The 72,089-nt window shown below is 38.2% G+C and overlaps 2 protein-coding genes and 2 long non-coding RNA genes across 5 annotated transcripts; 2 read left to right on the forward strand and 2 right to left on the reverse strand.

Annotated features, from left to right (window-relative positions):
• Positions 1-2,082: 2,082 nt before the first annotated feature.
• Positions 2,083-5,893, forward strand: hoxb2a (homeobox B2a). 2 transcript variants are annotated; one of them, XR_015764055.1, is made up of 3 exons: positions 2,083-2,915; positions 4,393-5,327; positions 5,642-5,893. XR_015764055.1 is itself a non-coding variant. In XM_015014202.2 (2 exons), the coding sequence occupies exons 1-2, from the start codon at positions 2,438-2,440 to the stop codon at positions 5,196-5,198; spliced, it is 1,284 nt and encodes a 427-aa protein (XP_014869688.1). In that variant the 5' UTR covers positions 2,083-2,437; the 3' UTR covers positions 5,199-5,893. The 2 variants fall into 2 exon arrangements, 1 of the variants encoding a protein (XP_014869688.1); XM_015014202.2 differs by having other exon boundaries at positions 4,393-5,893.
• A 16,608-nt stretch (positions 5,894-22,501) lies between these two features.
• LOC148157885 (uncharacterized) lies at positions 22,502-22,882 on the reverse strand. Its single transcript, XR_015764005.1, has 2 exons — positions 22,684-22,882; positions 22,502-22,562 (listed from the first exon to the last, which is right to left on the reverse strand). It is a non-coding gene; the product is annotated as an uncharacterized LOC148157885 (long non-coding RNA).
• A 6,092-nt stretch (positions 22,883-28,974) lies between these two features.
• LOC148157886 (uncharacterized) lies at positions 28,975-29,216 on the reverse strand. The gene is made up of 2 exons (XR_015764006.1): positions 29,157-29,216; positions 28,975-29,035 (listed from the first exon to the last, which is right to left on the reverse strand). It is a non-coding gene; the product is annotated as an uncharacterized LOC148157886 (long non-coding RNA).
• A 4,676-nt stretch (positions 29,217-33,892) lies between these two features.
• LOC106924120 (homeobox protein Hox-B1a-like) lies at positions 33,893-50,276 on the forward strand. Its single transcript, XM_014997662.2, is given in 5 exon segments — positions 33,893-34,029; positions 34,031-34,772; positions 35,624-35,977; positions 49,787-49,996; positions 50,155-50,276. Coding segments are annotated over 5 exon segments (1,527 nt in total). The 5' UTR covers positions 33,893-33,930.
• The last annotated feature ends 21,813 nt before the right edge of the window (positions 50,277-72,089 follow it).

Below are 72,089 nucleotides of genomic sequence, written 5' to 3' on the forward strand. Positions count from 1 at the left end.
GGAGCTGCAAGGCGCTTTAAGCGGCGAACAAGGAGTCCGGTCTACTACTCATACATTAAAAATGCAATTTTCTAAACTCAACTTCAGCATGCTGAACTGGGTAATTTGTCAAAACACTAAAGTGTGATCACCAGTTTGGTTTCATTATCGATTTAAAGGAGGAACAACCCAACAATAAAACCTGCTGTTAAGGCATGCAAGGTTTGTTTGAATGGTTATTCGAAAACAGCACTCCCACCTAATGCTTGTAGTTATTACATAAATAAATAAATAAATAAATAAATAAATAAATATTATTATTATTATTATTATTATTATTATTATTATTATTATTATTATTATTATTATTATCTGTTGTTCTAGGAGAATTAAAATCAAAATGTTTGTAATCATTCTGGAAAAAAAAATCTATCGACATAAATAAATAAATAAATAAATAAATAAATAAATAAATAAATAAATAAATAAATAAAAACTAAGTTTACAAATGCCTTTCCTCAGTAGTGTCATGCGCCCTTTCCATCTTTGTCAGTGGGGACAGAAATCCACTCTGCAGCTCCGCTAATAAGCTCCTGTGGCCTCCCAAATAAATTAACTTTAGACATTTTTATTTGTTGTTAAAAGACGAAGTGAAGTGCGCAGGAAGCGTTTAGCGGTGATGCTTCAGCTCAGCCAGAGCTCTAAATGAGTCAGCTTCTGCTCGGTATGTGTCCCTGCTGCCGTCTGTTCTGCCCACTCACTGCCTGTCCTTTCTGCTCCATTCAAAGCCCCTCACTCCCACATACATTGCTGCATCTTCGCTTTTTTGGGGGGGGGGGGAGAGGGGTGAGCAAAGAGACAAAAAGTATAGGGAAAGTTAACCGGCTGAATAGTGATTTGTCTGAACGGTCTCTGTGCCGTTTGTCCGGGCTGCTGATGAAGTAATATTAGTAACAATAAATACATGAAACCAGATCGCACTGTGGTCCTGAAGCGCAGAGGCAGAGACAGCGGGGCTGGAAGTTTTCTCCTCATTTAGGAGGAGAGAGACTGCTGTCAGCCTCTCTCAAGGAGAGAAAGATTGATCACCACTTTTTTCTCCACCCGGGGCTCTTCTGACCCTCCTCGAAATATCCTCTGCTCAGCTCTCCAGTTAATCTTTATAAATATCTACATGTACGTCCCGTCGAGTCCGAGGGCAACTCAGCGCGATCTCACTTACAGTTAGCATAATATTAATAGCTGAGGGTCTCTTATTATGTTTTATAAGAGGGAGGAACAGAGATCCCCTCTTTATTCTCTCGCTACTGGAGCGACCTCGCTCTGAACTCGCTCTCCGTGCGTGAACACCCCGAACATTTTGAACAGACACACACGAACACGGGGGAGAGAAAGGAACGAGGGTAAAGCGCAAGAGGGATTTTGGAGCCTGTGAAAAGATGCTATTTTAGTTTGAGACAATATTTAGATTGCATTTCAATTTTCCCACAATCTATCTTCATTGCGGCTACACACACACGCACACACTCTCCGTCTATTTATAATGGACACGCAGATATTTGTGTTAAATGGGACAAATCGGACACTTACACATGAACGTGTTCCTCAATCTGCATCTTTGCATCTTTTAAATCTAAAACTGTCTGCTCTGAAGCGTTAGCTAATCCAACATCATCTCTGTGAGCAGATCCTTCATGCCCTCTCCTCGTGAGCTGCTGCAGCATCTAAAACCCTGTCCAGATTTCTGCTGTCTAAACTGTCCATTTTCAGCCTTTGTCACACTTTCTAAGATTAATGAGCGCAATTGTTTTCTCTGTTTGTCTGTTTTTGCACTGAGAAATCATACTGTAAATGGTATCGACTACCTACGTTAACCTACTGTTAATTGCCATTACATCACCAAGGAGCTCGCATGTGCACAGTTCTATTGTTAGAAGGTTCCACCGGCCAAGATCCGCCGAGCTGCCGCCCACACAGCGCACATGGCAAGCGGCCTCTTTGCTTTTTTACCCCCGTTAGGACAGAACAATGGCAGATAGCCTCGCTTTGCTTCAGCGCTTCGTGAAAAATAATAATAATGCTTCACACAGACATCACAGCTGCCAGGCCCGAACCACCGATTGGCTGATTTGGGTCACATGACCAGGAATTGGCTGCAATTTCGTCCCATAGATGTTCAGTTTAGCCTACCCAGGTCCCCATACGCTACTATTATAACCAATATACACAATTATGACATAGCCACCGCATTTACGCTACTACGGTCAGAAGCCTATGGAGCTGCGTTTTTTTTTAAATCAAGTATTATTTATTTTCTTAATCAGCCATGTTTTGTGATGTGCATGTGTACGCGTGCGTATAGGCCTATGAGGGTTTTATTATTATTATTATTTTATTTCGGGAAAGGGATTATTCTGGGCTCTCGTCGTTTAGGGGGGGGCACTAGTCTGAGGAAGCTATGAATTTTGAATTTGAGAGGGAGATCGGGTTTATAAACAGCCAGCCATCCCTAGCAGAGTGCTTGACGTCCTTCCCCGCCGTCCTGGAGTCATTTCAAACTTCATCAATCAAGGAGTCGACAGTAATTCCGCCTCCCTTCGAACACACCATCCCCAGCTTTAGCCCTTGCACAGCCACCCAGCCGAAACCAGCTTCTGGGAGTCAGCAAAGCCGGAGAAGCTCTGCTACAAATGACCACCAGACCCATCACCGCGCCGTACAGCAGCCATGCCCACCTGGCCAGGCCCCTGCACCGGCTACCCCGGCTGGTCCGCTGGCTCACGAGTTTCCCTGGATGAAAGAGAAGAAGTCATCCAAGAAATGCCCCAAGCCTGGAATCAGCTCCAGCGGGGGTGGATCCATCATCTCACCGACATCATCCTACCCTTCACCAAACGCCTCTGGGTACGCTTCCGCGGGCACTGAGTCACCCACAGGTCGGTATGCTATGGCGCATGGACCCGTGGTGCAGAAATGTGGATCTTGAGATGAAATTTTATGTTTGCATGCGCTCACATTCATTTCCGAATATCACTGACCAGTTTTTACCCAGTGCATAGCTGCCATTGTCTCTTTTTTTGCGATCAGTGCATGTGCATGTTAGCGCGCGTGCGCGTTGCTCATTTCTATAAGGTGCATGAAAAGGGAAGCCATATCCAGACGACTGCATTATGCTGCAATGCTTTGCATATTAGAGCTTCATCCACATGATCTAAATACTTCTTGCTCAGTGTAGTACAATGTGCAAGGCAGCTGCATTGATTCCACTTTGTGCAGTGTGATATTCTGAAGACGAGAAAGAAATGTGTTTCCTTTACATGACACCGCAAATGAAAGCTGCTGAGTGCATTATTGTCTTTTATAAATACTGCCTTTCTGGTCAGTGTGGAGTGATAGTATTCAAGGCGGTATTAAAATGGGCGCCATATTGGATGGCGTTAGAAAAATAATAAGGCGGGGGAATGACAGAGTGTGGTGAGCGGGGGGTTGGGGAACACTTAATGCTGCGGCCACACTGGAACACCTCGACAATCATTCCTATTTCTGTCGATGACATTCATCATATTTCATGTCCTTATGTTTGTTTGTCTGTTTGTATCCCTAAATATGAAAAAAAAAAATAAACCAATTAATTTAAATATGAACTTCTCGTTTTCCCCTCTTCACTCCACTTCCAGCCTGACATTTTTCCTTATCTCACTAAAAAGCACTAGTTGTCTAGGCTTTGGAACAGTCGCACTCACTTCTAATCTACATCGCATCATTTCCATTCGTTCTTGTCTCCGAGTTGAAGTTCTCTCCTTATAACATTTATATGATGAAGAAATGAAAACACGTGCATGCTAGTGTTTCCTTCTTTCTTTCTTTTCTCTCATTCTTTTTTCTCGATCCTTTGTCATGTCACTGAAAACGTAACTACGTGTAAAAGCATTTTTGATTTCATATTTCATTCCAATCAATTTAGAATTTATTGCAATGAAATAATGTGCTGCTTCATGCTGTGCGAAAGAATATAGCAGGACTGCATTTTTAGTCAGTTACAAAACACAGGCACACACACACACACACACACACACACACACACACACACACACACACACACACACACACGCACACACACACACACGCACACACACACACACACACACACACACATATATATATATAGATATAGATATAGGTATATATATATATATATAGATATAGATGTATATATATCTATATATATATATATATATATATATATATATATATATATATATATATATATTTATATATATATATATATATATATTTATATATATATATATATATATATATATATATATATATATATATATATATATATATATATATATATATATATATATAAAATTTCATTTATAATTTTATTTTCTTTTTTGTTCCTAGCAGACTCCAGCCAGGTTGGCCTGGATGTCGGGGGAGCTGGGTCCCGTCGGCTGCGCACCGCCTACACCAACACGCAGCTTTTGGAGCTGGAAAAGGAATTTCACTTTAACAAGTACTTATGTCGGCCGAGGAGAGTGGAAATCGCCGCTCTTTTAGATCTTACAGAGCGACAGGTCAAAGTTTGGTTTCAAAATCGTAGGATGAAACACAAGCGACAAACCACGCACCATCGGGATGGAGGTGGAGGAAGTCCGTGTTCCAGCGGATATGAGCCGCTTGAAGGGGCCGATGCGTCGTCCCCGTACTCCAGTCAACCGCTGGAAGCGTCGGAGGAAAGCACAACAGAGAGCGAACAGGGGAGCGGTGCGCTTTTGACTGCTATTCCCGGCGCCTATGGCACCACTGACAACGGAAACAATACACAACCCACGCAGGAGGACACAAGCCGTGCGAGTCAGCAGCAGCCAGGGACATATGGTTCAACGGACTCTGCTGCGGCTCTGCGCTCCCCGACGAACTCAACTGACAGCACTGGTCTGAGGCCCCACAGCGGGGCTGGGACTGCAACGGGAGCCGAGCCGTCTTTTTTGGACCACCGGGATTCATCCATCGCTCCATCTGAATCTCACGCGCCCTCCTCCTCATCATCATCCACCGCGCTATCCGACCTGACTCTTTTCACCGAGGACGCCTGCTTGTCTCCCAGCTTGCAAAGCTCCCTGGATAGTCCGGTGGATTTTTCCGAAGAAGACTTCGACTTGTTCACAAGCACTCTGTGCACCATAGATTTACAACACCTCAACTTCTGAAGGTAGTAGCAACGGTTCAACAAGAGGAATATCATAAAGACATCAAACACACCATGGTAGAAGCGACCTTTGTGGATGAACAATCAGCAGAAAAACATCCAACAGGACTGTCGTCTCGGCAAAATTCCTGTAAGGTTTATGAATGAAAATGTTCTTTTCTCAGCTAAAATTCATTTACGCTATTATTTCAGTATGGCATTTGTGGTTTAAGAGTCATCAAATTTAATTTTCTATTTTTTTTTAATCTTTTTTTTTTCTTCTTTTTTGTAAATGCAAAGCTGCGCGTTGTTTTTTCGGCTAGATTTTTTCCCCTTAATAAGACGTGAAATATCAGGTGTTATTTAACTTTGGATTTTTAGGCTGTTTTTATTTTTTGTAAGTTGTAAGTTGGGCTTCTTCTAATCGATGAGATTTTTTTGTTTGTTTGTTTTCTTCTCTGCTAGGAGTTCAGCTTCGTGGATTAAAAAAAAACTCAGGAACTGGTCACAGAGACTTGATGCGGATGGCAGGACTGCTTTGGAGAAAATATCTCTAAATTGACAAGAGTTGTCACTCTGAGTGAGAAGCCCTGCTGTGGAGCCGACATGTAGACATTAGTTAATTTATTAAGATTCTTTAATAGTGAAAATCTAAATTATTTATTGTACAAATATTTTCATAGTGGGATAATAATAAAGAATAAATATAAACATTCACAGCGTGCTTCATGATTTTGTTCAGTATCCGGGGATTTGCTACGAGTGTTTGGGATCGACATTTAAATATATCTACATTTATATTAATTTCATTTATGTAGCAGCATTATTAATTTTATTTTATTCAGCATCCATCTTATGTGTTTTACATGTTATATATTTATTCTTTGAGTTCAAACAGCAAATAATTAAGGCATCAAAAACAAAATACGTGGAAAATTTAATACATCGCCATTCATGACTCTATTAAAGTACAGTTCCAGCTGATTTTTAAAAAATCATAATTAAAATAAATATTTTTATATTTTTATTTTAATAAATAATTTTAACCACACAGTTGTAATAGTAAATTTGCAAATAATTTAATCGATGCCTTCCTTTCACTAAAAATACTACATTTAGTCTTATGAAATTCTTGGCACTGTGTAATTTTACCGCAAAACATTTCTAGAAAATGAGATGTTTCGTTAGTTTTACCTTTCCATTTTTTTTAAATCAAATAATGGTCTGTCACGGTGAACCTCCGCCCACCACTACCACCAAAAAAAACAAACAACAAAAAAAAAAAACACAGCAGCTCTCTACCAGCAGAAACTATCACTGTGCAGATGGATTCCAACAAACAGCTGACAGACCCACAGAGATTAAACACAGCAAAGCTCCTCTGTTGCCTGTGTGTGGGCATAAAAGTTCATTTATTTTCATTTTAGGCTGCTGGCAAAAACTGCTGGGTTTTTGCTTTGCTGGGTGTCGTATTATGCTGGTGGTGAATAAGAAGCTAAACAAGGGTTAGCATGGCTATAGCTTTCTGCCATGTATGTGTGTGGAAATGATGTTAACTAGCTGCTGCTCCTACCACACAGCCAAAATGGCGCTGAAAACAAAGAAGACTGTGAACAATGAGCAGTGGCAGCCATTACAGGATAACTGGCCCCCACTGACAGGCACAGTGTGCTTGTGTTTTTGTCTCTAGGCCAAAATGCATGAATGCTGTTTCACGTGATAATAACTCTACTACTACTACTACTACATATAATAATAATAATAATAATAATAATAATAATAATAATAATAATAATAATAATAATAATAATAATAATAATAATAATACACTAAAGTCAGATAAGTAAATAAAATGCCATTATATTGCATAAGCACTGTAATGTAGAACAATGTAGAACAATTGTCTTTAAACATTGCATCTTCATTAACTTTAGAAAAAGCTTAGTAAATTAACTGCATTTCTCATAAATGCATCAAAGCTCTGAGTTAAGTTTAATGAATCACTATGAAATCAATAATGATCTCAATAAACTAATTCAATTCAATTAATTCTAATGTTTTCTGTAACAGCAAATTACAAGTGTTTCTTGGTTTTTGCAACTATGTTTCATGAAATAGTTCACATGTAGAGTGAGGAGTGAGCAGCTTCATGATGCTATGTCATCAAATAATCCAGAGCAAATTGTTTTTTATTGTATTTCTGACAAAATGCAGATCAGAATAGCATTAAAAAAAGTACTTTTTCTTTAATATTCTTTAATATTATCTAATAAAGATAATAAACATATTTGCCTTGAATTATGAATTTGGAAACTATAATGAAGATACAAAAAATTGGAAAGGATACAGCATTAAATTAGTGGTATGCATGCTATAAAGAGGAATATAAATAAAAATAATATTCTTATGAGTCTCTCAAGCTGTAAGAATGGAGCCTGACAGCATGACAAGCCATTCTGGAGTTCTAGCCTTTTGGATAACATAGCTCTGTAAAATATTGTCTCATCACAAACTATAACATTACTTGGCCGAAGATGTTGGATCTATACTGATGCAGAGTGTAATATGCTGCTGGTGTGTGAAGAAGAGAGATCTATGATGCTTTTGATCTTACTGCTCAATACTTTTTGTATTTTGATGACTGATGACTGTTTGAACACGGTTAAGCATATAAGATATGAAATGCCTGTTCTAACAAAATTCACAAGGATTTCAAGTGATTTTTTTTAAAGTCCCAGTCAAAAATTGTTTTGTTTGTTTTTGTACCTAATCAGGAACTTAGGGCTGAAAACAGGTGGGCAGTTTAGTGAGAGAGAGAAAATACTGGATTCAGAAAGAGAACAAACATTGACTCTCCTGTTTGACAGTCTATTAAAAATCATCCCTTTATTTAGTTGATGAAAATCCAAAACTCTCAGAAGATTTATTTTTAGATGCAGGTAATTTTAAAGTCGAAAATAGGAAAACAATGTGTGACATGTTCAGCAGGTTATTTCATTTTTACTTTTGAAAAATTTTAAATAATATGTCATAATACCAACAAAAGCCTAATCGATTACAAGCTTTTGATGTCATTTTTAAAAAGTAACATAGCCGTTTTAAGAAAAAAACTGTTTGTTGCTAACCAGGTTAATGAGAAGCTCTGTTTTAATTCTTATCATAATTGGAATTTTAATATGGTATCTGTAAATTTCATATCTAGTTGTAGTTGTTCATATTTGAGCAACTACAACTTATACTACTACTGAACATATGCAAAATATTGTTTGGTGTGCATATGTGTTATTTGGGTCAGAGAATCCAATGGAGTCATTTTCACATTTGCTGGACTGGACTGGGCTGGGGCAGTGATGAGATCTTGCAATCAAGTGATGTCAGCACAAAACCAGGGAACACCGAGTACCTTTCCAGCCTTTCAGAGTTTGACGCTAGAGGAGTTCTGGATCTCGTCAAAGTTAAAGCCTGCTCTGGATCAGTGTGCATGGTCTGTATCATTATATGGGGCAGGAGAAGGCTAGAGGACTGTTATTCTTTCATGTCTTTACATGCTTTAGCACTGTTTCAACCTTACACAACAACAGAAAGAAAGCTGCCTGGCAGACATGGGATGTTTGCCCAGAGGCCTCCCTTGTCTTCTCCAAGCTGAGCCAGCACATTCTTATACTGGAAGATGGTGAACTGGGGATACTGGAGAGATTTGTCATGCTACTTCACTGCTACCAATGTGGATGAAGCCAGGGGTTTACATCCACATTGGACACTACAGCCTCAGGTCTGCTCCAGGACGCCTTCCAGTCAACCCAGAGCCTGACAGGGCTGCAGAGAGTTCTGTTGACTGGTGATGACATAAGGTTGGTGAGGATTGGCATATCTTCTGAAAAGCCAACTTTCCCATAGCCAAGAGCTGCAAACAGCTGACCAAATGTGGCTGTAAATCAGACTGTCAAGGTCTTTGATTCTCGGAGGATTTTACCAATGATACCATGGACATAAATTGTAAGAATTAGGCAATTTCCTATAATATGTTCTTCCTTAACTTTGTCCAGTCACATTTGGTACTGATGGGTTAATGTGACAAGCCTATCTAATTCTCTGTTTGATTAGATTAAAAAGTCATTTGTCTAGCTCTATTAATATCTGAGAAAACACAACATTTGTTTTCAAATTGATCTTGGATGCCATGTCAGTTTAAGTATAACATGCAACTGGTATGGACAAAATTACCTTCAGTTATGATGTTAGTGCAAAAATAAATAAATAAGTAAAAACTGAACAGTACAATATTTATGTATTTTTCTTCCACTTATTTGACAGTAGTGCTTAGTCATATGAAAGCCACTGAAAAAAAAAGATTGTCTTACTGAATTCTGGTGTGGCTAGTGGTGTGCTTTAACATATGATCTGTGTAGAATACATGTACCAAATTTCATGCTTGCATCATGATTTGAGTGACTGTTTCACTCACCTGCTATGTCACTATGAGGAAAGGATCAAATCACTGCAGTAAAGTTTAATGTGATCAGCTCAACAAAAGCAGGAGAAACATTTGAGAACAAACAACAGTAAACCTTTCTTTCACTCTTGTAAGCAGTCATCCTGGTGCACCTTGTAGACAAAAAGATTACAGTGAAGAAGATCTCTGTGCCAGAAGACATATCTCACCTTCTGAGTGTGTCTGTGTTTTGATATTGTGTGTGTGTGTGTGTGTGTGTGTGTGTGCGTGTCTAGGTGTGTGTGTGCATTATCCAATAATCTCTCTCTCCTCGCTGTCACCACCTGTCGGCTTGCTGCCATGCCATAATATGTGGATTGTTTCTTTATCTTTTGCATCACTATCATTGTTTTGATTTCTACCAGTGTATGTGTGTTGTATCCATGTGTGTGTGTGCATGTGTGTGTGAGATTGCATACAGTAACTCAGGCATGATAGATCACCCACTTAGTAGCAGTGGTGAAATACGTGAGCAGTGGATTTTATCTTCCTGAGTGTCAAGAGGAAACTCTATCCTTAGACACAAACTGGTGTGCTTCACTGATGCTATGCCCTCTGACTTCTGACACACATTTCAGGCTGCAAGTCAAAGTGATGCACTTTAATTACTAATAAGGAAGTGTGCCCAAATTGCTGTGAAAGAAAAGCTATGGCACTGTTTCTGAACAATGTGCCTTTAAAAAAAATTCATATACTATTCTTTGAGTTAAAGACATTGTTAATCTTCGGCCAAAAATATTAATTTATTTATGTATCTGAATTTTGTTCAACTGTCAGTTACTACCCTTCCATTCTCATTTCTTGTCATTTTAAATGTAAATAATACAAACATCCATCACTTATTTATATTAATCATATTATATTTTATGGAATATGTCACAATGTAATTTGTGCTGTGTGGATCAGTACAAATTGAGATCAATTTGAAGGTACTGGTGGAGGTTAGTGAGGACCAGATCATTTATACATGAAAACTACATTCTCCATGTAAGAAGCTACTACTAAGTGTACTTCTTTTTTAATATGACTTTTTAAACGCAGACTCAACCGAGAAATTTAACTTAAACAGTGAACCAATAGCCAACTACAAATTATATTTTTGAGTTCTTGCATCTAAAATGTTGCTGGATCAATCAATGGGAAGAGACTGAACAACATTCAAATTTATGCTTTTACAGTAATTTGCTGAGAAAAGACATTACTGAAAATATGAGACCATCTCCTTAAGGAAATTGGTACATTGAAGAGTTGTAGGATTTACCACACAGTCTTTCTATACTTTCCATCTCCATGCTGAAAAATCTTTCAGTGGCTCATTTTGGTCTCAGGGCTGTAAGTTGAGGGAGTCAACATGAACCTCCTTTAGCTCCACCAAAGGACCAATCTAACAGGCATCCAGGGGCCACTTGTTCTCTCCTGTGAGAGAGAAGAAAGCCCATCAACATGTCCTAAATTAGAAAATGAACAGTTTGAACTTATTTTAAAAAATTTAAATGTACATTTTTTTTACAGTGGTTGCATTTTTTTCCCCACACTGTTTCACTGTTGGCATATATGTATTATTTGATAACCGTAATTCATATCCAATGCAGTGTTGAAGATTCAGACATATAGTCAAAAAGCATTCATTGCCCAGCATAGTACCAGAAAACCATCATGATTTTCACTAAATTATTTTTGCCATTTCACATTACATAAGAAACCCCAGCTACTGAGGTTACACATTCCTACTGCATTTTTAATATTTAGTCACGGTAATTAATCTGCAACCAAATATATTCTGTAGAAAATGTAGCACACATTTTTCGGTGCTGAAGTGTTATAAAATAGGAACAATATTACAAAATCAATAGGGTATCATCAAACAATGTTTAATATCACTGTTTTGAAACACAAAACTTTCTGATACCCACGATTACAAACAGCTAATTTAAGTGCATATGTAAACATTTTCGTAATATTTTGGGTAACACTTTATTTGAAAGGGTGTGAATAAGACTGTCACGACACTGTCATAAACATGACATAACACCTGTCATGACCATTAATAAGTCTTCATGAATTTATGGCTGTTGTCATAAAGTGTCGTTCTGTAAATCATGACACCTTTAATACAAAGTTGACATTATTCAAAATGTCTTCATTATGACAACTTGACATTAATTTGGACAAAATTGTCTTCGTTATGACAACTTGTCATTAAACAAGAAATCATGATCTGACATAAATTTGTTATAAAATTATTACCGATTAAACTTTAAAAACAGGCGTGCAGTTTGTTGGTGAAGAAGAATATATCTGATGCCAGCTAATGACTAAACTGCGTCCACTTGAGTGTAATTTAATCTCAGTACAAATCCAGCTGCACTGTATATTTCTTGTCTGGTGCCCAGATTTTTAGTAATAAAAGATCAAATTTAACACTGAATTTTCACTGTCAGACACATATTCATACATTATTAATATTGTCATAGTCCTAATCCAACGTGTACTTACTCAAAATACATTATAAACAGCACACATTAACTCTGGGGATTCACCTGATATGTTTTTACTGTATCTAATTTGTAAGCAGCTAACTCACTGGCTATCAGTTGTTTCAATATTAACAGGATTTTTTTTCACCCTGAAGAACTATCAGAGGAACTATCCTTTATATACTGCCCACCTGTTTTTCTAATCTGCTGCAGACTCCTAGTGTATGAGAGGGATCAGGTTTATATAGAGCAGTGGTTCTTAACCTTTTTTGAGGTACCAAACCCACCACTTTCATATGAACATTCACTGAACCCTTCTATAGTGATAAATAAAATATGATTTTTTTCCCCCCAAATTCAAAACATAGGGGTGACCCATCTAGAGTCTAGTTGGGTCACCCCAAGATCACTAAGTCTTCTTAAAAGGTAGAGTCTCTGAGAACAGTTTTTCAAAATATAGTCAGTGTTTTCAGCAAAGTTGAGCTGAATGTCCAGGAACGACCCAAGGTATTTAAAATTTGCCACAGTTTCAACAGGTTGGCCATCGAGAGAAACTGGAACCACTTTAAGGTCTTGTTTAGATCATGTAATTATCTCTACATTCTTAAGATAATGAAAAATTTATAACAAATAATAAAGACTTTGCAGTATTCTGATTTAGTAATGTAATTATATTAGTTGTGTTACCATCCCCACAACACTAGAGACAGTAGCAACCCCGAAAAATGCGACTAAGGAGCAGATTTAGAAGTACACCGAAAGCTACATAATTTGGTAAAAACGGTGAGTTTTGCTGAAGTAATTAAAGACACAAGTTCAAATCCATGCTTAGAGTGGAACTCCTTCAATCAGTGCTCCTCCGCAGCACTGATTGGCCAAGCAATGTAACGTGATCCTCTGCAACAAGTGATGGCAAAGTGGAGCGCGTCATCACGACATTACACAAGTGTGTCTTTACCTTCGCAGCAGAGGCTCCACCGAACCCCTGAGACCGACTCATCGAACCCCTTAAGAACCACTGATATAGAGGATGCTGAGGATCAGACAGGGGTCATTGTTCAAACAGCAGTCAACCAGGGGTCAAACATGCATATGCCATGTGTTTGACAGGAACAGCTCAAAAAGAGGGAAGCATTTCCAATGTACCATGTATGTTTTAGAAAAACACAAATATAAGCTGTGACTGAATTCAGGGTCTGCATCCTTCGAAGGACGGATTTGTAGGCAGATTACGTCAAGGCCTGTCCGAATTCATAGACTCCTTCAAATGCATCCTTCAAATGCGTCCTTCTTTTCCCCAGATTTGAAGGATGGGTCCGGTGTATCCTTCACGGCCCACGATATCCCATAATTCATAGCGGGTTAGCTATATAACACTTCAAATGACACAATGTGATTTGGTACAACGTTTTTAGGCGAGAATGTAAGTGTGTAAATCTCAAACATCTGCTCGGTTCATCAATACATCACCTAATTACAATATTGCTCTGACATTTTCGGACCTGTCTGCTACCGCTGCGTTAACAGCCAGCTCCCCGCCAGCTGTCAGCTGGCCGGGCGCTCCAGGTTCGGTATACCGAGAGAAAACGCCTAATTCCTGGCACATTGTTATAAAAACTCCCGCTAGCTTTCCCCAATGAGTGGGAGTTAAACACCGATATTATTCAGACAGGTCTGGTTGAAAAATGTTTGGTTTATAAAGTATTTTCAAAGCAGAGTTTGATTCATTAATTAAAGTTAAACCTTCAAACATAATAGGTTTATTTAACTGTAATGTCCTATCTGCGATGTGGAGAGTATTGTATTTGTAAATGAATAATTTGTATTCCTTGTAGAAAAGTGCAGTACACATTTGAACATTTTAGAATCAAACTAAGAGATTTCCTTTTTACTATGGAACATCCTTTACTATAAAAGTTGAAGAAAAATATAGAAATCAGTAATACATGACTGAAAAACAGGGCTGTGCAGAGACCACTAAAGGGGCAGGTGCTCAAAAAAAAAAAGGGGGCACATCTTACAGCATTCTAGGACAGAATATTAAAGCCACACAGCTTTCAGAGTTTAATAAACAATGATAATTTACAAAATTGTGAAATATACAATCAAAGCTAAGGTAAATCTCTATACAGAGCATACAACTATGCATATGTAAGATATTTTATTAGTAATTTCTTTCTGCAGGTCTATTTTGTAAAGTATTGCAATATTCAAACCCGCAATTTAGCAAGATATGTAAATCAGAGCTGGAGGTTTAGCTCTGATTTACATATTTTGTCTTTACAGAATTACATTATTAAAAATATAAACAAGGGCACAATGCAACCTTTTAGTGTACTGTAATCTATAAAAAAGAGCTGCCTGTTTGCTGCAGTGGAGATGAAGATGGTCCATTCAGGAAAGCAGAGCTGCATCAAACTTTAAGGTGGAACTGCAGAAAAAAAGAAAAAAACAAAAGCAAAAATTTAATTGTTAATGCATGTCACTATGGGAAAAGCCTATTGAGTTTTGCTTACAACTTTTTTAAACATTTAAATCACACATTTGTCTCATGAAGTGAATTTTTTTTGCAAAACAAACTTATTTGTGCATGTCAGAAATCTTTTCTTGATATTCTAAGTTTTTGTTTGACTCAAAGTTTTAGTTGTGATTCTCATATGACGTCATGGGCAGGACCCAAAATCGCAACAAAAGATTTCTGATGTGTGCAAATAAAAGTTTATGTTTGGCAAATAACTTTTTAAGTTCACAAGACAAAAATTTGTTATTTAATTAAAAAAGTTTTTTAAACAAAATAATTTGTTTTTAAAAAAGAAATCATTACAATTCCAAAAGTTTTGATTACAATTTTATTTTACTTAACTTAGGTTAGTTTATTTTTTCCCATTGAATAATTGGGGAAAAAAATTAACTACATACTCTGCGAACCAGACCCTAAACTTAAAGTCTGGGTTGAGTTTTTTCCCCTTCATTAATGACATACATTATATCTTACGGAGCCCCCCAGGGGACATGGGGAATTTTTTTTCTTTTGCGTTCCCTCGCAAAACTTTTGCGTTCCCTCGCAATACTTTTGCGTTCCCTCGCAAAAGGTTTTGCGTTCCCTCGCAATACTTTTGCGTTCCCTCGCAAAACTTTTGCGTTCCCTCGCAAAAGGTTTTGCGTTCCCTCGCAATACTTTTGCGTTCCCTCGCAAAACTTTTGCGTTCCCTCGCAAAAGGTTTTGCGTTCCCTCGCAAAACTTTTGCGTTCCCTCGCAATAATCTACTGATCAGTTCATGCGGCATAATTGATACTATAAGCCTTTTTTACGGTGGAAGCCGTACTTTCTGCTTTAATACAAGCTTATAAGGTTTTTCCATGGACTATTGAGTTATTATCGCGGGGTAATAAGTCATCTGATTGCGTCTCTATTGTGTTCGTGTCTGAATGGTTTAAAGGGCTGCTTTCTGTTCCATCTGAGCTTTAACAGACATAAACATGCAGTAAATAAATCGATTTTCAATCAGTTTTTTGCACCAAAGCGTTAATAATAATAAACACGTTTTCACTGAGGCTCTATAAGAGCAATATGAATGAAATAAGTAATTATTGATATGACAGGAGCAGCGGCTTTGACACCTGGTGGTGGGCGTGTCATGTGGGAGTGACTGTCATGAAGTATGAATGGGAAGGTGACGCTGCTGGCTCGGTGTGTGAGGCAGCGGGTGAGCTGGGGGGGTCAGTCCTCGCAAAGTTTGGAGCATGATAAAAATTTAGAAAATCGATAATTGTGACAGAACAAAGAAGAGGTTAGGAGTTGATTGATACACGGACAGATGGGATTCCCCGAGTTAATCCAGTGCGGCCGTCTACCACCATTAGTTTGCTGTGTTTTATAATAATAAAACGTGTTTATTATTATTAACGCTTTGGTGCAAAAAACTGATTGAAAATCGATTTATTTACTGCATGTTTATGTCTGTTAAGGCTCAGATGGAACGGCACAGAAAGCTGCACTTTAAACCATTCAGACACGAACACAACAGAGACACAATCAGATGACTTATTACCCCGCGATAATAACTCAATAGTCCATGGAAAACCCTTATAAGCTTGTATTAAAGCAGAAAGTACGGCTTCCACCGTAAAAAAGGCTTATAATATCAATTATGCCGCATGAACTGATCAGTAGATTATTGCGAGGGAACGCAAAAGTTTTGCGAGGGAACGCAAAACCTTTTGCGAGGGAACGCAAAAGTTTTGCGAGGGAACGCAAAAGTATTGCGAGGGAACGCAAAACCTTTTGCGAGGGAACGCAAAAGTTTTGCGAGGGAACGCAAAAGTATTGCGAGGGAACGCAAAAGTTTTGCGAGGGAACGCAAAAGAAAAAAAATTCCCCATGTCCCCTGGGGGGCTCCGTAATATCTATCAGGGTAATTCAGGGTGAGTTATTTTTAATTCTAAATGAATATCCTTGTTGGACTATTATTTAAGTGCTATTCTCTTTCAAGACACATTTACCTAACGCCAGAATAAATGCAATGTACATTATGCAGCAAAGGAAATTAGAAGATCGGACATATATCCATTATGGAGATGATAAGTTTTGGACGGGCGATGTGCCTCGTACACAGGGAAGAAGCTTTTTAGTTATCTAGCTTTGCTAGCAAAGTCGTTAGCTAGCAGCTAGCTAATAGCACAACAACAACAGCCTAATGTCTGTATGATAAAAATACTGAATCGATAGATAAGAACAGTTTTTCCTCACCTGGCTGTCTCCTCCCGCTAAGTAGTTCTTTAGAGTAAGCCAGACGCAGAGGCCTGTCAGTGTCTGTTGTATTTCATTACCTCTCTGCTTAAACCGCTACTCCGAGCTGAAGCAGAAACGATACTTCAACGTTTTCCGTCATATCTGACAAGTAGCAAGTCTACTCCACTTTATTCACCAAAAACGTTTATATATATATATATATATATATATATATATATATATATATATATATATATATATATATATATATATATATATATATATATACAACGTTCGTTATATATAGCGAACGTTCCAGATTACAGAACATATATATATATATAGATATATATATATCTATATATAGATATATATATATGTTCTGTAATCTGGAACGTTCGCTATGCTGAGCTCCAGTTAGCCGCCTTATCTCACTGCGCGAGAGGCAACTGCGTCATGCGTCACGGGCAAAAGGTCAAAGGTAACAAGGTGACCGGAAGGCTTATTATTTTGTACAAAAAAAATAAATAAATAAAATAATTTTAGTACATGTCATTATGTGTCAGAAGAGGGCTTTGAAAATAATAATAAAAAAAAAAAAAAAAAAAATGACCAAAAGGGCACTTTGGGGCAAGGAGCAAAAAGGGCAGGTGCTCAAGCACCCCCAGACTTCCCCCCCCCCTCTCTCTTGCACTTGCCTGCTGAAAAACAAACTTCGGCTCCGTTGTTTTTTTTTTCTTCTCCGCTCTCTGCTTTACGCTGTCACGGTTGCTTGGCAACATGAGTTACGCTGAGGTGGGGGCGGGGACAGTTGGTGAAGGCTAGACCTGTCCGAATGCGCAGATATTTTTCTTCCGGTCTTAGTTTATTCCCGGCCTGCGAAGGACCCGTCCTACGTAGACCAGTCCTTCGAAGGATGCAGACCCTGAATTCGGGCACAGCTATAGGATCAATGCTGGTACCTAATTATTTATTAATGATTTTTTTAGTTCCTAAAATTTTGTATTTAACAATGATGTTATTTGTTTGTGAAAATGTCTCCCCACATCTTAAAAAAGTTGCTAATCTGCACTAATCTGAGTTTGCTCCATTCTCTAACTGTGCCACACAACATTATTCAGAGGGCCACAAGCAGCAGTACTTTGGATACCCCTGCTTTGAAGGATCTGCAATACTAACACAAGAGGCTGATTTTACATGAATAAATGCGGATGACATGCAATAAAATTATACTACAGCTCACCAGTTGGTATTTTGAGCAGACAAACCCTCTCCTACATTTGAAAAGTATGCGACCTCTACTGGTTGGAACAGAAACCACATTTCAAAAGTAAATTAAGTTAGACATTAATGCATGTTACTATTGTGGTTAAAACAGGGATTTTATGTATGCATGTATGGACATGCAACAATTTTATAACCATAAATCAGTTGTTTGATTTATCAGGCTTATTAAGTAATTTTAAAGTAAATCAGAACCAGGAAGGTACTAGTTTATTCCAGTGATGTGTTGCCACCATTCAGAAGATAGAATACATTCACTGTGTTAGACTATCAGTCAAACACTGCAAGCAGAGGGCAGCTTACAATGATTTTTAAGGATTTTTGCTGATAATCTTTTATAAACCAAATGAGAATGAAAGGTAAAAACAACTTCAAATGTGTTTGACTAAATTGAAACTGGACCTTTGAACCTTTTCCTGACTATGATTTTGCATTTTTCTTCTGATGGCCTGACATCAGCCTTTGACTGAAATTGGCAGCATCCAGGGCTCAGGTTACATGAAGTAAGTCATGTTTTATTGGACTGCAAGCCATACATTTATTATCAATACTGAAACATTCCACTTGGACTGCATGTTTAACCTAGTCAGATAATGCCAAGGGTTTGGCAAATTACCTGCAATAAAGAATACAAATGCAAACCATCTAACAAAATCACGTTAGAGAAGAGAGGCTTTTTTTTTTGCTTGTGTTTCTTTATCTTTTTATCATTGTTAAAGGAAAAGAAAAAGAACTATAGTTACATGTTCTCTTAGCTTTTTTGTCTCAAATACGTTTTGGCCTTTTTTAAAATTAATTTGTTCAGAGTGAACACATTTATATGAATTCTCAGCCTTTTACCATCAACTTTCATAAATTCTAATACATATGTATGTAACCAGGTCATCTAAGACAATCTTACAAAAACATTTGAAGTGTGTGTCATCTTTAAGACACACCTTGGATTGGCCCCATGGAAAACCTCTATCTTCATTATTTACAGAGGTGACTGAAGCATGAAGCACACGGCATGAACTGTGTTGCAATACTATGAATCTGAGTTGGGTAAGAACTTTGCTGCAGCATCTGGCATCACATGGAAGTTTTCCAGAGAAGTTTTGAAAAAAAAAAAAGAAAAAGAATCCCACCAGCTCAACTTGGAAGTAACAAAAGGCTATACTTTCTTTTGAAAGATTTTGATATTCATATTTTGACAATACAAGATGAAAGACAGTTTCTTTACAATGCCTTACAAATGTATTCTTAAAACTTAATTATTTCATATTTTGTTAAGGTCGTAAAGAAGTTTAAGACAAAGATATATTAGAAAACAACAACCCAGACTGTGCACATCCTACACAGCTATGTTCAATCTCAATGGAGACAGCATGACACAGCCATTTACTGCCAACAAGTGGATGTCAAGCAAAACTGACAGATCAGGCAAGGAGAATGTCAATCAGTAAACCCACCAAGAGGTCCATGGTAACTGGGTGAGCTTCGGAGATCCATATAATTAGTCAGAACAGACAACTTTTAGCAAAATTAAACTTTTTGTCCAGAATCCAAAACATTAAGTGTTTATCACTCTGAACACACCATCCCCACTGTTAAATATGGAGGTGGCAGCATCATGCTCTGGGGTGCTTCTCATCAACGGGGTCAGGGAAGTCTGAAAAAGACTGGAGAGCGGGGCAGAGCTTCAGCTTCAGGATAAACACGCTAAACCAGGCTACAATAGAATGGTTAAAACAAACCACATTAATGTTTTAGAATGGCCCAGTCAAAGTCCAAACCTAAACCCAATCCAGAATCTGTGGCAAATTCTGAAAACTGCTGTTCACAAACTCTCCATCTAATCTGACTGAGTTTGAGCTGCTTTACACAGTCTGGGTTGTTTAAGAAGAATGGAAACAAATATTCAGTCACTAGATGCACAAAGCTGGTAGAGGCGAACCCTAAAGACTAGCAGCTGTTAAAGCAGTAAAAGGTGGTTCCACAATGTGTAAACTCAGGGGGGGCTGAATACTCTGTACTTTTAAGTGCTTAATTTGTAAAACAATAGTAATAATTTTATATTACCATTTTCTTATTGTTTTTCTTTGTACTTAACAATTGTATGACATGTTGTGTTGGTCTTTCACATTAAATCAAATGAAATATATTGATGTTTGTGATTGTAATGTGATGAAATATGGAAAATTCTCAGGATATGAATACTTTTACAAGCCACTGTAAATGGATATTCCTAAAAGCAACTTCAGTCAGACAGAATGAGATGTGAAAACTAAAGCTCTTCATGTAGTTCAATTCAATATCACCAAATTAATGACAACATAAAATCTTCACTTAGCACAATACAAGCCAAGCTGAGTATGGAGAAGAAGCAAACTTTGGAGTAAATTATGAAGAGAAAGGACACTGCTTAATCAAGAAGGATTTTAGATGTTGACTGAGCAACATGACTGTTTTTGTTACTGTTAGCTCTTTTCCTTTCTTCTTCAGTTCAGTATAATCTCCAAGTTTGGTTACCTGATATGATGACTGTTGCTTTTGCAGATGTTAGTAAGTTAGACTGTTGTTGCTGCTTAGTGTTGTACACTGATAGATTCCTCACGGATAAAACGTAGACTGTGCTGCATACACAATAAGTCCTGGGATTTTATACTGTAGAGCTTTTAAAGCAAGTAATTAAAGCAATGCTACACAGAAGGGAAATCAACAAATGCATACATTATGAAAAGCAGTGAATAATACACACACTCCAAACATGGGTTGCTTTAATTGTTTGTGTACAAAGGACCTCTCACAGCATAGAATATTAGACAGCCAGAGAACTTTGCTGCCATGACAACTAATAAAGGAGATCATCCTTGACTAATATCAACCAGTGATGATGAGTGATAGAGAATGGATTCTTTGTGGAATCGATTATAAAGTGTACAGCCTTCTACAACTCTACTATCGGTAAGCATTTACCACTTTTGGGGGCGCCCTCCAAAAGTGGTAAAACATTTATAATAATTATACATACTTATACATCTCCATTTAGAAATATAGCTTCAAACTAGCTTCATAGCTAGTTTAACAAAACCGTTTTTTCCCTTTTTGACAAGTTTCATTATTATCTGCATTGTCTTTCTCTTCAGCTCAAATGCGTGTAAATGTTCTGAGTAATAGTCAATAAATGCTGCTAAGCATCCTAATCAAAGGATTGGGTTTCAGAGTTAATGCAGCTATGTCATCATTCTCTCTCTCTCTCTCTCTCTCTCTCTCTCTCTCTCTCTCTCTTTCTCTTTTGGTAGCTGTTTCACTCATGTATTATATTTCAGAATTTTCAGTAAGCCCCCTACACCTACCACACACACATACAGATCTTCTGTCCTTTCCAGGAAAAATTGAGTAATAGTTGACGTTATTTGACCTACCAGCCATATTGTTTAATGTGACAGAAACTTATCAGTTTCCTGAATTTCTGCAGCAGGTATAAGAGACTTAGTCAATGTTTAGATTGCTAGCTGTTTCTTTTGGTCATATGTTTATATTGGCCCTTGTTCAACACAGGATTTCACAAATATGCATACCCAGCAAACACAAAGTGTAACTTATAGCATGAGGTGTTGGAGGCCCAGCAGATAGTTGGATTCCACTCATGACTTGACATAAGGCAGAACCTTGTGAAGTCTGGCCCTTCTCATAGGGCTCTTATGAAATTACAGTAAGTTTCCAGAATATGGATTAAGGGTAAATTATTTTTCATTTGGATTTCAAGAAAACATCTAAAACATGGGATTTTATTTGCCTCGTGGAGTTTCAATATAAATTTTTTATAACTTAAACTTTTAATCATTTTCCACTAATGAGCAGTTTCAAAACACAAACTTAAACATTAACCTATCTAGTTGGTACAGAGTGATTTACATAAATTTCAGTATATTGCACATATTGCTAATAATATGGCACTGGTATACACTCTTAAAAGTGTATTTGGGCTGCAGTTCATCTTATGGACTAATTTACATTAATTTTACTTAATTATTTTGCTTTTGCTATGACAACTTACTTTTTGTGTTCATTTAACTCAAAACTTACAAATCTTTAACCTAAAGGAACTTTTTACTTTGACTTTACTTAAAACAATTGAGTTCAATGCCAGTTTCGTATCTTATGTCTGACCAACTCAATTTATTATGATCATCCAACTCAATTCATTAAGTACTTCCATCTCAATTTGCCAATTTGCTAAGTTTTTATAACTTAATTCATAAGGGGGTTTAATATGACAAATTTAAGTCATTATTCTGCTCTCCGTGTGTGTTTACAACGCAGTTCAGCAGTAAGCTTAACTCCACTGGAATGGATACAGGTTCTTTACTTCTGCTTTATTCCGGTGACCCAAGCACTCGTACAACATGGAGTAAACTGTAACATAAATAAAACAGCTGCATTTACTATGAGTACAAAAGAGTTCAAACGAAAAACACATTCTTAATAAATAAGACACTAAATAAAATCTACTCTTAAATATTAAATGAAAACTTACAGACGGTGATGTCGATGGCATAAACAAAAGGCTGATTGTAACCGATTCACCTCCTCACGTGTGACAGTAAAAAACAAAACGAAACTTAACGACTTCCTGTCCTAGACCTAGCTTGACCTTCAAAATAAAAGCCTTATTACTCTTAACATAAAATTAAAGGGCATAACACTCCCCGCCTGGTATCTGTCAAGATGCCACATATCAGTACTTAAAACACAAACTTATAAACTTGCTAGTCCTAATTCTTTAAAAGCATAACAACTTCTGTAATAGGTCTGAGAAACTTTTTAGCGGTTCCATCCTTGATGACCTTGACCTCAATCCTGCGGACCTTGCCATCGTTGCCTGGGAAAGTGTCGGTCACGAGAGCCATGGGCCAATCATTGCGACATATACAATCATCCTTCAGCAAAACAACGTCATCCTTTTTAACGTTGGGACTTGACTCTTGCCATTTGTGGCGAAGTTGTAGGGTGTGAAGGTATTCGTGTATCCAACGATACCAGAATTTGTCAGCCAATCTTTGAACTTGACGCCACTGTTGCTTATACAGATCCTTTTCAGTGAATACTCCTGGAGGAGGTAAAACACTCTGCTTCTGAGTGAGAAGCATTGTTGGGGTAAGTATCTGTGGAACATCTGGATCTGAGGAGACAGAAACTAGAGGTCTTGAGTTGATGATGGCTGTCACCTCTGCCATCAGGGTGCACAGGACTTCATGAGATAAGCTGGAGGAGGGAGTACGCATCAACATCGAGTCTAAGATTCTTCTTGCGATTCCAATCATGCGTTCCCACACACCCCCCATGTGAGAAGAGTGAGGTGGATTGAAACACCACGTACATCCCTGATTGTTTGTGTACCTTTGGACTTCTGAGTCTGTTACCACTTTGTGGAACTCCAGCTCTCTGCAGGCACCAACGAAATTGGTCCCACAGTCTGAGTGTAGCTGCTTGGAAGGACCATGGATTGAAAAGAATCTTCTTAAAGCGTTGATGAATGAAGAAGTGTTTAAGGAGTCGATGACTTCGATGTGGACTGCACGTGTGCTCATGCAGGTGAACAATACAGCCCAGCGCTTGCTCTGAGCCATGCCTCCTCTTGTGCGCCTAGCTGTCACACTCCAAGGACCGAAAACATCCAGACCGGTGTAGGTGAAAGGCGGTGAACTGCTCAGTCGTTCTTGCGGGAGATCTGACATCTTCTGCTTCTCTCTGTTTCTACGAAGTTTTCGGCAGATGACACATGCATGAAGAACAGCACTTATACAACGCTTGCCACCTACTAACCATATGCCAGCAGCTCGAATGGCACCTTCAGTGAATGTCCGACCTTGATGCTCAACCTGCTCATGATAGTGTCTGATGAGCAACATGGACACATGGCGTTTTCCTAAAAGAATGACTGGGTGCTTTTCTCTGTCACTTAAATCAGAAAGTTGAAGCCTTCCTCCAATCCTTAGCAAGCCTTCGGAATCAACAATCGGACTTAGTTTAGTCAGTGGGCTTCCTTTGGGAATATCATCTCCCTTTGAGAGAATGTCTAGCTCTTTAGAGAAGGAGGCTCGCTGCACAGCAAAAACAATCGCTGTTGTGGCCTTCGACAACTCATCAGTGGTGAAAGGTTTTGGACACCAATGCCAACCACTACATTCTGTGGTCCTTCTTTCCTTCTTGAAGGAATCCTTAACATGAATGAGTGTTGTAACTGCTCTTTGTAAAGACTTCCAAGAAGAGAACTTTGTAAACCTTTGAGGATCCAGTTGGTTGACCGTTTGACTTGTAACACAGCTTGTCACTTGTGGTCGGATTTCTACATCAGAATCTGGATTGATGAGCTCAAAGGTCTCTTGCTGTTCAATGGTTGTCTGTGGTTTGCGTAAGAACACTGGGCCTGTGAGCCAGCTGATCTTGGTGAGCTTTGAGGCTTGAACTGACCTAGAAGCATGGTCAGCTGGATTATGCTCTGTAGGCACATACTTCCATTGGTTTGGTTCTGTAGACTGACGGATTCTCTGTACCCTGTTGTGGACGTACACATAAAAGCGTTTTGACTCATTATGAATGTAACCCAGCACCACTTTGCTGTCGCAGTAGAAAGTAACTGCATCAACTTCAATGTCGATTTCTTGAATGATGAGTTCGGCCATTTCTACGGCTAGCACTGCCGCACAGAGTTCTAATCTGGGTATGGTTGGTTCAGTTGGAGGTGCAAGTTTAGCTTTTCCAAAGACAAAACCCACGTCTATCTGGCCGTTTTCGTCTGTAGTCTTCAGGTATACTACGGCACTGATTACTTTGGACGAAGCGTCTGAAAACACACATAGCTCTTTCCGACTGGCATTGGAACAAGTAGTAGTATAAGCTCGAGGAATGTTAAGATATTGTAGTTCCTGTAGCGAATCTCTCCATGTCTCCCAAACCTCAGCTTTGTCTCGTGAAAGTGGGCTGTTCCATTCCGTTCCATCCATGGTGAGCTCCCTCAGCAACGACTTCCCTTGAATGCTTACAGGAGCAACAAAACCGAGAGGATCAAAGAGACTGTTTATGGTGGAAAGGACACCGCGTCTGGTAAATGGTTTGTCACTGATGGATACTTGGAAGGTGAATACATCGCTTTTGACATCCCAACTCAATCCAAGGCTTCGCTGTGTGGGTACTACATCTTTATCCAAGCAGAGGTCTTTAATACCCTTAGCATGATCTTCAGCTGGAAAGGCTCCTAAGACTTTGATGCTGTTGGATGTGATCTTGTGAAGTCTTAGGTTTGACTCTGAAAGAGATGCTTGTGTTTTCTGTAACAGAGAAATTGCCTCTTCTTCTGTTGGTGTGGAAACAAGACCATCGTCGACGTAGAACTCTCGCTCTACAAAGCGTTTGGTGTCTGGCCCATACTGTTGCTCTCCCTTCATTGCAGCTCTCCTGAGACAATACGTTGCCACAGCTGGAGAAGAGCTGTTTCCAAATACATGAACCCTCATCCTGTATTCAATGATGTCCTTACTGGGGTCATTATCTCGGTACCAAAGGAAACGCAAGTAGTCTCTGTGATCTACTTTTACAACAAAACAATGAAACATCTGTTCGATGTCGGCCATGACTGCTATTCGTTCTCTTCTGAAACGGATGAGGACTCCCAATAGACTGTTATTCAAGTCTGGTCCGCTGAGCAGCACGTTGTTTAGGGAGATGCCATTGTATTGAGCACTTGAGTCAAACACAACCCTGATTTGGTCAGGCTTCCTTGGATGGTAGACTCCAAACATCGGCAAGTACCAGCACTCTTTTCCTTTTGATAGTGGGGATGCTGCCTCTGCATGGTTGTTGTCAAATATCTTTTGCATAAAGGCAAAAAACTGGTCTTTCATTTTTGGCTTACGCTCCAATGTGCGCTGAAGTGAAGTAAGGCGGTTCATTGCTTGTTCACGATTATTAGGCAAAGGCGGCCTAGGGGACTTGAATGGAAGTGGAGCCACCCAACTATTGGAGTCGTCCTGAAAAACCTCATTGTCCATTATTTGCAGAAACTGTTTGTCTTCTATGGAGAAAGCCCGCTTATTATCATCTGCTGTTCTCTTAAAGACTGTGAGGCCGAGTGAGTCGTGATCCACCACAGCAGTGTGGTAACTGTGAGATAGTCCATTAACTGGGCTGAAGTTGGCCGTTTGCTTGAGATGGATGTGTTTCTCACAGGGTCTGAACAGTGAGGGTCTTCCATCTTCTAGAATGTTTGTCTTACAGTTATGGACAATTGGCTTATGGACCTTTCCCAAACACACATCACCCATTAACACCCATCCGAGATCAAGCTTTTGTGCAAAAGGAGCATTGCCTGGACTATTGATCTGCTGTCTCACCTTGTGAACCCGGAGAACGTCCCTACCAAGCAGGAGAAGAATCTTTGCGTCATTGTCCAATGGCGGAATTTCACTGACCAGGCTCTTTAGATGCGGATGATGAAAAGCAGCCTCTGGGGTTGGTATTTCATCACGATTGTCCGGTAAATCATCACACTCGATCAGTGTTGGGAGTGGAAAACGAGTTCCATCATTCACTGCCTCAATTTGGTAGCCATTTGCTCTCCTGCCAGAGGTTGACACTAAGCCAGCACAAGTCTTCAGGGTGTAGGGATATGAGTCTGCTTTGATTTTAAATAAGTTGAAAAACTCTGACCTGGCCAGAGATTTGTTGCTCTGGTCATCGATCATAGCATACATTTTGATAGCTTGTTGTGGTTGCCCTAGTGGGTAGACCTTGACTAGACAGATCTTTGAACACGATTTTGAAGTGAAACGGTCGCGACAAACTTCAGTGCACAGAGGACTTGCGACTGGTCCTGGCATAGTGTCCTCCTTTTCAGGCTCCCCGCCGTCATCCATCACAGGACTTGCAGGTTTGATGGACCAGTGGGGTGGACCAGGGTGAAGAGCCGCGATGTGCTTGTCACTGTCGCATTCATCACACTTCAGTGTGACTTTGCAGTCACGAGCGAGATGAGTAGTGGACGAGCAACATTTAAAACAGATTCCTTGATCCTTCATATAAGTCTTGCGTTCTTCTATGGTTTTTAGCCTGAAGCCACGACACTTCTTTAACGGGTGAGGTTTGTTATGGATGGGGCAATGTTTGGCCACATCACCTTTAAGTGGTACTTCTTTTTGTATCACTCCAGAGAAGACATTGGTCTTGTGCACTAAGACTGGGGTTCTGAAATTACTGTGACGTGAGATTGGATTTTCCGTCACAGAACTGCTTCCAGAAAGGGCGAAGCTGGGATCGTTTCTTGTTTTGGATGAAGGAGGTGAAAAAGGAGAAGGGTGGGTAACCAACCTTGTAGTCCTCTTTATACTTTGACCCCTGAGTGATCCATTTTTCTTGCAGGTTGTATGGCAACTTTTCCAGAATGGGTTTGATCCCATGAGCTGTGTCCAAGTAAGCCAAGCCGGGCAAGTAGCCATCCTCTTTTGCTGAGAGTAACTCCATCAGCAGATCCCCGAGCTCTCTTAACTTGCGATTATCTTTGTTTGTGATTTTAGGAAAGTTGTCCAACTTTTTGAAAAGAGCACTTTCTATGACTTCTGGAGCACCATAATATTCATCAAGCCTTTCCCAGGTCATTTTTAGTGCAATATTTGGGTTGTCAATATGAACAGCTCTTAAGCGTCTGACATATGCAGAAGACTCCTTACCAAGCCATTTTGAGATTAAATCCAACTCTTCACTGGCAGTGAGATCCAAATCTTTGATGGTGTTTGAAAAAGCAGATTTCCATGCTCTATAGGACTCTGGACGATCGTCAAAGTGTGTTAAGCCAGTGCTCACAAGCTCTTTGCGTGCCAAGTATTTTGCCACGTTCATCATTACTGAAGACTCTGGCGGGTTTGTGTGAGAAGTGTCAGAGTACTGTGGAAAAGCTAACTTGGTATTTGGCCGAAGTATATTGGACTTTGGTTCTCGAAACTGTTCCTCACTTTGAACTGGGAAGTCATCTTCCCAGTTCAAAGGAGTTTGGAACTCCTTTGAGTTCCAAACTCCACCGGCTCACCTTGCTAGGTGAGCCGGTGTAGTCCAGATGTGAGCACTCCGAAATGGGTTAAAAGCTTCTGAACTTCGTTGTGGCTGAAACGGTGGAGGCCAGCATTCTTTCACAATATACTCCTCTTTATTGATGTCCTTGGTTGGTGGTTGAGGGTTATTTTCAATGGGATACTCTGATATCAATGACATATTGACAGATTCACTGTGTTGGTTAAGCTGCATAGATTGATCTTTGATGTAGTCACTTACACGTTCATGTGTCTGGACCACGTTGGGAAGGCTTTTCCAACTACGGTGTTCTTCGTTCTCTAAATCTGCTGCCGCTTCCAAAACTTCGGCTTGACCAATAGCAGCTGCAGCTTCTTTTTCAAGATCGAGAGCTTCAAGACTAGCTTCTAGTCTAGCTTTGTCAACTTTAATGCTGATCTCTCTCTGGACGAATGAAAAACGTGCACGAGCTGCTTCGGCTTTGGCCCTAGCGCGTGCTGCTGCAGCACCAACTGATGACGTACTTGAGCGTTTTGAACTGGAACCAGCACTTTTACTGCTTTTAACTGACGCTCCATCTTGAAAAGACTTCATGTCTTTTGGTCTTGCTCCTTCAAGGTGTGCTTCCTCCATATTTGTTAATGTAGCTGCTTTAATGCTGTTCAGCCAACTGCGCACCGTCTTTTACTATTCTGCTCTCCTTGTGTGTTTACAACGCAATTCAGCAGTAAGCTTAACTCCACTGGAATGAACACTTGAATCAGGATACAGGTTCTTTACTTCTGCTTTATTCCGGTGACCCAAGCACTCGTACAACATGGAGTAAACTGTAACATAAATAAAACAGCTGCATTTACTATGAGTACAAAAGAGTTCAAACGAAAAACACATTCTTAACAAATAAGACACTAAATAAAATCTACTCTTAAATATTAAATGAAAACTTACAGACGGTGATGTCGATGGCATAAACAAAAGGCTGATTGTAACCGATTCACCTCCTCACGTGACAGTAAAAAACAAAACGAAACTTAACGACTTCCTGTCCTAGACCTAGCTTGACCTTCAAAATAAAAGCCTTATTACTCTTAACATAAAATTAAAGGGCATAACAGTCACTCTTACTCAAATAATTTATTTTCTTCTAATAAACATTTAAAATATCTTTGACGTAATTCTACAGAACTACTACTTAAAAGTCAACTCAAACTTTTAAGTAGTTCCAAACTAAATATTTTGGGCTGAAAACTTCTTAGTTTGCAGTCCAAAAAATTTTTACAAATCTTTTCCTTAAAGGACCTTTTTACTTTGACTTTACTTGAAAGAATTAAGTTCAATACCATATTTGTATCCCACGTCTGACACCATGACTCAAGCTTACCAGGGACAGATTCTGTACCAACCAGGGTGCTGTGGTGGTGCAGCGGTAGAGCACAATCCACATAAGGAGGACTTAGTCCTTGACACAGCCTTTGCAGGTTTGATGCCCAACCTGATGACCTTAGCTGCAGGTCTTACTTTCTGTTATTAACCCCTTTCCTGAATAACTACGCTCCAATAAAGGCTGCCTCAGCCAAAAACCCTATGAAAAAAGAGATCCTTTATTAATTTACTTCTTTATTTAAAGTAAACTAAATTATTTGAGTAAGACTGACTTAAATCTGTCATCTTAAACATACTTAATAAATTTGTTTAAAAAAATTAACAAATTGAGTTGGATGATTATAATATATTGAATTGGTTAAACTTAATAAATTAAGTTGGATAAACTTAATTGGATTGCTTGTTACCAATTGAAGCAATTCAATTAAGTTGGTTCAATTAATTTATTTTTAGAGTGCACAAGTTAGGTGCAGAGTATAGTCTACACTCATTGAGACATGTTAGTCCAGACCATGTGTCATGTTTCATGGGGTTTCTTCTCCTGTCCTCTTTGCTCTTTGTCCTCCAGTCTATGCAGCATGGATTTGTAAGTTGAAATCTCCACCATGGCAACTGTTCATTCTTTCATCTTGTGGTCTGGGGTTGATTTCCAATGTTTCAAAATTATCCTGGAGGTTGTAATAAGTCTGACCATATTTAGGCACATTTGTCAAGTAAACATGTTTCTTGATCAAATGTTAATACACTAATGATTTAGACCCTTACTGCAGAGGGGCATAACTTTTGGAGACATCAAATCTTCCCAACCACCAAAATCCAAACTTACATAAATGGAATTCCCAAATAAATCTGATAAGTTTGACCCCTTGACCTCCATGCCCTGTTGTACTTTCACCACTCAGATAGGAAGATGTGTGTCATTTACTCTTCTTATTCAAGTCTGTTCCTGCAGCCCTCCTGCCCACTCAGCCTGCCTCTCTCCTTTCAGACTACACTGATGATTAACTGCTCTTCTTGTCACTCGCCCACTAGCTTGTCCTAATTTTGTCCAGGCGGCAGGACTGCAGCGTGTTTGCTGTCATGCCCTCCATGGGGACCTTTGAAGAGAGAAATTGATGAAGGCTTCATTAGAGGTACTCACACAAATAGTAATAACAAATTTCCTTTTAGAAGGTAAATGACCATCTGCAAAAAAAAATTGTTTGCAAATTTCTCCTTTTCACTTTCAAACGGGTCCAAAACAAATAACTTAGGGAAGATTTTAGTTTGAAATAGTTTAATATAAAACAGTTTTAAACACACACACACACACACATGTTTGTATTGCTATCTTTGTGGGGACTTTCCATTGACTTCCATTCATTTCTACAGCCTAAACCTTACCTTTACCCTTTTCCTAACCCTAACCATCACATACCTAACCCTAACCATCACATACCTAACCCTACCCATCACATACCTAGCCCTAACCATCACATACCTAACCCTACCCATCACATACCTAGCCCTAACCCTAACCAAAACTCAATTCATACCTTAGCTCTAACTCTGACCCCTGACCCAAAAACTGGGTTTCCCTTTGTGGGGACCAGGCTCCGGTCCCCACAAGGAGCAATTGGTCCCCACAACGTAGTATATGTCAAGAAAATCGTCCCCACAAGGTATTACAAACAAACGCACACACACACACACGCACACACACACCCACACACACACACACACACACACACTAAACTCTGGCAGGGGTTCCAGGCCTCAGGATCACAGTACATTGTGTTGTTGCCTTAGATTCCTTTCATGCTGCACTGGCAGGCTTTGACTTACCAGAAGGCATCTTGTCTAACTTAACTTCATTGCTGTAATAGATCAGCTCACTCATTCAATTAGCATACACTCTCACACTGGTGGATCTCTACTGTCACCCATCAGAAATCTATGGCTGCTCAAACCAATTGCTGAAAAGTAAGCTCACTCACTAAGCGTCCCTGTGATGGGGTTGTCAGATCAATATGGACCTCTGGGTCTGCAGAACCATTTGCTCCATCTTGCAGAGAAAACGTGCAGAAATAAGATAAAGCCAGATCGATAATTCTTCACGGCAATGAATGTTGATAAGAACTAAAGGTAAAGTGCAACAAACTTGACAAGAGCTAAATGAAAATGAACATTGAACATTCATGCATAAATCTGGCTGGTGAGTTAATGTTGTCTTGGTGTTATCAATCCATTGTACCAAAATTCTCAGTTCAAAATATAACATGATGCACTTAGTAAAGGCATAAATTATTCCTACAATAGTTTATGCAATCTGACCCATCTGAAAACACCTCAGTGTCTGTTTTACTGCTGTTGTTTCACACGTTGCTCTGATACAACTGAACGGTCACACCAGACTGGGAGAGTTCTATATCTAAGATCAGAAATACTTTCCTCTCAAGAGGAGAGTGTAACATAAAACACTGAATGTCCTAATTACCACATAAACTATAACTATTCAAATGTATCAGCTGTGAGCAGGCTTATATGACATACAGTGAGGGAACACTGGCCTGCATGTAATAAAAAGCGATTAGTTTAAACTACTAAAATAGTTCATTCACATGAGTAAAAGTGATGAATTAGATTTTTTGCCAAGCAAATTCATTTTCCAAATTCCTTCTCTATATTTTAAAGCATGCATTACACTGTTGATAATGCTGGAGGTGTTGTGGACAACATGAAAAGTAACTAATGGAGTGTTTACATGAATGCTGGTTCTTCAAAAGTGGCAAATAAATAGAGGGTATGAAATGTGAAAATAGCCTTTCATATTTTGACTTCCAAGGACAAATCTTGGTCGCTTTACTGCTGTTATTCACACATACTAAGATAAAAAAGAACATCAATTTTTTTTTATAGAAATTATGCTAATTCTTTATCTGAGTCTGAGCTGTTCATGGTCCAGACTTGACAGCAGATTTAACTTACCCCAAAATATGGATCTTCTGCATATATCTTATAAGCATAAAACACGAACATCTTCATAATAATTCCCTCCATTCACTTTTCAATGATTAGCCGTTTTTTCCACTAACTTTTTCTCAAGCCAAAACCGTATTTTGAGTTCAGTGATCCCATCCCTCAGTAAGGTTTGACATGAAGACTGTAAGTGCTGTTGCCTGTGAGTCTGAACCATCACGTAAAAATAACATTGATATGTTTTCAGAAACAAATTAAGTGGAATGTTGTTACGTTGATCAAACTGAAAGTTCAGATAAATCAAAATGATACCCAATCATTACACATTGTAACTGTAAAAGACACATCAGAGCAAATGGAAACTGGGAAGAATCCCTCAGGCTGTCTCTGCATGGTGGAATCCTGTACCTTTGTATCTTTTGCTTTTTCAGATGTGTTCTGTTCTGTTCTGTTCTGGGAGCATTTTGCTGGGAGGAGGTCTGCAAACCAGCTCACAGCTCCTCTTTTATTCTGCGGCCCTCTCTTTGCTCTGACAGATCCGCGCTGATATCAGATTGATGGGCCGGTTTGATTGAAGCCTCTTTGTCGTGCTAATGCCACGCAGAGTGATGGATGAGGCGTGTGCGCCAGAACCAATGCGCGCGCACATAAACTCCACTTCTTCTGAGAATCCCGACCTTCTGTACTTCCCCCGCCACGCACAGACCAGCACACTCACACCACACACACACACACACACACACACACACACACACACACACACACACACGCCAACGAACACATACACTACACTGTTTCTCTCGCTCCTGTGGCCAGCTGACAACTTCTGCATTGGTCACCATAGGCAATATGTCACGTGACCCGTGACAGAGGTAGAAGAGGAGAAAAGAAGTGGAAAACATGTTACACAAAGGAGAGAAAGACAGAGAATAGAAGAAGAGGAAAAGTAGAGCAGCTGAAGGAAAAATATAGAATGGAGCAGAATTGAGGGAAAGCGAGTAAAGAGGCGTCTCAAGTCTTGCGTGTCTTCTCGCGTTGTTCTGTGCTGGCACCGACGAGTTTCTGGAAACTGCAGGTTGAGTGACAGCAGGGCCCTCCGTTCACGTATCAACGGCCTGAACCGCAGCACACCAGAGGACATGATTCATGTGTAACTCGGTTGTTTGTAATGTGATGGTTTTACTTTTCCAGCTGGTTTCAGCTAATTTATTTCCCCAACAGTTCAGTATATCTCTTTTTATCATGATGTTGTTTACATTTGAAAACATTTTCAATATCTGATTTGTTTTTTTCTCCCGTTTTTTTAGATATAGTTTTTCTTTCCGCCTTTCATTGGCTTGTTGTTCTTGCTTAAGGAGAACTTTCAGCTTTACGGGTCTTCATGGACAACATGAACTCCTTTGTGGAATACTCTATTTGTAACCGACCAGGCAGCGGATCTTATCCTGCCCCTAAACCTGGATATCATCATCATCATCATCATCATCATGCATCACCACCACCTTCCCCTGGATCAGCACCATGGCCTCTCAGTTACCCCCGGGTCTCTCCACACGGGCCTCAGCGGCTCCTCTGTCCCGGTGAACGGGACCGGCGGTGGCAGCGCGTACAGCGCAGACGGAGGGGTGTACGGAAACACCGCAGCGGGCATCGGAGGGGCGCACGAGACCGGAGGAGTGAGCCAGCATCAGCAGCACCATCCAATAAATCATCTGGAGCATCAACAACAACAGCACACACACAACGGCTTCCAACATCACCAGAACCAAAGCTCTCAGAGTGGATTATTGACTCAGTATACAAACGGCAGTGGATGCACATCCGGGGCCTACGCAGGTCAGGCGTGCGTTACAAACTCCGAGTATGTAGCCATCACGGGTCCTCCCAGCTCCGTCCAGCCTCAGTATTTTATGGAGGAGTCGGTGGCCTCAACTTACTACCATCAATCACCCTTTCCTACCTCCGCCCCAGTTGTCGGCCCCAGCTACAGCGCTCTTTCCGGGTCGTACTGCGGGCAGCAGGGGCCTCTTGCCAGCTCTCAGTACCCGCAGCAGATTGGCGGGGGTCTGGAAACAGTGGCTTACCTGGGGTTCCCGCAAGCAGGAGGGTATGAAGAGCTGGCAGTATCCCAGGACCGAGGGAGGGAAGATGAGGACAGTCATCAGTCGGGACAGGGGCAAACCTTTGACTGGATGAAGGTGAAGAGGAATCCCCCCAAAACAGGCGGTGAGTTATTTATTTATTTATTTATTTATTTATTTAATTAATTAATTTATTTAATTTATTTATTTATTTAATTTATTTATTTATGAAGGGATGTTTAGTTTGCGGGTAAAACAATGTAGAACAATTGTGTAGATAGATAGATAGATAGATAGATAGATAGATAGATAGACAGACAGACAGACAGACAGACAGACAGATTTAAGTTTCTACTTGAGTACCTGCAAAAGTACTTAAACGAAAACTCCACTTTGAAGCAACTTGATATTTTAAATATACAAAACTCGCTTTACAGTTTTCTAAATGCGTCGTTTTTGTTTTATTGTCAATTTTAAAAGTTAGGAGAGTTCGCATATGAATTGAGAGGGATTATTCACCGGAAGAAAAAACACAGGTCTGGTGGCCCGACATCTAATCACTCTTCTGCTCTCTCTCTCTTTCAAATTGATCTTCCAGACGGGTTATTTCTCAACGGGAAGTCCTGCTGTTATCTGTTTAAAAAAAAGTACTCTGCCTCAGCGGCTCAGCCCCCCATGTCTGGCTGTTCTGGCTTTTTAACTACATGCATATACTTTTTATACAACTTGGAATTAGGATAAAAACACCCGAACACTTTAATGAAAATTCCATCCAGATTAATTCAGGCAAATGTTGGACGTCCAACCAAATATTTATTAAATATTGACTCATTTTAATAAAATTATGAAATGACTCAAATCAGATGCGAGAGATCGAGTGTTTATGCAAATTGATAATTTATTACATTTTTTTATACATGCTATTTAAATTAATATTCATTAAATAAAAATAAGTCAATTAAAAAATGTGACATATTTCTCCGTTGTTCTCAGTCAAAGTGTCGGACTTTGGTCTCTCTGGAGTTCACAACAACGCCATGCGAACCAACTTCAGCACGCGGCAGCTGACGGAGCTGGAGAAGGAGTTCCACTTCAGCAAGTACCTGACGCGGGCGCGGCGCGTGGAGATAGCAGCAACACTGGAACTGAACGAGACCCAGGTGAAGATCTGGTTCCAGAACAGACGAATGAAGCAGAAGAAACGCGAACGGGAAGGAGCGGGCACTGCTGCGCTGTCCTACTCATCTGAAACTCGCGGAGGGTTTGTCAAGGACCTGGAGGACACGGACCACTCTTCTCTGTCCACCTCCCCGGGAGCGTCGCCGAGCTCCGAGACGTAGTCTGAGCGTCACTGGAAACCAACATTTTTTATTACTGTGATCCAGAAATGCATTTCCGTTCAACAGTCTTGTACATCCGAGGGCATTACCGAACAACCTGTTTTTTTTTGTGCTCATTTCCTCTATCTGTTGTTTTTGCACATTTCTGCGCATCTTATATTATTACATTTTTGCCAAGCAGCTTTACATTAATCAATACATTTGTGTCGTGAAAGCTGCTTTTATGAAATTTTCTTCACTTGATCTTTATTTATAGAAAACAACAACAAAAGAGATCTTTGTAACATCCAATAAATGGATGAGACTCACCCCCAGGCATCCAAAAGGTCACAATAGTTACAAAAAGGTGAGATGTCCTTAAGTATCTGCAAATATGAACAGTATATTTTCATTCTTAGCTTTCCATAATTTTCCAAGACAAACCCTATGATCTCCGTTAGGCAAAAACAAAAAATGTATTTCGGGATACTGCAACACTCGAACTGGATCAAATAGGACCCGAACTGAACAGCCTGTTGTTCAACAGACCCTGCTGCATGTCAAAAGGTACGGACTGTGTTATTTCCCCGTCAGTTTCATTTGTTTCAAAATACACAGTTTGCAAATGCTTGAAAACCTTTGAATGTTGTTTCATGTAAGAACTTAAATTAAAACATAACTATGTCCTCTTTCAGTAAATAAGCATAACTGTGATGAAGGTTTTATGTTCTGCCAAATATCTAAAAAAGTTGAAATTATTGAGGTTCACAGGGATTGGGGCTGTTTAAGTAGATATAATCTATTTTATAAAGTATTTTTTCAAAGATGCATTTGTGGTCTGTCTTTAATAGTTTTACTTTCCATTAGCCAGAAGATTCAGGGACCTAACGTGGGTCACCATGTTATGTTGCTAAAACTTACTTAGTTGTCAAAACAGATAGTTTGATCTCACTCTCCATACAAGCTATGATTCAACATCAGTCAAGGCATTGCTATTACTTTGGTATAAAAATTTATGCTGTAAAATTCTAGAAGTTTTTATGACAAAGTCATGCCTGTATTTTCATTGTTGAAATGAGAGCTCTTGCAGTACAATAGGATTATTCCAAATCAAGTTTTTCAGTTGCTGTTCTAAGAGTTTTAGACTGTTCATGCAGGTGTGGCCTGTGCACTCAAACAATGAGTTTCCAGATAAACTCACTGCAGAAAGTTTCAGTTTTCATAACACCAGACTGTCACTTCTTTTCAACCCTGTCAGAATGTCAAAGTCTTGGATATTCTAATTGTAAACAGGTTCATTTTTGGTGATTGTGGTTATGTTTATAAGAGTGAGCAGTGCGAAGAAAATCCGTAGTATCATAAAATGTAATACTTTTCATTTCAACTTTTCCAAAATGTTCAGGATGTTATTCCTTTCCAACTATAGGATGTGCAAAGATGTGTTCTCAATTTAGCAAAATGATTTGATCTGATGAAAATCCTTCACAACCTGAGAATACTAAAAATGAACACTTTAATTGTATAATTCACATCTGTGAGCAGCTTTGTCCATGCGGAATATTGTTGACCTTAGAAAGCAAAAATATCTAATGTAAACATAATATTTTAATGTACTGATTTATTATTCTTTTTTTTAGGTGAGAGCAGTTTTATTAGTATTATTGCCTTAAACAGACTTCCAATCATGTCCTGTTTTCTATGTAAAGCTACCTCAAATAAATCTTCTGTCAATCCCTTGCGGGTGGATTCTTTCTTTTGCTTTTAAAAGCAATTAGAAGTGATAATGTGTAGAATTGCAATGTTTTCTTCTGGAACAGTGGGTTGATTAGCTAACCCAGAATTTGAGTGCAACTTAACCCCAAGTTGAATTCCTATTGTTCTACACTAAAATGAAATAAGGTTACTCAAAGAATTTCTGCAAACAGCTCAAATAAATAAAGTTTTCAAAACAAAAAATGTTAGTGTGTGAAAGCTGTAGACTATTAAAACTAAATATTGTGACACATAAAGAGGCTTATTTAGTTTCTGCTGGTGATGGCACAATGTGTGTGGGATATGATGTAATACCCATCACATTTAGAACCAGCCCAAGTCATAAATGAACTAAGAAGCTGCTTAAGGCCCGCCAGGCCTTCAGGGGTCCCATAAATGCAGACCACAGATATAGAAATGTAATATTTGTTTATACAGAATGTCAATACTATTAAATTTGATTTAATGGTTTCATCATCGACGAATTAAAATATTTGAAATTGTTTTTACATTTGAATTTAAAAGTTTCAGGAGCTGCCAAGTTTACTTTTCAAAAGGGCAAATAATAATCTTCATAGTTATGTTGTATTGTTACCGTAGCTACAATCTGATGCTGTGAGTTTAATATTTGTACTTGAGCTCTGTTAAATACTTCTCAGTAAATTACAATTATCATTAATTGCTTTTATGGTTGGCCAATTAAGCTATGATTGCCCCTCTCCCAGAATTAACTAAATCTATGGTGAAATGCTGTTAGTGATGCTGATGTTCTTAGCAGCAAGAGGGGCTCCAAATTCTGCTCAAGGCCTCATTCAACATTAGACCAGCCCTGCATGATGAGTTAAATCCCCTGCACTGCACATCTCTCTGTTGGATACAGACGGACAAAAGGGCTTTAGTATCTATTGGATTTTTAATAAGAGACTGGTTTGGTTGCTTGAGCTACTTAGGCAACTTTGACATGGCGCAGTTTGATGCATTGTGTCACAGCAAAAACTGAACTTATCCCAGATCTGTCTCTACACAATATTTCTCTCTCTCTCTGTTTGAATCCATCCATTCAGTAACTGTCCACAGAGCTGGAAACCGATAGTCTCTTGTTAAAGTTAATTTTTAATGTCAGTTTCACAGTCTTTTGCAGATAATGCAGTAGCATAGCTTGACAACTGTCTAACAGATACTTTCATTGCCACAAAGTGCGTCCATCTTTGTTTACAAACTCTGAATGGGTCTACCTAAGCACTACAACCCCTGAAGCAGAGCTTAGTCATTTTTTTTTTACAAAATAATGTGCAGTATGTAACTATTTATACTCCAACAACTTAGGGTTACCTATTGGTGTTTTTTCTGCTTGTTTATTGAACATCAATTCATTTTCTGTAGATCATAAAAAAATATTTGGATGAATTTTTAATTTTACTTGTTCAGCACATTCTGATTGATAAACCAAAAGGAAAGACAATCATGTGTAAACAATGATAGGCAGAAATGATCCATAAATAATCCAGGCTGGGTTTTCGTTTTAGACTTAAAGTCAACTTAACCAAAAATGAGTCAATGTAACAAAGTTGAAGTATTAATCACGTCTTGCAGTTTGTGCTGCACTTAAAACAACTGAGTTATTACTTCAAAAATTCATTTCTCAGTTTAATTAATTGTTAGACATGTTACCTCAACTGTTTCTAAAAATAAGTTATTTCAACTTACTTCAACTTACTTAAGATTGGATTTCACAGTGTATGTTGGCTAATTGTCCTTATTAAATTGTCCTTAAAATGGAGTTTGTGGGAGTATGATTAAATATCTCTGTGCTGCCCTGTGCCATGTGGGAAAAAGCAGGTATAAACAACAGATAGAATGGTGTACATAAAAGGATAAGTTGTTATCAAATACTGTAGCCTTGCAGCAGAAAGGACTTGGTTTGAATCCCAGCCGGTGTTTTCTGGATGGAATCTGCATCTGGTGACCTTCAGAGACCCTCTAGGATATCTAAACATGTAAACAGACTCTACCACCTGATCCTCTTCATCCCCTGCATACTCATGGTCTAAGGATGCCTGTCCTGAAGCCTGGGTGGCGAGCTCAATCATCACCTTATCTCCCTCTCTCTCCAAAATACACACAGTACACAAACACTAGCATTTAAGTCTTTCAAAATTACTTTAAGATTAAAACATTTCAGATTCAAGTAAAATTATACTTTCTACACTGTAAATGCAAAATTGTATTTAAATGGAAATAGTAAACTGACTTAAATCAATTTTGATGAAATTGCTATCAACATTCACTTTGAGGAAGTTACTTGGAATATGTAGTTGAAAAGTCTCTCCAACTTACTATTAGAGTTATTTGAGTTGTATTAATTTAGAAAAGGTAAGTTTTTGATTATGAGTTTTTTCCAAGTACTTTACCTCAGTACTGCATCCATCCAAGTACAAATGCTTTACTTGAAGGTCTTTTTTAATTTTCTAAAGCCAATATTTTATCTCTTCTGACTCATGATAAAGAGATAATCCTGGCGTTTCCATGAATAAGAGCGCATTTACATAACAGAACATCAGAAGTCTCCATGTAACATTTATCTTAAGCGACTAAACTAAATTTCTTTGTTTTTTTGGGTTAGCTGGGGGATGCATTAATGCAATTAATATTTTTTTTCTACATACAAAAGTCCACAGCCAGAACCTTTATATTGTGTTCCTGGTATTCCTGAAAAACTGATGCACAAGAGACACCTGCAAATGACAGTGATGGCTGAACATGAGACTGAATTAATCTTCATTGTATATTTTATCAGACTGAAAATTTTTAGAATACTTTACATCAAATATTTAAAATACATAATTAGAAATTCTGTGACGTGGGAAAGAGGTCTGCTATGGTGGTGTAGGGATAAAGCACAACTCGTGTGGAGGCCTCAGTCCTTGATCTAGCCGACACAGGTTCGAGGTTCAGCCTGATGACCTTTCCCACATGGTTTCCTCCTCTCTCGTTACCCACTTTCCTGTCTGATTACTCTTACATAAAGACCAATAGAGCCAATAAAACCTTAATGAAAATTGGAAGTGGGAGAGAAAGAACGGACGACTCAATCAAGAAAATTGGTTTGTTTAATTTAAGTTACATGAAGTTCATTTTTTTTGTTGGTTGTACTAGTTCATTTAGTACTGCTTACTTAAAATAAATTATGTTTACTTACTCATTAATCTTAAGTGAGTGCATATATCAAACATGACTCAAAGGAAATTTGACTTTGCAATTTAATGCCTTGAAATTGGGCCTCTGACTCTTTAAGAAACTCCTGCTCTTTCCGACACACCGCTTATAGCACATCATTACAACAACATTCCTCTGCAAAGCATTTGCAAACATTCACCAGGCACTGGACTGAGAAATATATAATAATAATAATATAATGAGCTTTGCATATGCACAGTTCCACCAGGTGTTTGATAATTGTTGCTGCTGCTAGTTTGAAGGAGCCTAGTGGGGGAATCGCAGTGGTGGGGGTGCTCTCCCATGGAAACATTTTCTTGGCTTGGAAACTGCAACTCCAAGGAGAAGCTAGATGTGGAAGGTGGTACTTGGCCTCCCTATTGTAAATCTGAATGGTATGTTGTTGATGATATAGAACTCAGAAAAGTCACTGCTTCTCTCACCATATCTTTAGTATTGGAGAGCAGACTTCATGTCTGATTACTCCCAGATGGTCAGAGCTTTACATGCTTGGGTGTTTATTAATTTCCCCTTTCCTTTCTTCAAATGCTTAGTTTTTCAAAAGCAAACGTGATAATTTTCTGCAGTCAGGTTGCAGGTGTTTGCTTAGCAAAAAGCTAGACAGTGAATACATAGAAGTGGTCTCTTAAATCAAAGGTCCAAACACCATCTGGTATCACATGCAACATGATTTCATCATTAGCGGAACTGTAGTACTTCTGCGGGTGAAGACAAAAAGGCAGTTAAGTTTCTTAATCTTGACAAAAACTACTCATGTCAAACCTGTCTTGACTCAGTTTGTTGAATGAGACCAAGACAGAGATAAAACAATTCAAGATCGACCTCAAGACTGAGAAAAAAAGATAAAAAGAATAAGACCGAGTCCAATCTTGAGCCTTCCATTCCTGCTTTACATACAGTACCTTTCAACAGGTGGCTGCTGCAAATAATACACAAATACAATTTAAAGTTTAAAGTACTAAAAGAGAGATATGCCAGTTACCAATCATTTTACAAAACTACCTGTTAGCTTAAAAAAATCTGACCATTTTACAGCATTGCCAAAAATAAGTAATGAGAAACAAAGGCTAAAACCTAAAACCAGGTTAGACATTCCAGGTCATCTTGTGCTTGAAGTAAAGAACTGCAACATGTTTTAAAACCCATGAAGTAAAAAACGTACAAAAATAAAGTACAAAAAAAGCTACATAATGCTTGTAAATGGCTTTATCTGAACATACACCACTAGCACTTAAAAGTCTTAATAAAGTTTTTTAACCTGATGTAATTTTTTTTATTTCCTGTCAAGTAATCTAACAGTTACACATTCTTTTATAAACTCTTTTCTTAAAAGGAGATGGCTCCTCTAGAGCATGTGTAGCTTATTTCATAAAATCACTTGATTTGTACTTAAAAACAGATTGTGGAGGGTAAAAACCTTGTTTCCTGTTACGGCTGGAAGACAGACTATGTCTGTCTTCCGGACTGGGACAACCATGCAATACCCCAGAATTAGCGTTAGTGTGTTGCTGAGGAGTGTCAGTCGTAGAACTGTTACCCAATAACCTAATCTTGGATTAGCAGAAGAAAATTAACGGGTATATGGATTTCAGAACTGATCCAACATAAAATATGCTTGTGGGTTCTTGTGGAGGGCAAAGTTTTGTTTGAATTCACACACACACACACACACACACACAGAGAGAGAGAGAAGGTGCTGAAAGAATAGAGCACAATAGTTTGTTTATCTCAGACCAACAGAGCAAGAAAACCCCTAAGTGTGTGTGGGGAAGGCACAGAGGACATGAGGTCAGAGGATACATCACACCAGCAGAGACAAACAGTCATAAATGTTCGGGCTTGTCTGCCATATTAACATACATCCTTACCATCTGAATGAAGTTGGCCCCCACACTTTCTACAAATCTTACAAAATTGATGTCAAATGTCATTGTAAAGATATTTAAAAAGCTTCCAGAGGTTATCAGAGATCATCATCAATATCCTCAAAGCAAAAGCATCAAAAAATAAAACATTTTGCTTCACAAACCAGCTTGGGTGTATTGACATCATATTTTAATAGTCGCTAGTTAATTGTAGATGCCAGAATCATCCAGGAGCCCTCGACAGTGCCAGGCCATTTTGCCTTCATGTTGCTGAAGATGCAATCAGCATCACAGATCATCGGAAGCAACTTGACTTGTTAAGGTAATTTTAATCCATATAATAAGTGTTTGTAGTTGGCAGCATGTAAGACCTGAATATAAGTGTCAGGTAAGTGTAACTCACTTACCTGAGTGACGATGCTATGAAAAGATTTGCTGTCAACAATATCACCTTCCTCCCACCTCCAGGAAGGTTCTCCCTGACGTGAGAATCAAAGCTCCATCTCACTCTGCCAGGAGTTCCTGGCAGACCCTTATAAAACCTTTGGGCCTACCAGGTCTGATCGGCATCCTCTGCCACCACTAGAGTCAACTCACTACCAGGTAGTGGTCAGTGGACAGCTCTGCACCACTATTCATCCAAGTGTCCAAGATATGTGGCCACAGATCAGATGAGATGACAGCAAAGTGGATCATCGAACTGCAGGGTTTCCCGATTCCAAGAGCACATATACCTGCTATACTTACTGTGAGGAACCAGGTGATAACTGTGTGCAGTCCTAGTTAATTTTGTGTTCCTGTATCATATCTCCCAATTATTTTTATTATACAGAAATATATAACAAAAATTTTAATTAAACAGCAAACCTGTTTAAGGTATAACACAGTAATTATAGTTAAGGAAACAAATATTCCTTAAATTTGCTTTTAATTGATACCTAAGCAAAAAAAAAAAGTGAAATACATTGATACACTAATTGACCAGTTATTTCACTGAGCTTTCATACTATTATAATTTTAGATAAATACATATACAGCTTCTACTCTAACACCTGTATTAAAGTAGGTAATATAAGGATGAGTCTTGTGTAAAAGAGTCATCCTTTGGTCATGACTCTTTGGGACAATGTTAAGGACATGAGAGAAGTAGAACTTTCTCTTTGATGTTTCCGAAAGGCCAGACAATGAGGTCATGGCATGTTATCACTGGTAAGAAATGGTTTGGTTTGATAAACCCCTCAGAGACTTTCCCCGCTTATAACCCAGAACAATATGAAAGAGCTTGCAAGGCATAACGACTTTTATGACACTGCTGGCATGAGTGACTTATTTCCTCTCACCCAATGGTTATATTTTTTATTGCTGGGCGAATTATAGGGTCGGTTTTAAGTTGCTCATTCCAATTTTATGACTCCATTGGACACAACAGAGACAGATTTTGTTGTATTTGTCTGCATCCTTATTGTTGCAGGGTCAGGTTGAGGTTGCCAGTTCACCGTTTTTCCATCCACTGTTTGTGAGTCACCACAGAAACCTTTATTTTGTGTTCCATTTGTGTCAGTTCCAGTCTTTATGTGAATAGTTCAGTTGGTAACCTCTATTTGTTGTAAAATATATATGGCTTCCCATTTTTCTCACTGTGGATAAGGGGATGTTGAATAATTGCAAGGTTTACTTGAGTCCATCCTCCTTTTATGGCTGTTTTTGACATGGCTCTTACCTTAATGTGCCCCACCTCACCATAAATACCTAATGTCAATGAGCTTACATCACTGTTTTCAACAATCCAGTGTAATACTAAGGTTACTGATGCTTTCATTTAGCTTTGTGTTATTTGGCGCTCTATGGAGGGCAGCAGGGAATCAGGTTTGATAGGTACCAGAACCAAAAAGGGGTTTTTATTACAGATGTGTATGGACAGTCGATGACTCTTTATTCAGAAACAGTGCAGTTCCAGTTTAGTACTTCTCATGTTCCACAAATGAAAAAGGGGCAAATGGATAACACTCACTCAAAAAGTAGCACAATGCGTAGGGATGAAAATGATTGACTAATGAGTTGACCTAATGTTGACTGATCATATCGATTGACTAATGGTAATTGATAAGCGACAAGTTTCTTAAAAACCTGAGTTTGCTCTTATAAGAAGAGGGTTGACCATCTTTTCATGAAGAAAAAATTAAAACATGAAGGGCTGGATTTTTCAGATAAAATAAAATAAATAAATAAAATAATAAAATAAATAAAAATAAAAAACATACAATTTTAATAGTATTTTGAGTCAGCTGTTTTACATATTGACTGAATAAACAAAATTACATTTGTCTCACATTACTGAATATTTATATATTTATAAAGAATAAACTGGAACACTAAATGAAGGTGTTAGTGGACATTTTAAGTTAAACTATTGGAAATAATTTTAATCTAGTTGCATTCCTGGATCTGTCTTAAAGGGAATATATTATGCATAATCCATCTTTTTAGCCCTTAAATACATTTTTTGTACTCTGAGTGCAAAAAAGTTTTTTTTTTCTTCCCCAGAGTTGCATACAAATCTTCATATTCTATTTGGGTTATATTATTCAGCCTGTTTATCTTTCTCTATTCGCTATAATGTTTTCTTGTCTATGACATCACTGCATTTGCTGTAGAACTGTTAAACAAAGTCATGACTTTCAGCTAATCAGTTTTATGAATGTGTCTCTTCTTTTTTCCTCGCAGTGATTTTGTAGTCCAAGTTCAGTTACGCCGAAGTTGCACGTAAAACAAGTCAAAATATTTGGTTCTAGTGTGTATTAACCCACAGGATTCCATAAATCGCTCTTTGGTTTCAGAGCCTCTGAGGTGTCTGGTTAAATTTTGTTTTTCTCTGGAATGTACCCACATCGGTGGAGAAAGTTCATTTCTGGAGCACTTATGGACCACTACTTCAGCAACTTGTGCCAGTATCAAGAGGGATTTTTTGAAATACTTTGTGTGATTGAGGTCTCAGTTCCTTCTTTCTACTGAAATGGAGACACATTAAAGCAGTAAGCTCCAAATAATGCTAAAATGACAGCTGGTATGGATGCTGAGGGTGTAAATACAGTAGTAACTGTTGTGATGCATTCATTTGAATGTGTTTTTCTGCAGGTTCTCCTACTTTTCTCCTACTCTGGATCAGACTCTGGCTCCAATGTGTTAGGTTGGATTAAAAAGTCTTCCGTTGTTGACAACTTTAATAAACTTTGGAATAAAAACCAAAAATATAACAAAAATAACATGGAACCAATTAGGGACTTACAGCATAACAAAAAAGAAAAATCCAAGCTAAAAGGATGGTAAAGTACTGATAAAGAAACAACAAGATTTGACGGGAGGAACCAGGAAGGAATGCAAACAAGAGAAGGGTAATACTGTGAGAATGAATACTGGAACAAAAGACCTGGGCTAATTAGCTAACAGGTTGCAGGTGTGAAGGGAGAGAGAGAACGCAGAAGACTAAAAAACTAGATCTAAGAGAGATATTTTAACTGTTTCTATGTATTAACTAGGGATTTTGTATTAACCAGAGAATTTTGTCACAGTACAGAAAAGGTTACATGTATTTATGTGCTTGTATGTGGATTATTTGTTTCTTGTTGAATATTAAACTGAATGAAAATGAAATGTCATTGTAAATGCCAGTGCATTTTTATCATAAAAAAAATTGGATAAATAACATGACAAACTTTTGTTATTGCATCTGTCACAATGACAGACAGCAAAAAGTCTATCACAACCTTTGGTCTTAAAGCTTAAGAAAAGTTAAGGAAGGTCATCCATAATGTGTTTTAAAAGTACAATTGAGCTGAGCTGTAGACTGAGCGTAACAGAGCAAAATGACAATAAGCATTACTTTGCGAGTTTCAATATAAGCCTAATGTTGGGCTTCTAAAAAGAAATTCAGAAACATCAAATAGCACAATTCTGAGAATACTGGTTTACAACAAAGGTATTAATGTATTATGTGTTCTCCTTTAAAAAGGTCAGCTTGTTTCATCCCTTCAAACAAATATTCTAAACTTACAATAAGAGAACATGGTGGAATGCAGAGTGGAAAGATAAGAAAGGTTTAGGGGTCAAGCAAGAAACATTTTCTTACCCTGACCTGCTGCGATAAGAGTTTTGGTCATTTTAACAAGAAAAAAAAATGTGAAGTGTGATCGAAAAAACATACACTTCACGGTTATGTGCATAATGTGTCCCTTATCTGGGCAACAAACGGAGTGCAACCTGCAGTTATAAAAATAAAGCAGTAGCCTTTTGAAAAGGTAAAGTATATAAAATTAAATTAATACACTTTAAGTTTGATTTCTGTGCAACTGCCAAGCAAGTCAGTACAATGTTAAAACATAGCAGCATCCTCTTCTCTTTTGACACGCAACCATCTTCGGACCTGAGCAAAACACAATAATATTGCTGAGTGTCATTCTAACTGACAAAAACTAACTGACAAAAATCACTAATCAATTTATAAAAACAACCACTTCTTTACTACCAAATATATGTGCCTAAGACAGGATTGTGTTCTTACGTGTTTAATGTGTCTTCTGTTTACGGACATCACTGGACAGCTTCTCAACATCGGCCATGTAACTTTAATCGTGACGCGCAGCTAATGTAGCATGCCTTCCCTGGAAATGTCTGGAAATAAGCCGTTACTTTTTCCCCACGCTTCGAACCATGAGGCTTATAGCCCGGTGTGCCCATGTATATTTCCAGTTTTAAAAAAAATGTGTACGTTACTATAGAGCGTAACGTGCGCTCTATAGTCCGGAAAGTACGGTACTCTTTTTTTATTTGAACTTCCCTTTACAGAGGAAATGTTCAGGTAGTCCTTCTTCATTGACAATGAATGAAAATGATTCGGTCCAAGAATTGTAGAATCTCTCCTCGGCTATTTGTCTCTTTTCCCCTTTGCTATCCATGGCCCATCACACACCCGTCGGTTTGTTTACAACAGCCCCCTGCCTCGCACCCTGCCCAGCTGAAAGAAAGGTGTCACAGGCTATAACGCAAATCTTCGTTGACAGAAATGTTGAAATTTAATATTTATTCTGCACATTTTTATAGCATTGTAAAACATTAAGAATTATTGTGTCATGTTTGTCCTCCTACAGAAACTATATTAAAACAACAACAAAAAAAACATATTTCCCAACCCCATCTTTTTCCATTTTCAAACATTTTTGAAAAAGCTCCCGGGAGCCACTAAGGCAGTGCTAAAGCCACATGTGGCTCTAGAGCCGCGGGTTGCGGACCCCTGGCTTATATCAACTAACTTCACAATATTTTGCATTGCAATACTTTATGCAATACTTTACTTTAAATCTGCTTTCATGTCTTGTTCTTTTCTACTGCCATCACACAAGCTATTTATCCAAAAAAAAAAAAAAACAGTCAAAAAGGTGTGGAAATATTTTCTTATATATCACAAAGGTTTGTTCTCAGGCTGTCTGTTCTCTCTCACAGTTTAAGGTTGACACCCTGACATCATCACCACTAGTCTCCATCTGGGCAAGTATGTGTGTGTGTGAGGGGTTAGAGAGATAGTTTGGCTCCTGGGACTCAGGTTTCATTGACTTGTGTTGATCTTTACCGGGGTCAGTGTGAGGTTGGGTAAAGAGATTCTTGACATTTCTCTCCATAACACCTGACCCAGTACGTAACTCAGACTGAGTGTGTGTGTTGTGTGTGTATGTTGGGGGTGGCTGTTGGAGGTAAAGCACACATATCCTGCAGCCATTTCTATGAATTATGTTGGTTATCAGTTTTCACCAAGGTAGTCCTCTGACAGTTTTATATTTATTGTATAACTCAACATCATTAAAGTCATGAAAGGGTGACAAATATAGTCAGCACTGTCATAAATAATTTAGCTGTAAATATAAACTGAGCTTGTTTAACACTGTTGGAAGGCAGCCTGTGGTGTAACAAAGCCTTGAAGTGGATTTTATATTTTGTTTTTACTGTACAGTACACTAACAATGCACACTGCTGTGGTGCATTGTCAAACATTTAGCAAAGAGTGTGAAGACTGAAGTAAAGTCATTGAACAGCAACATGTGTGTACAAAACATGTTTGTACAAAAAATTGTGATAAACTGACCTGGGGAAGTCATGGATTCAAACTATTCAAATTTCATTCCAATAGTTTGATCACTGATAGATTGGTAAGTTGGTAGTTTTTACTTTGGTATTCATTTTCCTTGATGATAAGATAATAGAAACAAGAATGAAAACCACATATAAAGTTACACATAAGTGACCATAAAATCCATATGTTGACAGTTTTGGTTTTAGAAGAGCAAGTTTTGTTTTTGATACAAAGGTTGTTGGAAAGCAGGCGGACTGATGAAGGTGAACTACTAAAGCAGAGGACAGAGAGGGCTGCTTGTGACTGAAATAGAACAAAGGTGGGAGTCTATATCTGTGTTTCCATAACAAAAGTGTGCAAATTGAAAAAACACAATTTTGTAATTGTGGTGTTTTCATTAAATAAGAAATTAAATTAAAATCACAGAGCAGTTTCACTGTAGAAGCAGAACCATCTGGCATCTTCTTCAGGGAAGCCGCTCCTATTTAAGGCCCTTGCTGATTGGAGATGATGAGCACCAGCTGGATCCCATCAGCCTGCCACCCTGAAAATGTAGAGAAAACACTCCCCTGCAGAACCCAACATGAATAAATAATACATTTTATTTCTACAATACTTTTCTAAAAATTCAAAGACAAGGATGAAACAAAAAAACATTAAGCACACCCAAAAAAAAAAAAAAAAAAAAAGTGAAAATAAAAATACTTCAGTACAAATCACTTGACATTAAAAACACAGGATAAGCATAACAGGATTAATCACTCATTAAATGCAGTTCTAAAAATGTGTGTTTTGATATGCGATTTGAATGTGGATAGGTCTGTACAGTCACACGTGTGTGTGTGGGGAGACGATTCCACAGTGCGGGAGCAGCTATGGAGAAGGCTCTGTCACCAGGTGTGGTGCTGGGTCCTGAGTGGTGGAGAAGACAGGAGGTTGGCATCAGAGGAGCGGAGGCTGACAATTATGGAGGACTTTGTGAGTAAGAATGGGGACTATGAAACGGATGTGCTGAGTGACAGGGAGTCAACAGAGCTTCTGGAGAGCAGAGGTGATATGATCACAGGAATGGGTGAGCTGCAGAGTTTTGTATGTGCTGGAGTTTGAGGGCTTTGAATGAAGAACCATAAAGAAGTAGGCCCAACCTGGTGGTGCAAAAGTGTTCACATTTGCCCAAAGGCAGGTGAGCCCCATGATCTGGGTGAGCCGCGCTGTGTGGCTCATCCACAGGGTTTAGTATGGCTCCATTCATCACCGAGCTGACAAATCCTCGCTGTCTGCCGGAGGCACACATGCACAAACACATCAGCTGGCTGCTGTCCACCCACACAGCACCATGCGGCCAGACTTAGAATCCTGTTATCTGCAGGAACTGAATATATTCTATTCATCTGACAGAAATGAAGAGTTTAAGAATTTTGAGTTGATTGGTTTTCCTTCCCTTTTCTTTCCTTAGATACACAATAAAAAACACTACTTTCAAAGTTCTCTTAAACAGTTTTTACTCATGCTGCATTGGGCAAAAAAAAATACATATTTTATTTTATTCGTGTATGTTAACTTCTGGATTCAACAGTGTAATAAAATAGATTTTGAAAAATGGATCCTGTGGATGGAACTTGTATAAACACTTTTTAGTGAACTCAATATCTCCATCCATTTTTACAAAAGTAGAACCAGGAGCTTGTTGTGTAAGTGGCAAGTAAGTCTCAAGTCTTTTCACTAAAGTCTCCAGGTATTTCTCAAGTCTAGTCCATAATCAGGACATGCAAGCCCCAGAACATACAAGTTCCCAGTGTTCTGGGTTTGTGCTGAAATCTGTGGATTCCGTCTTTGTTGGAGAAAGGTGGTCAGAGTAGTCCTGACTGTAAACAGCAGAAAAAGAAACTTAACCTTTCGGCTGTGCTACCATTTGTCCAGTGTTTGTCACCATGATGAAGTAATATTTTGCTTGCCAGCGTAGCGCATGTTGTCAACATCCTATCCATAGTAAGATTATAGGATGCGAGTTTCAGGGATATTTTTGTAAAAAAGTTAGTTTCTACACTGATTTATTAAAACTACACGTTGCAGCAACACAAGATATTGCCCTAGATTTATAAATATTACAACTTGGTACATCAAGGAATAGCTATGAATTCACTAGTAAATATTTTCTTTTTGTATGTGTGCTGGAGTAGAGTTAGATATTTCTGGTTGTAGCAAATCCTTCCTATGCAGCCATGGAAAACAAAACCATGTGTGTACATCTGGACTCTTGTGAGTGAGCAGGTGGTCAGTTCAGTCTCATTTTACATTACGCGCAATCTGACAAACACCAGTGGAAGCTCTTGTGGAAAGGAAATGTATGTTGATCAGAGAGTGTACACTGACGGAACAGCTGTTGCACAGAATGCATCTCTAATTTGCTGTTTCTCTATTTCTTTGCATGTGCTTGGTGATGTGTGTCAATTTTCTAAATGAAGGAGAAATCTCTGTGGAAGTTCTAGTATTTTCTGTGCATCTGTTTTAATGTATATATAGCGCATAGAAGCGTAGTGCACACAAACTCCCTAGAAGTGATATTTCATTACTTCCCCGACGGCTATTCAAAATGCCTTGACCATGACTTTACGCATGGTAATCGCATGGTAATATCAACATCTCTTACTTTGCAAATGTGCAACTTTCTTTTTTGTTGTTGTTAGCAAAAGTATTGAGTCCTCCTTCTGAGATGTATTCCAATAAATTCCACAGTCACAATGAAACAGCAAATCCAGTACCTAGGGATGCAGACTGTTTCTACAAAGCCTTTGTTAAAGATTGGATAACTCTCAGGAGCTTAGGGAAATCCAGGGTCCAGCAATAAGTCCAGTCACAAAACTGTCCAGGCTCTGAACATGGCACACCCAGTTTCACTGATCTTCCCCAGGATGTGTTCATGAAAATCAGCTGATGAGGACCAGCAGTAGGAGCAGAATGGAGCTCATATGGTCACAGAGGCAAAAACTGAGGTGGCAGGAGTTCAGGGAGGCCATGGAGAACAATATCCGTACAACTTTATGGAGATCCTGGAGCCTCATGTACAAAAAAGTGTACAGCATTCATACTGAAATTTGCGTTAAGGGAATGATTCTGCAACTTAAAGTTGCACAAAAACCTTCAGATGTACGAAATTGTCTGTAGACATGTCATCACACACAGACTTTATCTTGATAAATCTGTATTTGTAGTCAATTAGATGCAGATGAACATCAACTGGATGTTCATCCCTACAGATGTATGCAAATTGGTAATAATAACTGGAAGGTACCCACCACATGTTTGAATACCCATGACAAAAGCAGCAGTGAGTAAAACAAGTAAGAGGAAATTCACAGAATGTGAATTGTAGGTGTTAGTGACAGAGGCCACCGATGACGGTGGACAAACTGTTTTCCAGTAACAGAAAGTTGTTTCTCTGCCACCTCAACTGGCTCTTCTCGACGTGAAGGAGCAGCGGCTCTACTCTGAGTCCCTCCTGGATGACTGAGCTTCTCACCCCATCTCTAAGGTAGGAACTAGATTGACCAGTAAATCAAGAGCTTTGCTTTCTGATACAGCTCTCTTTTAACCACAACAGACCGGAACAGCACTCGCTTTACTGCAGACGCTGTGCCAATCCACCTGTCTGTCTCCAAGGAAGTGTAAATATTTAAAAAGTTTTCACAGACATTCAGAAAATGGCAAACATACACAGTCTGTTACCAAGGTACTTGTTAAATCTGACATAAAGCCTAGCAATTTTCCAGATGATCTTACACAAGTTGTATAGTGGTTTTTAGTCTGCCAAATTATCTTCAAACTGGAGTGGTAAACATATATTATACTGCACCATATAGGTTATTGTGCATTCCATTAATCTAAATGTAAAAAACTTTTTACATTTATATCCATGTCCTACAATTTATTTTGCATGAGTCAGAAACTGCTTGGAAACACATGACAATATATATTTTTAGGATGCTCACAGCACATTTTGAATGATGCTGATTCAGCATCTCTTTTCAAGTGTCACATCAAGTTTCAGTTGATAAAAGAGGGACTAAAAGAATAGAAAAAGGCAGTCTTACACTGTTCAGCAGGATCAGAAATGCAATGCACAATTTTGTTGCACACTCATACGCTACGGCCTGTTGCTAAGGCAACACAGTGACAGAGAGACTTCAGACTCATGTTAGGGTCACCCAGAGTGTGAAGAGAGGGAGGAGGGATGTGTGTGAGTGCAGGCAGATCTTGCTGAGCACATCTGTCACTACCTCTTTGGAGTCTCACCAAAGACCCAACCTGTTTTCTGAGTGTGTGGTGTACCAGTCACTGTTAGCCTTCACCATCAGTTTTCACTTAAGAGGGTTTGTCAAGCCGAGTTGGATCATAAAGCAAGCAGTATTACTTATATTAGGGCATAATGCCACTGTAATATATCAGGCAAAGGTAAAGAAAACAAAGCAAAACATTGGGGTTAAAAATACTCCTCATGTCTGAGACTCACCTATCTGCTGACTGGAGTATTTCACTGACTGGCTAAAATATTTTGGATAAACCTAAAGCTCAATGAAAAAACATTTTCCAAAAAAGCTACACAGATGTACCCACACAAGCCCACAATGAGAGTTTAAAAATAAGTGAGCTATGCTACCACCTAATGGAAGCTTGGGATAAAAGCATCTTATTTTGAAGCTCTGTTTTGCATAGGAGAACCACTTATGCTTTCTAAATCAATGTGACATTTCATGAAATTCCTTTGAATTTTAAATATTACAGTATTTTATTGTCTATTACATATGTTGTGTACATTTATTGTGCATTATATATATATATATATATATATATATATATATATATATATATATATATATATGGGGATTTTTATTTTTGGAGAATATTTATGTTGATTTTTGTTCATTTTCTTGCTGGTGTCAAAAAGATTAGTGGCCAATCAGCATTATGTTTTAATCCGATTCTGCATATTTTTCTTTTCTTATGTCTTTTAAATTGTATACCTAAAGGTGTAGATTTAAATGTATATGCTGACCATATATGTGTAAAAAACAAACTTTTAAAGTAAAAATCTGTGAAGGAAATTCACCAGAAGCTACAGTCAGAAAAGTATTCACTATCTGTTTATAGCATTCATTGTCTATTAACACTATTAAACATTATGTCCAAGGCCATTATGCTTTCTTGAACCCTCGTCCTTTGAAACCTAATTACCCAGACCCCACAAACTCCCCCAGGCTGTTTGTTGTTTGCAGTTTATTCAATTACTTTCTTCAACACTGAGAATTGAAGAAAGAAAGCTCTCGTCATGACAACAAAAAGCCTTGAATTTTGTCCAACCACCTACAATGATTGTTTCTTATAGACAGAGATGACTACCATAAATGATTACCATAAATGTTCATTAGGAAAAACTGAGTCCACAGTAGAGATGCAAACAATTAATTGATGATTAATTGTCTATAAATGCTTTATTAGATTCACATTTGTTTCATTCTAATAATGTCTGCTTTAACCTTTTTTCAGTGTTGTAATGTGGGTGCCATTCAAAAAAAATGCACCACTAGTCATACTTCTTAAATTTAGCCTATTATAAGAGAAATAAAGATGGCTGCAACAGGACAGTAAAACAGTCCAAATGGAGTGTAGTGGGATACGAACTGCACTTTATGCTGTTCTGTTTTCAAACATAAAACTCAACATGTTCTGTAACTTTCACCTTAATAGCACTCATGGAGGAGCTGCATGGAGGAGCAGCAGCTTTGCAACCATTCAAGCCAGAGAGAACCCAAGCATGCACAGGAAGAACATGCAAACTCCATGCAGAAAGACCCCGAGCCAGGAATTTAACCCAGAACCTTCTTGCTGCAAGGCAACAGCTCTACCAATTGCACCACTGTGCAGCCCGCTTCTCAACCAATGATTACTGATGTTGAAAAATACTGATGATTCAAAAAGACGATGCCAATAAGCACAGTTGATTTTGAGGGCTGTCATGAGTTAATGCACTTCATAGAGCAAAGTTTTAACATTTTTTAGAGAACAACCACAACCACATGTTTAGAGAAGCGCTACAATGAGAAATGGAAGCACAAAGTGTGGTTCTCACCACTGACAGAAAAACCACACACAAAAAATAAGTAACTCTAGGGAAGTGTGAGTAGGGTTTGGAGATAATATAAGGGCCCAGGAAACTACTGTAGCTCATAGAAACTGCTCCTGAAGGGAATGCAGTCCTCATGCTCAATTACTTTTTAAACAAATAACAAATCAGCCAGTTGTGTGATTTATGCTTACTTAGGCACCTAGGTGTGGTAAATGCAACTTGCTGAAGTGTGTAAACATCAGAATGGGAAAGAAAGATGACTTAGGTGACTGAATGTGACATGGTTGTTGGTGCCAGACAGATTGGTCTGGGTTTTTCAGAAACACCTAACCTACAATCATCATAGAATCATCTCTAGGGTTACAGACAATTGCTTGAAGAAGGAAAAAAAAAAACAGACTGGTACTAGATGACGGAAAAGCATCAGGACCTCAGAGGAAGCAATTAATGCAAACTTGCAAAGACTGGACAACATCAGTTTGGAAAACTGTAACCTAGTCCAAAGAGTCTGGATGTTCAGATGTAACATTAAGATAGGATCAGAATTTGTAGATGAGTTGGGAATATTTTCTTGGCACAGTGTTGGTCCCTTAACTGAGCATGCCACAGCATGCTCAGTTAAGTGCAGAGCACCTATCTTCTAGTTAGTAAACTTTATATGCCACTTTTTACAAATACAAATCATAAAGGTTTTACAAATACAAACAATATGAAAAGAGAAGAACTTGTCAAATAACAAACCATGCAATTATGCGATACAAAATAACTCAAAGATTGTCTGGATAAAAGTGTTCAGCTTTCTTTGAAGGAGCCAATGAGTTAGCATGTAGAGACAATCTTTTTTAGCTCGTCTTAAGTAAGATTATTAATGAACACACTCAAGCACACGAGCCACAAAATGCTGGTAGCATTTATTTAAAAGCCTACTCAAAAGCTAATCATTACACTCATTCAACTTTCTTTGGTAAGTTTTTATGTTTTCCTTTCTAAGGTTACTAAGGTTTTGAGAGCTTGTTAACCTCTCACATACACAACACTTCAACCCCAAACAATGGTGGTTTTGTGTTTGTCCTTCATTCTCTCTTTCTGTCAACACCTGCTTTAAAAATACTTAGGATGAAGTAATATTTGCTTCCAATCATTTGTCTGTGTTTGGATAAGAAGCAGAGGGAGAGACCATTCCACATTAGAGTGTTTGACTAAGGCTCTACAAACTTGTGTGTGCAAGTGTATGTTTGTGTGTTCCTGTACATGTGTTTTTGTTGGCAGCGGACACCAGCATCGAAGTCTGGTTAAGCTGATGGAAAATGCTCATTTCTCAGCAACAGAACAACCCAGAACAGGCAAACACTACACAGTCAAAATACTCAGCATTGCCACTATATTAAAGGCAGGGTGTTGTCCATGAACAACAGACAGGCCCACTTTCTGCTCTACTCCAGGCCGTATATTGTGCAATACGTATATATAAAGCACAAAGAACAAATGAAAAAATGTATACTTCAGAAACAATTTGAAACTGTATAATTTTTTTTCCTGACAAAATTGAAAAGTGGCTCCTCCTGGAGACAATAGGTACATTCAATCAGGAGCAAAAAGATTTTGCCTGCAAAATTTCCCTAACTTGTCTTCTTTGAGTATGCTGCCTTTTCAGACTGCCACAGACATATTTCTAGTAAGTTACCTTCTGTAAGAACTTATTGCTCACTCAGCAACTTGGTATTTTGAAGCTACAGAATGGTCCCCAAGCAGCATCTCTTAATTCTCCTGGGTCTAATAATAGTCGGGCAGCAAGCATTATTCTGTGTGAGGGACAAAGTAATCAACCTTCTGCAAAAACGATGAGCTGATGCTGCAACAATGAGTTTAACCACAGGCACTAGCCTGTGGTTAAATAGGCTACTCTTACAAGTAGCCTGTGGTTAAATATAGGAGCAAAACCAAGGGTTTTGCTCCTATATTGTTGTGGGGTCAGATCCATGCTCAGACAGGAAAACAGCAGCCTCAAGTTGATGGTGACGATTTGTCTAAATAAAAACTGACAAGCTAGAATGATGTACATGGTGAAATAACTGATTGGAAAGCACAAAGCAACAAGTGTCTCAAGAAAAGCAGCACATTCCTTACAGAACATGGCAAAGTAAGGAACCAACAGGGTTTTAATTACGTGGTTGATTAGTGGAATACAGTACAGCTGGAGAAGAAAGGTGTGAAAGGTAAAAGTAAAGGTGACTAAATACACAGAAATTCATACAGGGGAAAGAACAGAGAGGAGGAAAGGCCTCCTGTATGGCCTCTGAAAGGCGTGTGTTCAGAGTAGAGACAATGATTACAGTTAGAAGAATATATGCAAATGTGAACCAGACAGGTAATATTTTTGAAACGCAGATGTAAACTGGGATGTAAAAATGTCTACAGTCACTGTGGCGAGTGGGCAGCATAGATACAATGACAAAGGACATTACTCGTCAAATATTTGGAATATTTTAAGAATATAAAATAAAATATTGAAAACTAAATGAAAATACTTTCCACAGATGAAAATTTTAAGCAGGATCATTGAATAATTCCAGTGAACCATCACTTTATGGCACCACTATATTTTGTCCTGATGATCTGTAAGAGTGTCTGCTTGAGCAGACTGCAGACTTCCAATTGATTACAATTCCACATGCCTTCTTTGTAAAATGTGTACAACAAGCCCAATAACTGCATGTGCATTTTGTTTTAGTTTAAACTCTCTGTGTTCTCACAAACTGCTAGTTGGTTAGTTGTCTGGTTTTGCTGCAGACTTAAGGTTCAATGTTTTATTTTAAGATGTCTGAGTTACAGCTCTGCTTGTTAATACCCACATTTTATTGTATTTAGAGTTTTACTTTTGATTGTTATTAATTCTCACCTGTAATTTAAAAACAGAAGTGAGCAATGCATCACTTCACTGTAGTGATGCATTATTTCATGTTTTCATGAAATAACATGAAAACCTGAGTTTTCATGTTATTTCTCTGAGCTGAGTCGTTAAATTATTAGTATTAACAAACAATAAATAAACATAAATCAAAGAGGACAACAATTTTAGCCCCCAGACTTGCAAAAATCTACAGCAAAGAGTCCTTCAGTTAGGAATTTTATACTCTGTTCAGGTTTATATTTGATTTAATGTTCTGGCCTAAAGGCTGGAAATTATACAGTATTTCACAGAAACTTGCTCCTCCAAATCAGTGGCACAGAAATACTTTTGTAGAGTAGACATATGACTCTTTCTTGTTTCATACATCATCTTACAACTGCCAGAGGCTTCCCATCAACGCCAAGATTGCAGATAACTCTTGAACCACACTGCCCCAAGTGGCTGTGGCTCTCACGCGCGCGCTCTCTCCCTCTGTGAGAGAGAGAGAGAGAGAGAGAGAGAGAGAGAGAGAGAGAGAGAGAGAGAGAGAGAGAGAGAGAGAGAGAGAGAGAGAGAGAGAGAGAGAGAGAGAGAGAGAGAGAGAGAGAGAGAGAGAGAGAGAGAGAGAGCAGTGGGGTTAAAGAGATGTGGATAAAGTGGCATCATAAATTGGACCCCAGTGTATTACCTCTAATTTTACAAAATGAGATCGATGATCCTCTTAATATTATACACTGTACAAATTCTAACCCAGACACATTTAAACTCTATTCTACCACCTTTCACACTGCACTGCCCTCTAGAGCTTAACTTAAGCAAAGACTACACACACACACACACTTGAAGAGTCTTCAGATTTATCACAAAGCTTTTTTTTTTCCCATGAGAAATATTCAGAACAACTGGCTGAAAAACAGTGATTCTCAACATTTTCCACCATGATTCATTTTCAGATTCTGTTATCATTTCAGGTTATTGCTGAGCTTTTTGAATGAAGAGTCAACTAGTTATTTCAAAGTATACTTGGCTCATTACTCACAGCTTTGGAATTGGGTGGGACACTGTTAGCTTAAGAATACAAGATGTGCTGTTTTTAAATGTTTGGTTACCCATTAACCTACAATTTGCTCCCAACATTTTAAGACCTAGCTGGTGCAATTTACCTTTCAAATAAATTGAACAACAGGATTACATTTAAAAATTAATAACAGTTCTAGTATGTCTGCAAGTTAGACTTAATTGTGGCACCAAGGGCTCAGTAAAGGGGTAAAAATGATGACAAATCTAGGATCCCTGACCAGCAGGGGGCCCTCCACAATTAAATTAGCCTATTTATATTTTGTTCATAGAAATAAAATTAAAAAAATGGGGTCCTGTCAAATGCAAAATTAATCATATTTGTATATTCAAAGATTGTTTTTAGCAGTAAAAATGTAATGTTACCCCTCCCAGACCAAAAAACACACATGGGGATTTTGCCCTGAACACCCCTCTGGATCTGCATGAAATGGTTCGTTCCTGCTTGGAGCGCTTGAGAGTGATGCTGTTAACAGCTGCAGTCGATATAAGCTGCAGCCACGAACGACTGTGCCAGTTACTATGCTGCTAAGAAAAGTTATAAAATCAGGTTTTCAAAAACAAAATAGAGAGAGGGAGAGAGAGAAATAGGCAAGAGTGTTAACTTATAACCCAGTTTTTCTCCAAGAGAGGTGGGTAGACTGTGTGAGATTATCAATCATTTAGCATAGTTAGCTTAGCTACAAACTACTGTTTGCCTCCATTTCACTAGCATTTAATGAATTAAGATAAAAAAAAACATTCATATATTTAACTTGTTCCCTGTACCTTTTACCACTTAACAGGTGAGTCAGTCAGCAGCAGTTATAACCCACGTCCCTCCTGACCTGTCCTCTCCTGAGTGAAATTAAAGCTGTAGTATGTACTTTTATATTAATATTTTTTCACATATCTTTTAAAACTGTCATTATGTTGTGACAGTATGGTATGAGAGGTAATCTCATACCTCTGCCTCTCCCATGGTTCTCTAGAAACAACAAGTCAGTGGTAGGAGAGTTTTAGTGCTGTCAATCACAATCTCATGTGGTGCTGCTCATCCTTTCTCCCCCTTGATTTGTGCCGTGCTGCAGCTAGCAGCACAGAGCTGTGCAGTTTCAAACTGTGAATGCTCAATTTAGTTAGCATAGCTACCAATGATGGCATGATAAATAAATTGTAACAGCGCTGTGCAGGGGGGCCCAATCTAATTTTTGGTCAGGGGGCCCAAGATTTCTGGCGGCGCCCCTGTGTGGCACTGTGGCACTTTAATCAAATTATATTTATCTGAATACTTGCATGTACATAGTGTTAGGTTACTTTGCTATTCCTTTTCTGGATGCGCAAAAGATTAGAGAGCAACAAACTGTGTTGACAGTCAAAGCTTCTGCCTTTCTGTGTTCACAGGTTTATGATCATTTGCTCAAGTGCATTTAATCACCTACACCAGAATTGTTTAAGTTGTTGATTTTTATTCCAATGACCTTCTAGACTTGTGCTCCAACCCTGGACCATTCATACAAATGTTTATGTACTAGGATACAGATTCTTTATCCTCTTTTTTTTATTAATTTAGACATAATCACTCACTGATGCTGTTAAGATCAGTAACTAACAGAGGTTGCACTAGACTTTTGTCTATCATTTTGTCAAAAATATTCTACTTTTTTATATAATTTTAAACACATTAATCCATCCATTTTCTTTAAACCCTTGTCTCTTAGTGGGGTCGGGAGGGTTGCTGGTGCCCATCTCCAGCTAACGTTCCGGGCGAGAGGCGGGGTATGTTTAAAATTATATTTAAAAAAACATGTAATTGCATTTCATTTTCATTTGCTTTACTTAATATTCTGTCCAAACCAACTGAACAACATTTTTCGTTGCGGTGTAGCTGTTTCCATATTTGGTTCCAAAGTCACATTTAGGATTAAATGTGACAGGGTTAGACATTTGGAAATGCAAAGATACATTTAAAAAATATTAAAAAGTGTAACATTTCTTTGTAACTCATTACAGGAAGTGAAACTCGTACATTACATCCTGTGGCACTGCTGGGTGTAGTTGAAGCCAAGGCTTCTTTAGAAGCAGTCTTCAGGTCATCTGCATTGATGCCACTGATAACTCTAGTCTTTCGCTTGACAAAACTCCATAGGATCTCTATGGGATTCAGGTTAGGCCACTTTGTTGATGTTACTATGGTGATTACTATTGGCACTTTTAGCAGTGTCCTAAAATTAGCATTTCCATCTCTTCCTTCTGCTTGTCAGTGCTTTAAACTTTACTGGTAGATGGCTGCATTGACTGTAGACAGTTGACCAACAGATAATATCACTGGCAGTGCAAATTTCACACTGGACTTCAGCAATGTGGATTTGGTGGGTTTCTAGGCTTCAGTGAGTCTTGATATCCAAATAAAGTGGAAACCTTCCTTCTGAAAAGAGAACTTCCCAGGATTATACACAGGTCATAATATAATGATTACAAAGGATTTATACATTAAAAAGGCATTTTTATTTGATGCGTTTATCTTATCAAAGAAGATATTCTTACATGTATGATATATACACTTTCAGATTCTTGCTGCGGTGTGATTGTCTTGTCCTAAAAGTCTCTGAATTCTTCTCACATCCCCTCCATTGAAGTTTAGGAAAAATGTTAAAAATGATAAACATGTTTTGTAATATTTAAAAAAAGACATTTGGAGTTTAAGTTTCTCTCTCATGAACAGTGGTTTCCAATCTACATATTATTTATCCAATTAACTTTTTAAAAATTTAAGACTGTGTGGACAAAATAAGTACCTGGAGAAAGCTTGTACCAACATTGGGTGAAAACTTTCAACCTTCACAAAGAAACGCAAAGGCAAAATTATAGGTCTGAAAGAAAAGCCTGTGAAACCCTTACTGATAACTGAAATGTTAATGTTACCTCAGGATGACCTCACTGTGGCCCACAACTGACCACATAATGAGAACACAACCAGACAGAATTACTATATCAATGCTTCCTACAGTCAAATTAGGAGTCTTGTTTTCCAGCCTGGGGGGGCAGACTGATCAAAGAACAGTGTAATCAGTCCATGCGTATGCGTGTGTGTAGTTTTGTGTGCATGCGTGCGTGCGTGCGCAAGTGGCATTCTTTGATCCAAGTCCTTGAACTCTGTATTTCCTTCCTCCACCTCCATTGACATCTGATCTTCCTTGTACCTGCATGGTTTCATGACTGTCTTCTTACGATTTGGATCAAAGTCGTTTGATACTTTTATTTTTCAGGTTGGAAGGTTGGTAGCCAGGTGGCCAAAAAACAGATCCAGCTACACAGTGCAGAAGAGTGTGTTGTATTGGTTTGATGGATCAGAAAAGGGGCATGGTGTTTCCCCTATTGGAATTTGGTTTTAGGAATACAAGGGAAGGAGAGAGGGAATGAGCCGAGTCATTTTTTGGGGTGCACAGATTGTCGGCCCTGATTTCTTTAATTTTGGGGGATTGGTTATTGGTCGATACCAGCATGTGAAACCAATATTATCCACCAATCTTTTCTACCACCACAACGGATCTGAGAGTGGTCTGCATTTCACAAAAGTTGGCCTACTGTGGACAACTTTGCAACTTTTTTGCAAACAAATCAGTGTGGCCAAAATCAATCTGGCTTTTTCAATATAGCTGATCAGCCAGAAAAGTGCAATAGGTGCCCCCTTCGTTCTCTTAACAGGAATAAAATTGACACCAGCTGATACTTGTAGGCGAGCAAGCTTCTGCTAATAAAACAAAAATTAGGCACGTGTTTAGCTCTCCCATGTCGACATTTTTACTCTGCGAGTGTGTAACAAATCCTTGTATCAACGAGAAATGTACACGCTCAAGCGAGTTCTTTGACTTGTTTTTTTTTTATACAATTTTAGAAATAAGTATGATTGCAGCTGTCCATAATCAACGCCAGACAAACAATTTGATTGTAATAAAAAAAAGATACAGGTCAGCTTACTGATGCGGCTACGAGTTGCCCGCTACATTTAATAACCGATCATCTGTTTTCCTGGAATCATGGCATAATATCAGTCATTATTTACTTTTTTACAATTAAACAACTGCACATCAAATCTATACCGCATCAACCAAAAAGAGATATTTCATCAATAGTCCATCGAAAAGTCCATAATTGAGCGATCAAAAATAAGGTTCCGTTTGCACAAAAACACAACGTTGGGGCCCAAAAAGTTTATCAGTCTTTGTTCACGAAAAAAAAACAATAAAAAAAACATGGAAGCGTCTCACCGGGATGGCGTCTGTGTACCAGGGCACTTCCCTTTGTCAGGCCAGGAGCGTGAGCGCATCGGGTCCGGATTTCGCTCCGTGCGGTTTTTAACTTGCCTCCAGACACCCGCTAACATCCGAAGCGGGTGCTCCAGAAGACTTTTGATTCTTTCAGTAGTTGATCAAGCTACATTTTTCCTCCAATAATCAGGTATCTCCGGGCTAATCTCTCGAGCTCCCCGGTCCGTCGCTCGGCGTCCTTTCCCCGCGTGCTGCCACACCCACTTCTCTCCTTAACCCAGTTCCCCTTTTCCTTTTATCAGTTCCGGTAAAAGTTGTGACCCAGATATTTTTTACTCCGTGGACTTTTACAAATAACATACATACATACAAGACATGTACATATCAATACGAAAATAAATTATGAGCATTTCATTAACCCATGTTTTATTCTCGGAGGTTACATTTTTTCAGGATACTTTATTTCATTGTGATGTCACAAGTGGTCCAACGGGGTCACACAGAATGGGCGCTTTAACAATTTTTATTTATTTATTTATTTATTTTTGCATGAGATTCCGGAGACTGACAAGACAGCACCCACAGGAAGAGTCACCGCGTTTCTTCTGAACATCACTCTAAGACCGTGTCATGATAAATAGGCTAATGTCTTTGCCTGCTTTACAGGTTTTTAATTGTTTTCACCCGTGTGCAAGCACATCTGACTTAGCGCGTGAGTGTCAGTGACAGTAAAAGCATATGTTTTTGCCCAGACTTTTGTCAATGCAGGCGTTGGCGAGATGAGCGCGCAAGCTGAGCAACCAAGCAAGTGGAGGGATGTAGCTTGGTGCACGCGCCGTAGCGCTCAGTTCAATGACTCCGTCAAGTAGGCGGGCAACCATTTAGGGAGAGAAATTGCTCATGATGTAATTTGGCTGTTTATTGAATGGCTGATAAAAATCAATGGCATCCGTGAACACCGACAATTACTAGATATCGCGATATTCTTGTTGCGATGGGGGTTGCGCGTGGCCATGGGAGGGCAGTTTCGTTGACGGGTCAGGCAGCTCCCCTGGATAATGGCACAGGAAACATTGGAGTAAGGGTTGTAAGTAAGTAAGTAAACTTTATTTATGTAGCACCTTTCACAGACAGAAAGACAGAAAACAAAACAGGAAACGCATCAATAATAAAATAATCTAAAATCAATGAACAAACCAAAATCCAGTGTGAAGAGATATCTTGAGACTTTTTTTCAAATGGGTCAGTTGACTTGGAGCAGCGCATTGCTAGAGGGAGAGCGTTCCAGAGCTTCGGGGCCACCACCTGAAATGCTCTATCACCACAAGTTTTAAAATGAGTTCTGAGAACCGACAGCAGCATCTGATTAGAAGATCTCAGAGTCCTAGATGGAGAGAGAGGCTTCAAAAGGTCCAGTATATATTTGGGAGTCTCACCATAAAGTGTTTTCAAAGTTAAATCCAAAATTTTAAAATGAGTCCTAAAATACAGTCATTAACACTTTGAAGCTTTTACACCTCTGACTTAGAGGTGATAATGCTGAGTTGGAATTAGCAGAGTTTCTTTTTTACAACAATTTTATTTTCAGTCTTGGTCTGAAAAGGAGGACACAAAGGTCGATGCAAATGAAGTAGAACTGTATGTCCGATAAGATATTGGCAATCAGGGCCGTGCAGAGACCACTAAAGGGGCAGGTGCTCAACAACAAAAAAAGGGCACATCTAATCGCATTTTAGGACAGAATATTAACAGCCTCTCAGCTTTCAGAGTTTAATAAACAATGATAAATTACAAAATTGTGAGATATACAATCAAAGCTAACAAATATCTCTATATAGAGCATAACACTATGCATATGTAAGATATTTTATTAGTAATTTCTTTCTGCAGATCTACTTTGTTATAGGAAAGTATTGCAATATTCAATTTAGCAATTTAGCAAGATATGTAAATCAGAGCTAGACCACCAGACATATTTTGTCTTTACAGAATTACAGTATTAAAAATATAAACAAGGGCACAATGCAACCTTTTAGTGTACTGTAATCTATAAAAAAGAGCTGCCTGTTTGCTACACTTGCAGTGGAGATGAAGATGGTCCATTCAGGAAAGCAGAGCTGCATTAAACTTTAACGTGGAACTGCAGAAAAAAATCAAAAGCAAATATTGAATTGTTAATGCATGTCACCTTGAGAAAAGTCTACTGAGTTTTGCTTAAAATTAAAAAAAAAAAAGAATTTAAATCACACATTTTTGACTCATAAAGTTAACTTTCTTTTTTGAAAAACAAACTCATTTGTGCATGTCAGAAATCTTTTTTTGCTATTCTAAGTTTTTGTTTGTGACTCAAAGTTTTGCTTGTGATTCTCACATGATGGCTAGGGCCCAAAATCACAACAAAAGATTTCTGATGTGTGCAAATAAATGTTTATGTTTGGTAAAAATGAGTTAATTTAAAAAAAAGTCTTTTAAACAACTTTTTTTTTAAGGAATCAATACAATTCCAAAAGTTTTGATTACAATTTTATTTTACTTAACTGAGGTTAGTTTTTTTTTTTTTTTTTTTATTGAATAATTGGGAAAACTTGTTTTGCTAACAAAGTCGTTAGCTAGCATCTAGCTAATAGCACAACAACAACAACAACAGCCTAATGTCTGTATGATAAAAATACTGAATCGATAGATAAAAACAGTTTTTCCTCACCTGGCTGTCTCCTCCCGCTCTGTAGTTCTTCAGAGAAAGGCAGACGCAGAGGCCTGTCAGTGTCTTTTGTATTTCATTACCTCTCTGCTTAAACTGCTACTCCGTGCTGAAGCAGAAACGATACTTCAACGTTTTCAGTCATCTGACAAGTAGCATGTCTACTCCACTTTATTCACCAAAAATGTTTTTTTATATAATTCACCAAAAACTGTTCTGTAATCTGGAACGTTCGCTATGCTGAGCTCCAGTTAGCCGCCTTATCTCACTGCGCGAGAGGCAACTGCGTCATGCGTCATGGGCAAAAGGTCAAAGGTAACAAGGTGACCGGAGGGCTTATTATGTTGTACAAAAAAGAAACAAAAAAGCAAATAATTTTAGTACGTTTTTATGTGTCAGAAGAGGGCTTAGGAAATAATAATAGCAAAAAATAAAATAATAATAAATAAATTTAAAAAAAATTAATTTGACCAAAAGGGCACTTGGGGGCAAGGAGCAAAAAGTGCAGGTGCTCAAGCACCCCCAGGACCCACTCTGCACGTGCCTGTTGGCAATTTCTGCTTTTTAGGTTAAGAAACACCACACAACAAAAAATCGTTTTTCTTTCTCTCTCTGAACCTCTTGCTTACACACACATCTACACACACACACACACACACACAGACACACACACGCCCATAGGTGTTTATGTCCATGAATGTATTGTGTTGTCTGCGTGTCGCCACGGTTCATTGTGTTTGTATAGCTGTATTTACATAAATGTGACATGATTGTGTACATGTATTAGCCAACAGGGTGTTGTCTTTTAGAAGGATTATGTGTTTCCATGGTATCACAGTGTACGGTTGTGTGAGTGTCACACCGACATCATCACAAGATGCCCTACCCACTGCTATACGCCCCAACTCGCTATGCCAACCTGACACTGCATGATAACGTTAATCATGTCTACCAATAGGATCACCAGACGTTGTCAGTTTTGTAATCTTTCCACCATTTGAAGGTCAAGGCACGCAAGGCTCCTCCCATTCATTTGCTCCGCCCTTCCATGCCTTTGGTTGCATTATAGTCTGGCCAAATACTGCCCCCTTGTGCCAATTTAGGCTGTGTTTCACTCTTTGCCTTTTTTTTTTTTATTGTTCCTAGTTTTGATCATCTGTTTTTCTTTGAATGACTGCTGATTTTTATGTATGTATTTATTTATTTATTTTTCATTTTTGAGCTGTTCTTTTCTCCTTAATATTCCTTTCTGCTATTGTTTCAAGAATAGGTTTTAATTTTTCTTTTGTTTGGTAATTCTTTCTCAGGGGATTCTGAAAAACTCTTTTCCTGGACATTTAATTAATCTCGCATTATTAATTCTGCTCTCGTACATCACCCACTTCTGGAAAAGGTCTTAGGGAGGTGAGAGTTCAGTAGGAGTTCACTATCTCCTCCCTTCAGCCAGTGACTTATCACTTCCTATTCACAACAGAGAGAGACATCTACATGCATTGGTTCACATATCATGACGTGATTTTTGTTGTTGTTGTTGTTGTGCATGTATTTGCTTGTCTATGTTAGAGTGTACACTACACTAAACTGTAATCACAAGATGGCAACAACTTTTAAAAATTGGATACAGAACCAATGAATAATTCAAAATAAAGAGAATTAATTTCTCATTTTAAAGTTGAAAATAATGCGATATAATCCCATTAGTAAAATGTAGCTCTCATCTTAGCAATGAAATGTTATTTATTTATTTCAATGAAAGTAATATACTTGACTGAGAAAAAAAAATAAAATAAAATGGAAGAAAAAAAGGTGAATTGTCACACATTTCTATCACAAAATTCAAGTAGCTGGTTTTCAGTGCTTGTCAAATTATCTTTTTTATTGATATTTTTACTATTCAGTGAAATGTTCTGCTGCTGACAGCCATACAATTAATTATTAATATGGGATTCACATGCAGTGATGCTGAAATGACAGTGGAATGTTTTATAAAATAGCTTTTGTGTTGCAGGATTTACAAAACAGCATTTAGTTGGACGACATGGAATTTCCTTACTGTCAGGAATGAGGCTGGGGTTACATAAGAAATGTTGAACTAGTTTTGGTGGTCGAATTCAATTTTAAAAAGTAACAAATGTAAACTTAGCAGTTGAAATATTCATCTTATATGAAAAATAAACTACAAAATAAGTTGAACTAATATACAAAATAGATGCTACCCAAAATAGAAACAAGAGTTTTCCAAATTAAACCTACATCTAAAAAAGAAAATAGAAAATGAAAAATTCTACCAATCATACTTATGATTTAAATTACATTTTTACTACAAAAATTATTTATTTATTGCTATCATTTTGTGTTAATCCAGTGTTAATTTTAATTTATTATAAAAACTAGTTGCACTTTTTTGTCAAAAATTATGTATTCAGCAAACTTTTTACTTTTAATTGTTGTACTATATGTTATTTTTTCCTGCTTAGCATTGTAAAAATAGTTAATATCATGACACAAACCAACAGTATAACAAGTAGTCAACTGTTTCTTTTGTTTTAAACCCTAAATCTCTTAGCTGCAGTCCAGTTGTCTGTTAGTCAACATCAAAATAATGTGTAAGTATACTGGCCATGAATGGGGCAGGTGTGTTATAGTATTAAGTGGAAGTTGAAGCAATATGAACAAAACACTTACGCTTGTACCAGTGGGGACATTAAAAAAACTTCTTGCCCTTTTCATGACCTAGCTGTTGGTTCAAGTTCATTTCAGGAGTTCATTCAATGTTCACATGGTGATCACACACACTTGTTCGTGTGTGAAAGGATGAAAGATTGTTTCGCTGATGACAAGCTCTCACAGCATCCAATTAGTGCAATATTTTCAAATAATGCTGCTGAAATTATGGTGGGACATGTCTCAGTAAGATAATATATAGTTTGTGATGCTTGATTTCTGAAATAAACAGAACTGCACACTAAGGGGATGAAATTAAAACAACAAAATGAGAAAATCCTTTTGCATTTTAAACAGACATTTGATTTAAAAAACAATTCTTTGAACTGTAAAATGTCTTGGACTAAATTAAAGTAAGCATAAAAAAACTGCACAATACATTAAGTGATTTATATATATATATATATATATATATATATATATATATATATATATATATATATATATATATATATATATATATATGCATATTAAATTTAAATTTATGTCAAATTAAATTTAAAGAAACAACACCAGAGTAAAATAATTGTTATGTCTATTATTTTTCATGTTTATAATTTCAACTGAAATAATTTCTGTTCATAATCTACAAACACATACTGGATGTAGATTTTTTTTATATGATATACATTTTATTTGTACTTGTCGTATGATATAATCAGCTATACATATGAAAAAAACTGACATAACAATTAAAAGGAAGTGTTCTAATATTATCTAGACTCTGGATGAGAAATTACAATTTGTACAAAAGAAATGTATTTAAGATGTATTTTAATACAATTATCCCTGATTTAAAAAGATTTGTAAATGCTCTTGTAAATGCTCTGATATTCTGTTTTTTTTTTTTCAGAAACAAATATCTTTGATTTTTATCTACAAATAAATTTTGCTGCAACAGTGTATTTTTGTTTGAATCTTGCTTTGAATGTTGCAGCATAAATCCAATTTAAAAAATACATATCTTTAAATTAAAATATCAAAGAATAGAAAGCAATTAATACAGCACGATGTCAAACTGATTTAACAAAAAATTAAATTCGGAATCAATATATATATATATATATATATATATATATATATATATATATATATATATATATATATATATATATATATATGTGTGTGTGTGTGTGTGTGTGTGTGTGTGTGTGTGTGTGTGTGTGTGTGCGTGTGTGTTTAAAATATGCCTGCATTTTATTTTATGCATTTCAACAGTTTACATGCATACAAACCAATTAAATCAAATTTAATCATGTAACCACAAAGCTTTTTATAAGGATATAATTTTAATATCTAGCTATTGTTCATCATTTATACAGATGTCTTATAATCAATCACCTATGTGTGTGAAAGTGTGTGTATGTGTTCATACACCAACATCTTTTGTCAATTATTCAGAAGATCACTGAATAAATGTAGCCCTGAGTTCAAAGCGCCTGAATCCACTTAATTTGCTGCTGACATACAAATACAGAGAGAGAGAGAGAGAGAGAGAGAGAGAGAGAGGGGGAGAGACAAAAAGACTTGGATGAAAAAAATGTAGGTGTCAAAAACAGGAAGAGAGAGAGGAAGGAGAAAATCAACAAGCCAGATGAAGGATGTACAGAACAACGGGAGAGTGAGAGAAAGGAGGTTATATACAGTTCAAGGGTTCAATTTCTGCTCACAGATGTGCATGCGCACACTCACATATTCTCCAGTTTATCAGGTAACTGATGCAAACCAATCTGTGTGTGTGTACATGTGTCCACTGTGTGCACTCTTTAACCCCAGGAGGCTGCTGTCTCTGTGATAGTGAACTTTATTCTCATAATGAGACAAGTGTGCAAATGTGAGTGTGTGTGTGTGCGTGCGTGGTGTGTGTGTGTGTGTGTGTGTGTGTGTGTGTGTGTGTGTGTGTGTGTGTGTGTGTGTGTGTGTGTGTGTGTGTGTGTGTGTTATGTTGGTGGGTGGGTGTGGGTGTATATACAACCACACAATAGAAGCTCTATCTTTTGGCGTCACTTGGTTACAAATATGGTCTCACCCAGCCCAATGGATACTAGACAAACACACAGCCATACACACACACTGATCTGTATGGTAATGTGAACTTTGTTTCACCTAAAAACAAAGCATTTGACCTGACTGTGTACTCCGCTTCACTTCTCGTTCTCCTCTCTTTCATCTCCATCACCTCCTCTCCCTCCTCATGTCAGTTCTTCCTCATTCTGGGTTCTGGTTTAGATTACAACAATGTTTGGATAGAAAGCAATCTGATCTCTTTCCAATTAATTCTTTTTTTCAATCAAAGCAAAATCCAAAATATTCTAAATATGTTTGATATTTAAGCCTTCAGAGAAAGTACATCTCAGTCTGAGGTGAAATTTAACCTCCGTTTCCATGGTGACACTGATGCAGTCAATAGTTTTAAATGTTTCTAAAATTGCATTTGCAGTATTTCACTGACTTTATTCTGCAGTATGTTCTTATCAATGTAAAATTAAAACACTATTATGCAAAAATACAATTAAGATAAGAAACGTAGACTACTGATAAACAGGATGATGCAGATTTTAAATTATTATTTGACCTTTGACTGGTGATGGTGTCAATTCATGATTTTGTTGGGATAGTTATCTATAGGGTCAATTTACTTATTTATTAATTTATTATTTAGTAGTATTATTTTTTTTTACTTACTTATTTATGTATTTATTTATTTAATTTGAATTCAAAACATATTTTTTTAAAAAAAGAAAATGTGCTTACTTTAGACAACTATTGCTAATTCTAGAAGAAGCAAGCAAAGCAAATTACGGTTTTATTGGATTTAGACAGATAGCCTGTTTCTTTGTCTGAAGTGGAACTTGTTCACGTTAATCCTTCTGTGCTGCATTCAAGCTTGAATAACATTCATGCTTAACTGTTCCATCAGCTCCCACTTGCCTGTCACCCCTTCAACAAATCCTATGTTCAAATCTGAGGATAGAGGAAGAGAGCACAGTTCACCCCCCATCCAGCATCAACCTCAGATCCAGTAGTGACTTACCTCCTCCTGAATCTTCAGGTTTATCTCTGTTTGAGTCATCTCTGGGTTATCAACACACTCTCCTCCCGTCCAGCTTTCCAGATACCATCCTACCAGCCATCCAAATTCATCTCAGACACTAAGAAGAATTTAAAAACATGCACAGCCTCCAATGAACTTTTATGAAAGGGGATGGGCAAGTAAGTGCATTTCAGCTTCATCACTGTCTTGGTCAGAAGGTTTGACTTTCTGTCAAACTTCCCCCATTAAATCCTGTACTGGTAAACTCTCTCCACTATCAGGGCCCATCTACCCACTAGAGTATGTCATGAGCCCCATCAATGTTCGCCTTTCATTTCCCTCCTCACCTTCAAGTCCACCATACC

This window comes from Poecilia mexicana, unplaced genomic scaffold (assembly GCF_051168715.1).
Source record: "Poecilia mexicana isolate PSO_F unplaced genomic scaffold, ASM5116871v1 scaffold_8, whole genome shotgun sequence".
In the NCBI taxonomy this organism is placed as follows: domain Eukaryota; kingdom Metazoa; phylum Chordata; class Actinopteri; order Cyprinodontiformes; family Poeciliidae; genus Poecilia; species Poecilia mexicana.

What these genes read in the sequence shown, in the direction of transcription:
- hoxb2a (XM_015014202.2), top strand. Translation starts at nt 2,438, where the DNA reads ATGAATTTTGAATTTGAGAGGGAGATCGGGTTTATAAACAGCCAGCCA. An exon ending in GGGCACTGAGTCACCCACAG is followed by an intron (nt 2,916 to 4,392) that starts GTCGGTATGCTA and finishes TGTTCCTAGCAG; the next exon opens with ACTCCAGCCAGGTTGGCCTG.